Here is a 69483-nt window from a genome sequence, read left to right as displayed (position 1 = left end):
ACGCCGACCTGTTTCCACTGGGTCTCCTCCGACGGGGTGTGTACAGCGAGAGCCTTGATTTGCCTCAGGGTAACAGTCTGTGCTATAAAGCATGGCTCCTTTTTCTTTTTCCAGACTTGATCTTCAGGCACCCCACCACCATTTTGTAAACTGCTTTTCCCTTCGCACTGTTCCGTCTTGACAGTTTTGTGAATGAGGGGCCCTCCTGCATTGAGGGGGTCTCTTTCAAGGCTCAGAATTCTTTCTCCAGCCTTGTCTCGATTTGGGGCCAGCCCACACTCCTTCAGTCACTGTTGGAGTGTGGGCTGGTCTCAGGCAACGATGGGCCATACCCTGGGCCCTCGGACACCAGCATGGCTCTTCCAGCCCCTGTGAAATCAGTGGGCTCACTCTCGGTTCCAGTTTTGCCTCCAGCTGCGTGTCTTTGTACGAGTCGTGTAGCCTCTCTGAGCCTCACCTGTAGGAAGGAGCAATGCATGATGTGTCACCCAGGTGGAACGCCGGTGCTTAATAGGTGCTCAGCTCGTGCCTGCACTTGGGGATTTTAAAAGTGTCCCGGGGGTGATGGTAACTGGGCCTGCAGCTTGGTTGGCCTTGGGGGCAGTTGAGGGTGCCTCCTCCATCCTTCTTGGCAACAGTGGGGACACCGGATGGGGGCATCGCTGCCGGCCTGCAGAGCCGGGGAGGGGGCACCGAAGCAGCTCATACCACGAGCCATAGCTGCTCTCAGCCCTGTTTCCATGGTTACCACCTCAGGATGAGATCACCTTCCTGTTCGCAGGCGGGAAGCACCCAGCACTCTGCCAAGGAGGCCCTCCTGGCACGTGGCCGTCGGTGTGGTCGGCCACAGGACGGGGTGGGCTGGGCTGTACGTCCCTCCTGGACAGCAGGGGTGAGGCCAGGGCACAGGTAGGGGTGTCACTGAGCTGAGCGGAGAACCACGCCTGTCCAGCCGGGGTCAGGGGACATGCTAGCTCTGGCTCCCGAAGAGCAGACACCCAGACGGCATGAGATGTGAGAGAGGATGCGTCCCCGGGAGGGAGGGGAAGGGAGAGGGTGCAGGAGCAGAGCCTTAGCTGGTGCCTGGCTGACCCCTGGGAAGGGAGGTGGGGGAGGACAGCGAGGGAGAGCCTCGGAAGCAGTGCAGCTCAGAGACAACTTGGCCTGCTCGGTGGAGTCCCCCGGGGCCCAGGCTGCCCGTGGGGGAGCCCCGGGTCGGGCAGGAGCACTCCCCGGGCTCGGGGCTCGGTCCTCGGCCCCTGAGTGAAGCTGCAGTGGATCCTGAAGGCAAGAGGAGCGGCAGGCTGTCCGCCAAAACTCCCTCCCAGCAGGCTGCCTCCCGGAGGGGGCGCGAGCTGCCCCTTGGAGTGGAGCGCAACACGTGGCCTTCCAGAGCCCTGTCCTTCCCCGGGGGTGGATGTGAGGGTCGTCCCATCCAGGCAGAGAAGCAGCATCCGGTCAAGTCCAGGGAGGCCTGTCACCCACTCCCTGGTGCGATGGCCCAGTCCTGTTCAGGGAGATGCTGGAGCCCACACTGCTGGTTCCCAGGGCAGCGGCGCGATGTAGGGCTCTGTGCGGTCCTGGGTGCTGGGGCCCGGGGCGGAGGAGAGGCTCTGCCCACTTGGTGTCTGCAGCGGGAAGACAGGACACCTGTGTGCGTGCATGCGGGCAGAGCAGGGGCTGTGCCCCCACTTGGAGGGACTTCTGTGGGAGGCACCGGGCAGGGGTTTCCTGGGATCCTGGGCCGAGAGCTGGCTGAGGATAGGGGAGAATTTGGGGAGGAGGAGGCTGAGGAACAGGAAACAGGGTTCTGGTGGGAGGTGGCTGGGAAGGAGGGCTGAGCTGGAGGTGCTGCGCTGGGGGACGGCCCAGGGTTCAGGGAGCGCTGAGGGCACGGACGGTGCCCACCGTCGGTGCGTGTTTACAGTGAAGGCAAAGTTCTCCCCTTCGGCACTCCGCCTCTGTTGGCCTCTGACTCGCGGTGGACTGGCCCTGGCCCACTGTGCTCCAGCCCTCGGCCTCTGTCCTGGAGGCCCAGAGCCTCTGCCCTGGCTGTTCCCACTGCCCAGACACTGTTCCCGAGAGAGCCCTGCTCCTCCTTCAGGTTTGGCCCCATATCTCCTCTTTGCTGAGACCTCTCTCGTCACCCCTCTGAGCTGCCCCAGCTGCTCTGGCTACCCCGTGTTCCCCTGCTGACAGTGATGACCACAGCCTCTAGCCACCCTGGTTGTTTTTGGGTTTCCTTATTTCCCACCCGCCTCTCCACAGGCTTGTCAGCTCTGAGGGGACTTTGTCCATCTCGCTCACGACCGCAGCCCCAGTCCCTAAACGTGCCTGGCGCACAGTAGGGTCTCCACAGACGCCCGCTGGCAGCTGAACCCGTGTCCTCACACGGGGGCGGTGGGCACCACCCTGTTCTCTGTGGGGGGAGTCACGGCCCCAGGGCACAGCGGGGCGGGGACGTGGGCCCTGCAGGTCCGCGCAGACCCTCTGCTCCCTGGCCGAGCAGCCCTCACAGGTCAGCTGCCCCTTGGGTCCCACTGCCCATCTACGAAGCAGAGGCAAGACCAGCACCCAGCCCGGGGGCCGCGAGAGTGGGCAGGACGGCACCTGGAGGACCGAGTGGGCTGGCTGTGAGCTCCTTCCTCTGCCCGATGCCCTGGCCACGCTGCCCGACCGCCACTCAGAGGGGCTGCCCCCTAACAGGGAACCGTGGCCCCTGTGCTGGAGTGGGAAGGGGATGGGCCGACGTGAGGGACTCACGGGCGAAGCTCCAAGTGAAGTGACCCGGTCCCATCCCCGGTGGCACGAGCTCGTGGGTCTAAAGGGCGATCAGTTCTGCAGACCGAGCTGCAGGCTCTCACCCGGCTGCGTGCGGGAGTCATGGGGTAGGGAGCCGAGAAGCCACCCCCAGCAGCTACTCACCAGTTAAACCCCCTCCTGTAATCTAGACAAACGGTCACCCTGCCTGTCGGCCGGAGGGGCCACTGCAGCCCCCATCCCCGACCCTGCGACACATCCCTTCCAGGCGGGAAGGTGACCGCGAAGTCACATTGCCCGGGACCAGCAGTCCTGACGGAGAGCAGGTCTGCTTGCAAGCTGCTGGCTGCAAGCTGCTGGCCGCAGGCAGCTCACTGCCTCTGCCCTCTGCTGACCCGGGCAGGCCAGGCAGGCGTGGCCTTGGGGGCTGCCGCCTGGGGTCAGACAACAGGGCCCACTCCCAGGCTCTCTGTGTCCTGGTGTCTCTGTCTGTGGGTGGAAGGGCAGGACCAGCGTGTGTGACGCAGGGCTACTGTGAGGATGGAGTGCGGTCTTGCTCACAGGGCGCTTGGACCGGAGCCCCAGCGTGGCCCTTCCACTCTCGCAGCTGGAACGACCACCCCCCACCGCCCCACCTACTCCCCTGCAGGCAGCCACTTCAGCCAGCGCCCAGCTGGTAGGCCAGACCTGGGCCTTGAGCGACCCTCGAGCGACCCCCAGGCCACGTTCAGGCACAGAGTCAGCTCAGCCCCTGGACTGGGTGGTTGGAGGACGGGGCAGCTGGATCTGCCCCACGGCTTAGTGCCCAGCACAAGCCCCCAGGTGGGGTGGGGACAGTGGTTTTCTGGATGAGTGAGTGAATGAGTGAATGAATGAATGCCATGGCTTCTTCCTTCTTGGATGTTTCTGGGCCTCCGAGAGTGAGAGAAAGGCGATGATGGGCAGAGAATTACCAGCCCCGCAGCGGGCAGATCTGGGTAGAATTCCGGCTCCCTTATGAGGTCCTTTGCATCTTGGAGCCTCAGTGTTCTCACCTGCAAAATGGGTGCCACACAGACACCTCCACCGTCTGTTCAACATCCACTCCTCTCTTCCTTATTTTGGGAGGAGAGCCTATTGTCGCCACACGGGTGGGAGAGCACCCCTTCCAGGCTCTCTTGTTGGTGGGAGTGGCCACGGGGTCCCAACCCACCAGTGAAATGTCAGCAGAGTCTCCTGGGGGCTCCAGGAAGTCAAGCCTGGCCCGGCACCGTCTTTCCCACCCTGTCCCAAGCTGGAGTGCGCTGTCTGAGGCCGCGGGTGTGGGGACCGGAGCCAGTGTGCTAAGGCTGGCTGGGCACAGAGACGGAAGGAGTGAGCCGGCCCTGGTGCCTGCTGCCTCTGGACCTCTGGCTGTGTGCCCTTAGCCCCCGGGGCCAGGACCCTCCAGAACCATCAGTGGGAGGTGGGGATGGCGTGGGAGAGGCCCGGGAGGGAGCAAGCTGGTGTCGCTCCCAGTCGACCTGGGGGTTTTAGCGGCCTTGGCCTTCGAGCCGGCCCTGGCAGGTGGGCAGCGCTTTGTCCAGAGGAAATGAGAGGGGTGGGCATCCAGGCAGGGGCCTGGGGGTGAGGGGGCCCCAGCGGCGCCTCCTGTCACCTGGCACGTGGGGGTCCTGCAGGGGGACCTCGATGTCGAGTTCCCTCCTGTAAACCAGCATCCCCCAAGAGTGCATCACTGTGTCTCTGGTCGCGGCGTCCGCCCACCTGTGCTTCTGTTTATTTCATATGTTCTCTTCAGTCTCGTGCACTCAAAACAAAACCTCAGCAAACGTGTCTGTGGCTCCCCATTCCAACCGGCAGAGGCTCCAGCTCTACCGCTGCGTGCTCGCGCCCAAAAGGAGCTAATGCAGTGAGTTGGGGACGGGAAAGACGTCTGGAGGCCAGCTGAGGCCTCCGGGATGCAATGAGCAGGGCTGGGAGAGAGTTAAAAGGGACCTGTCTTCTCGGTGACGCGATGCCTGATTTAAAGCCGGATCGAAGCAGGAACCACGGCAGCGCCTCCGGATGCGAGGGTGCCGTGAGCGGGAAGGAAACGGAGGCAGTGAGCACGTTACGGGGGAGGCTTGGTCTGACTCACTGGGCAGGCGGAGACAGGAGGTCCTGAAAGGGGAGAGGGTCCGTGGGGCAGCGGGAGACGGGCGCCAGGTCTGCCCCCTCCCACTCTCCTCCCTGGCTGGGAGCTACCCTAGGAGGGGGAGACGGGGAGAGCGCCGGCCGGCCAGACCCCAGAACCTCCGACCTCGGAGCCTGTCCCTGAGCGGCCTCCCCCATTTTTCTGGTATGCCTACTGACCAGCTGGATATTCTCTTTATGAAGCCAAAACCACTTCTTTTCTGTAATTCTTATTTCTTATGGAGGTGTGGTTGACTGACAATGTTAGTTTCAGGTGTACAGCGAAGCGATTCAGTTACATACATGCATTTTTGTTGTTTGCTTCCAGATGCTTTTCCATTACAGCTCATTACAAGGTGTTGAATATAGTTCCCTGTGCTGCACAGAAGGTCCCTGTTGTTCACCTGTTTTGTATACAGTCATGTGTGTCTGTTAATCCGGCTCTCCAGTCTGCACCCCCAGCACTCCCCGGCTCCTGCAGTCTGCAGCGAGTGACTTCGTTCTCTTCGTGGTGTCTGCTCATGAACAGCTCTTAGTGGGGTCAAGCTTATCTCAGTCTTTTCATTTTCGGTTAGTACCTTTTGTTTATGATTTAAGTAATCTTTGCCTATCCCAAAGTTATAAAGGTATGCCCTATTTATAAAAACTTTTTATTTTAAACTAATTTTAGATTTACAGCAAAGTTGCAAAAAAATAGTGTGGAGAATTCATGTATGCACTTCATGCAGCTTCCTCTAATTGTAATATTTTGCAGAACCACAGTACCTTTATCAAAACTAAATGGTAACCATTCTTATTTTTTCTTTTAGAAGCTTAATTTTTTTGGACAGTAGGTCTCTGATCCATTTCAGATTAATTTTGTGATGTGTGACATGTGAGTTATGTCTTTATTTTTAGTATGAATACCCATGTGCTCCAGTACCGTTTATTGAAAAGTATTTCATTTGTATAGTGAATCACTGGGAGCTCAGCTGAAAATCACGGATGGCTCCGCTTGTGGACTCAGCAGCTCGCTTCATTAGCCTGTCTGTCTGCTGCGCAAACCACGCCAGCTTATCTGCCGTGGCTTCACAGTAGGTCTTAAAATCTGATAGTGTAGGTTCCTCCAGCTCCATGCTTCTGTAAGATTGTCTTGCCTGTTTCTGGTTTAATTCCATTGTAAGTGTCAGAAATAGATTGTCTTTGGTGATACTGGTGGTTCATTAATCAATATAATAAATGTTAAAGGTTTTTAAAGCTGAAAAAGGAAATTAATCTTCAAATAGAAAGATCACACCAAGTGTGCAGCAGAGCAAACCACCATGGGAAAAAACCAAGCTCTAATTACACCCCAATGACATGTCAAACATGAAAGGTGAAGAAACAATACTGCTGGTCACCAGGAGAGGAGCAATGCTTGCAAGGAAGGACATACTGGTTAAAGGTCACAGTTCTCAGCAGCAAGAGGAGAGGCGAGAGGTTAATTAAACAACATTTCCAAAGCGCTAAGACCAGGTGACTCTGGACCTAGAATCCTATACCCAGCCAAACTATCAATCAAAAGTGAGAGTAAGTTTTCACGTAAAAACTTTCCAAACTTTACCATGCACAGGTCCTCATAGAATTACAGAAGAGAAATCATAGAATTCTGTGAATTGTTTATAATAGAAATTGTAGAATAAAAATATAAAAGGAAAGGAATCCAGCAAGAAATTGTGTAAGTCATAAGGCAGCAGTGAGCAGAAACAGTAGTGAAAGCTGTTAAATACAAATAAGTATTGGTTTAAAATTTACATATCGGGGGAGAGTGTAGCTCAGTGGTAGAGTGCCTGCTTGGCGTGTATGAGAGCCTGGTTCAATCCCCAGCACTTCTGTTAAAATAAATAAATAACCCTAACTACCTACTCCCCCCCAAAATAAAAAAAAAATAAAAATTATATATCAAGATCAAGCTAAGATTCCAAACATCAGTATAGGATGTTAAAAATACAGAAGATAATACGAAAACCGTGCTAAGAGTTTTGTTTCCCTGGAGGAAGAGCATAGCTATTGATTTACTAATTTTAGGTAAGCAAACATGGACGGATAAAAATACTTATTGAAAGATAAACACTGACAGGTAATACTGATAACTCAACAAATGCATTGAGGGGCGAGGTGGTAATGGTGGCATCAGAAGAAAATATAATTCAAGACAAAAGTTGTTCTGAGGACTCAAGGAAAGGGTAGCAGTCCAGGTTCCCGTGTGAAACTGTCAGATGGTTCATCGGAGAACATTTAACGTCTGTCGAATGAACTAGTCTCAGAGGCCCAGGAGGAGGTAAGGAAACCAAGAGGAGATGGAAAAGCACCCCAGGGCTATGGACAGGGGGGTCCCTGCCGTTCCTGGGCCTGAAAGGTCAGGAGGGGCGATGACACCAGTGCCCACAGGGAGCCATGGCTCTGAGACAGGCTGCCGGCGAGAACGCAGCGTTTTGTTCAGGAGATAAGGATCTGAGGAAGACTTGTGGACAGCTTGCCTTCGGGAAAGCTTCTGTATGTGCACGAGCCGCGGGGGCTGTGCCTAGAAGCACGGAGCCGGGGGCAGACTCCACTCGTCACCGGTGGTGTAGCCTCACCTGGGAAACGGGACCGAGACCCGCGGGAGCCCACCCAGCTCTGCCCAGCCCTCCTCCTCCTCGCAGGGCACGGTGTCACTGCTCCTCATCACGTGGGGTCATGGGGTCACAGTCATGTCCTGCACACATTTTCCGGTTCACTTTGGAGCTCTCGTGACCTTACGGAATCTACATGCCCCTCACACACACACACATGCAGCCCCACACTTCAAGCACCCGCATCGTCTCGGTCCCGCTGGTTGTGTTCCGGTGGGTCTCACGGGAAGATGTGAGGAGTAAGAGTGAATGTCCGGCCCGGGGCAGAATCAGCTCTCAGAAGACGTTACACATTATGCGGATTATTATACACGGACCTAAGTGATTGGATCCAGCCCAGCTCGCGCATCCACAACGTCTGAACTCTTGACCCGACTGCATAAGCTTCAGGACGGGCAAGTCTGGACCAGCCCCAGGCCCTGGCAGGTGACCCGCGTCTCCGCCCCACGCGGAGGCCCTGGCTCCAGCCCTCCCCGAGCGTGGGCTCTGCTGCCGCCTCTTTGCCGGGCCGCGGGGTCTTTGCATCGTCTGGCCCCTTTCCCGACACAGCGAAGGCCATCAGATTCAGCGAAAAGCCACCTCCGCCCGGAGTCCTCCCTGATCCCTCCACCCTAGGAGGAGGCCACTGTCCCACCCCGGTAACACCCCGCCCTTCTGTCAAGCCTGGAACCCTTCAGTGCTGGGATAAGACGGTGATCCAATCAACCCATCAACCCGCCCTGTGGACGGTTACCTCTGCGATCGCATCAGGGGAGGCTGCCCATTGGCCGGGATCTCCGAGAGCCCCGCCCCGCCCCAGGCGCGCTCCGGTTAAAAAGCGCGCAGAGGCCGCCTGCCCGCAGACTTCCGAGCGTCCACCCGGGCTGCGCGCGCCTCGGAGCCCAGACGCCTTCGGACCACTTCTGCTGCTCCCGCCGCCGCGTGCAGCGTTCCAGGAGCCTGGCGGGAAGGAACCCTTCGAGGAGCATCAGGTGAGTGCGTTGCTATGGGTGGGGGCGGGGTGGGACCGTCTCCCCTCCTCCGTCCCCAGCCCCACCCCTCTCCTTACTCGGCAGTTAAGTCGCACAGGACTCTCCTCCCACTCCCCACCTCTGAGACGGCTTTCGTCCACCCGGCCGGCTCGGGAGCCCACCCGCGGGAGCAGAGGACCCCAGCCCACCAGGCGGGCTGATTCTTCCGCCCACCGACCTCTGTAGCCTCCGCGGCGCTGGGGTCTTGGGGGTCTGGGCTTCCGAGAAGGGAGTAGAGACCCCGCTTAGGGGTTGCCCTGCAGGTTCTGCCATGACGACCCCAATCCCAAAGATTCTGCCCGCAGGCTCCCCAGGAGTGATCTGTGTGTCTGGGTCATAGCCGGGAGGTCGTGGGTCAGAGAGGCACACTTTACGTTTTGATGGTTATCTCCAAATTGAACCCCAGGGTGAATTGTGCTGGTCCTCCAGCCACAAAAGCAGCACGTATTCTCCTCCATCCTGTGAAACGTCAGCGTGGCTTTACTCTGCCAAATTAATTGTGAAAGTCAAGGCGCCGTTCTTTGTCAGTTTCGATGCTTCAAGCACCTGGGCGAAGCAGGGCGTTTGCATGTGATGCTGGCTGGTGGCTGCCCTTTGCCCACTGCTGGTGGGGTTATTTTCTGTGAATGACTGATCCGCACTTTCTCTATGGATGTTCCTAGTATTGGCTCTTGTCGCCGTATTGGAAATAAACCCCCGCCCAGTTTTGTGGTTGGTCTTTGGAATTTGAGCATACTAATCTTGTATTTTCCCTTTTCAACCGGATATTTGATTTCAAAATAGTCAATTTTATTAGTATGTGCTTCTGGTCTTGGCATGGAGCACAAATGTCCTCCCCCACCAGGCTAGTTCAGTTTGAGGTCTTTGCTTGATCTTTTAATTCACCCCATGCCAGGCATCCAGCCAGCAAGATCCAACTTTGTCCTCTGTGACCTGCACAGACGGGGTCGTGGGGGACTGAATGCTTGGTGCCAAGATGAGGAAAGGCCACAAGTGGCCGTGCACAGGGTCACTCCTGTTATGACGCCCTCTTTGCTCATCCTCCTCCCGGGCTTTGACCCGCTGACCTCTCCTCCAGCCCCTAAACCTCTCCCCCTGTCCAGCCCTTACCCTCTGTCTGTTCTCCTGCAGGTTCCAAGAAGCCACCTGGAGCACCCTGGTAGGGAGTGCTTGTGGGAACAAGCCAGAGCCTGGAGAGCAGTTCTCACCCAGGATGGGGTCACGTGCATCCAAGAAAGAGGCAGCACACAGAGTCCAGCCTGTGACCCAGACCTCTGCAGAAACCCACGTGACTGCTCCAGTCCCCTGCGCCGCCATGGACCCTGCCGGTGCCTCCTGCCCTGACCTGGGGGCCCAGCCTGTCACCGGCCCTGCCTGCTGGCCCGACATGAGGCCCTCCTGGGCCGCCCCCTCCTGGATGTGGCACCCCGCCCCTTGGGGTTACGTGTGCACATCCTCTGTCGGCCATCTCTGGATTGGGTACCCCTGTCCTGTTGCCTCAGTGCTTTCAGTCTGGACTTGGGGCATCTCCAGCGTTGACCCCCTCATGGGAAGACAGCATGCTGCCCCCCTGACCTCTGGAGTATTCCCTTACCCGGTGGGTCCCCCACCCCCGTACTCCTCAGTCCCTCCAGCTCCAAGCGGGGACGCCTCGGGCCACTGCACCCAGGAGGGGTGGCAGACTCCGACCAGCTCGGCGCCCCCGCCTGCAGTGGAGGGCCCGTCCAGAGGGGCTTCCTACTCGATGATGTACCAATTCCTTCCATCAGAATGGGCGTCCAGGCTCAGCATTTGGGCACCCAAGCCGTCCTCCAGCCCAGAACTCTGCCCTCTGCCCCCTTCCCCCAGCAGGGACCCTCAGGGGGAGCCCCGCTGTCCCCAATTACCCCGGTCCCCCTCCAGGGTCTGCCGCCGCCTCTTCTAGCTCTGATGTCCTCGGGGACCACTCACTCTGGCACTGAGGGGCCCGTGGGATCAGTGAGCACTGCTGTGCACGCTGCCCAGATAATTTACAGTTGCGCGAACCCTGAGTGGGGTAATGCTCAGTGCGTTCTCAGCACTCGTACCCGAACTCCTCCCAGCCACCGTCTGCTCGCTCCTCGCCGCGCGCCGCCCTTTGGACGGCGGGGGGGTGGAAGGCATGGTGCGTCCTGTGAAGCATGCAACGTTGCGTGTTTTACATTGAATAAATGATGCTGTGCTGTCGGTCGCGTGTTTCCTTCATTAGTGTGTTTTAAGACCTCTCCTCACACGTGTACGGTGCAGCGCCTTGGTGCTTTCACATTGGTTAGCAAACCCTTTCCATGCTGCTATTTCCTGCTGCTTTAATTGCCGGCTGTTCCCACGTTTCCTCCCTGACATTGCATGTGTTACAAGAAGAAAGTCTTACCGTGGACCCGTCGGTTTTACTAGAACTGCTGTCCCCTCTCGGAGTCTTCTGAAGGGTCCCCTCCTGTCTGTGTGTTGTGAGCCAATTATCCCGTCACCTCTCAATTCCCTTTTAGCCTTTCTATGTTTCTAATAGAATTTTTAATGCTACAGAATTTCCCCTAAATGTACACTTGAAATGTATTCTGTAGTAATATGATATTTTTATGTATGTGTCTTTTTAAACAATTCCTGTTAAGAGGGGAATTAAGAACATTTCTGTTTGTCTTACTGCCCCAGACAAACCAGAATCATCGCTGTGGTTTTGATTGTCTCATGTAGATCTCTCTGTAATATTCCAATTACCGTTCCGTGCACTACTGGTGTTATAACACACTAGTTAAAATGAAAACAATGTTTATATCATAAAGCTTGAATGTTAAGTTGAAAGTTATTCCCTTAGAATATTCCTATGCTAATAGTATGTGCACTACCCTGAACACTAGTTTTCTTAAGCAGCACTTCGGGGTTTTTTTGTGTCTGTATTATTGAAGTATAGTCATTTTACAGTGTTGTGTCAATTTCTGGTGTACATGCTTCAGTCATATATGAACACACATACATTCGTTTTCATATTCTTTTTCACCATAAGTCACTACAAGATATTGAATATAGTCCCCTGTGCTGTACAGTATGAACTTGTTGTTTATCTATCATATATACATTAGTGTCTGCAAATCTCAAACTCCCAATTTATCCCTTCCCACCCCCTTCCCCCCAGTAACCATGTTTGTTTTCTATGTCTATGAGTCTGTTTTGTAAATAAGTTTGTTTAGCTTTTTTTGAGATTCCACATATAAGTGATATCATGTGGTATTTTTCTTTCTCTGTCTGACTCACTTCACTTACAATGACATTCTCCAGGTTCATCCATGTTGCTGCAAATGGCATTATTTTATTATTTTTTATGGCTGGGTAGTATTCCACTGTAAAGATATACCACAACTTCTTAATCCAGTCACCTGTTGATGGACATTTAGGTGGCTTCCATGTCTTAGCTGCTGTAAATAGTGCTGCTGTGAACATAGGGGTACATGTGCCTTTTTGAATTAAGTTTCCCTCTGGATATATGCCCGGGAGTGGGGCTGCTGGATCATATGGTAAATCTGTTTTCTGTCTTTTGAGGAATCTCCATACTGTTTTCCATAACAATCAGGCAGCACTTAGAACAAAACTTGAATCTCTTAAGCAGAAATATTTTCTTATACTGATTCTAAGAGAGATTGTCATTAAAAATACATTTTGAAGGGAGTAACAATAAAATTCCCATGTTTCTTGGTATAGTTTTGGAATTTAAAAAACTGATCTGTTAGAAGGTTGAGTTAATGTCGAAGCACCCACGTGCCCAGGATCTGAAGGTGATGGGGTTCAGTCCTTGACCTGGGAAGCGGTTTCTTCCTCAAGAATGGGGACCATCCCGCTGTTCCTTACAGCTCCCTCCAGACCCCGTGCCTGGATGGTGAAGATGTGTTTCTCCTTTTGCATTGACTGCAAAGTCCGGACAAATCTAAGAGACTGTTGGTGACAGATACACACATGACTGGCCCCATGGGAAGTCACGGAGGGTGGGCGTGGCCTCCAGTGGCTGGGCTGCTCAGCCATCTCCTCCCACAGTGTCCCAAGGACAGCCCAGGCCAGGCTGGAGAGCCCCACCATGTCGCCAGTTTCCACCCAGGTGCAACGATGCACAGAGAACCACAAACTCCTCTGCCAGCCAGGGCAGGGCCCCCAACAGACAGAACCGCCCCCACCCCACCCCCGCCCTGTGCCGAGCTCCTGCTCCTGCTCCCTGGGTTTCTGAGTTGGAAGAATTTCTGTGGTGAGGAGAGAAGGGAAGGATGGACCCCCGACTCCCTCCATCTAGATAATTGTTCCCATTTTGTGAGTTTTGTTTCATCTTTCTCTAGTCACACAAATATACTTACAAATGGTGCAACCTGTACCTGTTAACCCCCCCGCCTGTCTGTCTCTCACCTCCCGATCAACCTGTTAAACCACTTCAAAGTAAATTACAGGTGCCCGGATGCTTCCTGGTGTGTCTCTACAAAATCAGGGCATTCCCCCCTGTTACCCCGTCCTTCCTACCTGACAAACCGCCGTCCCCTGCATCAGGCGTTCAGAACACACGCAGGCATTCCCAGTTGCCCCAACAGCGTATTTCATGCCTGGGGGCTTTTTGGTGGTGGGGGGACTAGGATTAGACCGCATGGTCATTTCCATCCTGCTGGGGAGGTGACTGGTCCCAGCTCAGCCCCACTTTTTCCCTTAGACTGGGGCTGTGTTGTTTATAAAAGCGTGTGTGTGTCTGTGTATAAAAAGGTCGTTCCGTATTCTACAGAAAAGTCTTTTGTCAGGTGCAAGTATTGATTATGTCTCTGTGGCTTTTAAATAGTATCTGTGGATGAACAGAAGTTCTTAACTTTATGGAAGTCTGATTGGTCAGTACTTTCTTTTTTGATTAGTGCTCTGGAAATCTGCTTAATAATTCTTTGTCAGAGTCATGAACATAGTCTCCTATTTTTTTCTTGGAGCTTTGTTGTGTTGCTTTTCATATTTCCATCTCAAATGAATTTTTGAAACACGTCGACTCTTGGATTTTGGTACAGCATATGGTGTATTTTAGTAAATGATTTTGCGTATGTAAAAAAATTCTTCGGCTGCTTGGTATAGCACGCTATATATCATTACAAATTTACCATTGCTCCATTTTCTGGACTAGTTTCCTGTTTATTCTTATGAAGTGTCACACTTGACTTTGTTCACTGCTGCTTGCACTGAAGTCTGTTTTGTATGACGGGAACTTCTGTTCTTTAGCTAGTGTTTGCTTCACTTTCAGTCAGTTTCCGTCCTTATACTCAAACGTGTTTCTTGTAAACCTCAGATAGAAAGTTTTAAAAAACCCAATCTGACAATCTCTGTCCTTTAATTGGATTATTTACTCCGCTTATATTTAACAGGATGTCTGACAAGGCTGCCCTTGTCTATCATCTATCTGTGTTCTTTTGTTCCTAATTCCTCCTTTCCTGCGCCTTTTGTAATAACTGTTATTTTAAAATTTCTCCATGGCATCTCCTTCGTTTTTAGTTACAGGTCAGTGTGTCATCCTTTGGCAGTTACTCTGGAGGTTAAAACGCACAGCCCCCTCAGCTGATTACAGTCTACTGGACATGTTTGTATCAGGTTCCAAACCACGCAGTTTGACCCTCGCCCCCTTCCACCTTACGAGCTGCTGTTGTACTGCAGTCTGCGTCCATTTACGCTATAAACTTCGTCAGACACTGTCAGTGTTCAGCCTTAGCGTTACTCCCACAGCTATCCGTCCGTCTCCCTTTCCAGCACCCTTCCCTTCCTGAACCTCCGAGCCTCCCGCTGGAACCACTTTCTCTTGTTTCTGTGCTTCTTTTGCTTCAGGCTGTCTTGTGAGTTACTCTCTCTGCTTATGTTTGCCTGAAAAAAGTCTTTTTTTGGTCCTTCATTTATAAGGCGTATTTCGCTAACTCTTTCTTCTAGGTTGACAGTTTTTTTTTTCTTTTAGAAAGTAAAGCACCACTCCGTTTTGGTTTTTAGTGGGAGTCTAAGTCAAAAGGAAGACTTACACACACTGGACAACTTTGAAAGCTGGAGAGGATGTTCAAAGGATTGTGGGCACCCACACCGACATGTTCACTGCAGGCAGTTTTTATTACTGATTGTAACCCGATTCCACTGCTTGAGAATGTGCCCTGTGCAAAACCAATTCTTCAAAATTTACTGATGTTGTGAACCCAGATTCACTCTCGCACACAGTGGTGATTACAGAGTTCCACGTGTGTCCATCAGATCACACTAGCTGGTTGTGTGGTTCAACTCTTTTACATCCTTGGCTAATTTTTAGTTTGCCTGATTTCCCGTTTTCTTAGGGAGGTGTGCGTTAGGTATACGGGCTTTATCAGGTTCAGCCTTATTCCTGCAGTCCTATTTCTCTGAGAGTTAAAACTCCTGAATGTGTTGAAACCCTTTTCTGTATCTACTATGCATCGTTTTGTGTTAAAGTCATTGCTTTTATCTTCTGTAGCCTGACACTGGTGAGTTATTTCATGTCGAACCATCCTTGCACTGCCGGGGTAAACCGCGTCTGACGGCAGTGTTCTCCCTGTGAGGCATTTGGTGTTTGGCTTGGCCATGCGGTGCTATTTGACATGAGGGGGGAAAGAACCTAGATGTGTTTTCTGGTGTTGGCTTCACCAGTTTTGAATTCAAGGTAATAATAGCTTCAAAAAATAAATCTCACAATTTCCCCCTTTAAATAAATTTTTCTGGAGTGTACTTATGAGAAAAGTTAGAAAATTCATCTGTAAAGCTTTTTATGCCTGGGGCTGTTAGTAGCGAGGGCGCCATCGTTCTGCTCAGCACATTTGCTTGTGTACCTGCAGCTCACAAACTTCTTCTGTGGTTCTGTGTTTTCTTATACAGATCTCTCATCTTTCTTACTCAGTCTTCCCAATGTTTTGTCTATTTTTTAGGTAGTGCCTTTTTTTTTTTTTACATTTTGATGATTTTGTTATTCTACACACATGGATTTCTGTCTTTGCATTGTTTTGCTTTCATTTTGTTTCCATGGATTTCTTCTGTTGCTGTTTTTCTATCTCCTGTTGAATCTCTCTCTCTCCTTTACAATAACCCTAAAGCAACACATTTTCCTCCGACTACTTCTTGAGGTGTCTCACTAACTTGGCAGGCGTTCTGTCTGTTATCACCTGTTCTGCAGGGTTGAGGTGCTCCGAGTGCCTGGTCAGGGGTCAGCTTCCATAGCTCAGCCATGGGAACCAGCACATGAGTCCTGCAGTGTAGATCCCGCTGGCAGGGCTCAGGGTCCTCCAGGGCATTTAGTCCCGAGCTTAATACTTGGGCCCAAATCATGCTCTTCCTCTGCTCAAATCCCTATCACCACCTCCCCTCCTACACACAGAGCCCTCCACAGCACTCTGGCCACGCTCTTGGGTGACCCTCGGACAGACAGGAAGCCACGCACAGGGACCCTCCGCTGTGGACCCTGCCTGGGGTCCTGAGTACACTCCTTGCTGAGCTGGGGCTCCGTCCATGTCCTGAGCAAATCCAAAGTACCTGTCCATACCGCCGTCAGTAGGAAATCAGGACGCCAAGGGGTTAGGATGATACCCTTGCAGACAAAATGGGATCCTGTCCAACTGCCCAGCAGACGGTGTTGTTACTGAAGGTGTCTGGACTCCAAATCTGGGGAGTGTCCACAGGACTCTGATTTAAAGTCAAAGGTCACATTGGAGCCACATGGGGCGTTTCTGAGATCAGCCCACATCTGAGGACACAGAGGGGAGAAAAGCAGGCACACAAACGAGAGCCCCAAACCCAAAGCCAGAAACGGGGATGGCAGTCAGCGGTGGAGGGGAAGTGGGCGCCAGGTGTGACCCGTCCACGCCACTTCCCCACTGCGCCTGTGGATGCACGGGGCCCACCCTCCCACGTGCGGATGTCTGGACACACACTCAGACGCTTAATTCTACACTGGCCCTTTCTGGGCCAGCCATGCGGTTTTCCACATTCCTGCACTTTGTGTCTTATTTTAAATTAGCTTTCATTACTTCAATTACCATGTTTTCAAAGGAAGCTCCACATATGAAGTATAATCACTAAAGTACATGGGAATTCAGTGTCTCCTGCCACACACATAACAGAAAACTAGATGTAACGAAAGAGCGACGTGCGAAAACTGGCCGGATGTCACGTCTCTGCAGGTCCCAGACCTGGGCCTGGCCTGGCTTTGTTAATGGCGGAGATCGCAGGCGCAGGGCTAGGGCCCGCGGCCCAGAACCCTGACTCCCTCTTTGGTGTCAGGAGGACGCACGTGTCCCCAGTCCCAACTGTGCAGGGCCTGAGCCTGAGCCGGTGGAGGCTGGGTGTTGGATGAAGCAGTTCTGTTCCATCCAGTCCACGGGGCAGAGGCTGGAAGGGAAGTCCTACTGCCTCTCCAGGCCGACGGGGTCCCCACTCATGCTCTGTCTCCCTGCTGGGGCCCGGAGCCAGTCTGCCTCTGCTAGAGCACCGAGGGCCCCTCGTTGGCAGGTATTTGAACACCTCAGCTGCAGGTGCTGAGGAAACCCCTGCCCCCCACTCCCACGGCTCGCCCTGAGATGGGAGGGGTCAACTCTCAGGGGCAGGGCCTGTGTCGTCGTCGTGGGAGTCATCCTCGTCCCGCCGTCCCCCCACCCCAGCTCTGCATTGCACAGAGAATGACACCTCCCGGCCCTCCTGCTGCCCAGCTCCCCGGCAGGCCCGGCGACGGGAGGTGCTGGGGAGAGATGGGGGGGCAGGAAGAGGGGAAGCCGAAGCTGGTGTGGTTCAGCCCTGCTGAGGTCGCGTTCCCTCTCGACGCCCTGAGCCCCTGCTGCTGTCCCGCCCTGGGAGTGGTGGCTCCTGGCAGTGCCCATCTCTGAGTTGCCCCCCGACCCTCACTGTCGCGTCAGCCTCTCAGCGCCTCCCTCACCCGAGTGACCAGTGCTCTAGAGTAAATTCCCCTGGTTACCGGCCGCCGGGGCCTGGCCTCGGGGGACAGCGTGTGCCGGCGGAGGGTGGCAGGACTGTGTCCTCGAGGACGCGCACCTGGAGACGACGGCGACGGGGAGGGTCGGGGCGGGGACTCCTGAACCCTCCGCTCCCGCCTTTGCTGCTTGGCCCGCCCCGTGTACTGCGATGGGGCGGCGCGGGCGGGAGGGGGTCCTGCCGGGAAGGGGTGCGTGGGCGCCCGCCTCAGACGCTCCAGCAGCCTGGGAGAGCGGCCCACGCAGGCCGGCGCACCACCCGTCCCCGCGGAGAGCGCGGCGGCCCGGGGAGGGGGCCAGAAAGACACCGGGCTGGACGGGGCTTCGGTCGGCTGGTCTGGGGCGCGTGGAGGGAAGCGGGGTTCACGCTGCGTGGTTAACACCAGAAAGCAGAGACTACCCCGCGGTGCGTTTCTCCACGGGCCTCACGTGTCCGCAGGGCAGCCACCGCGCGGACGAGCGCCCGCCCTGCGTGGAGAAGCGGCAGAAGCCCGTTCTAGCGCCCGCGGGGCTGCTGTCCGTCTGCGCGGACCTGGCCGGCCGTGAGGGGCGGCCGCGCCTCAGAGGGTCGGGTCCGAGGCCCGGGGCGGCTTCCCCCCTGGGGTGGGGGTAGGGGTGGGGGTGGGGTAGGGCGGCGCCTTCTTCCCTCTCGCGAGACGTCGCCTTGTTTCCCGCGCGACCCGCCCGGGTCCAGCCGCGCCAGCGGGTCGCGGGCCGCGGGCCGCGGTCGGATGGTCAGACGGTCGGACGGAGGGACTGGAGCGAGGCCGGCGAGCGAGAGGTAACGCGCTGGACCAGCCAGGGTGGTCCCCCCGCAGCCCTCAGGGCGCTGTTACCCCCTTGCAGGTGCGGGGACTGAGGTAGAGTCGGGCCTGGGGTCAGGCCGGTCCAGGGTCCGGCTCCGGCGCCTCCCCGGTCTCGCTGTGCGCCCGCCCCGCGCTCCGCTCCCTGCGGGCCTGCCGCCCTCCCCGCTTTGTGCTCTGCGGCAGCGCCCGCGGCCTGGAGGCCCCCCGGGCCCGCCTCCGCAGCCCTGACCCTGACGGGATGGTCCTGCAGCCTCCCGGGTGCACAGCGGCGGCCGGAGGCGAGGGGGGCCCACGCCAGGGGGACACGGGCTCCCTCTGGGGGCACCCGGCAGGGTGGGAGGGGGAAGCCATGAGCAGGACGTGGGGGCAGGGGGGTGGCAACTTCTCTGACTGCAGAGCTGGGGTCTCGCTCCCAGGCGCCGGGTGACCCTGACTAACGGCCCCTCCTGAGAGAGCCAGGTCAGGGCTGCAGGTGGCGTCGGACCCTGTGTACCTGGGGGCTTTATGTGACCCCCGGGGCCACTTGGCCTGTTTAAGAATTCACGGTAGGAAAAGCCCCCTGTGGAGTGGCTGCCCCCACCCCGACCCGTCTACTCGGATGCCGAGTGCAGAGCCTCGGCCCACTGGCTTCGTGAGGGTCAGATGTGAGTTCTCAACAGAGGAAGTGGTGGCTTGTGAATCTGCCTGATGTGCTGAAAGCGGGCTGTCCCTGAGGCCTTCGGATTGGCCTGAACGTCGGGGGCTGCTTCTCCCCTTTGACCCCTGGGCCGCCCTCTTTCTGACCTTGGCTGGGAGGATGCTGTCACGTCCGCGTTTCTGGGAGGGAGGCTAGGCTGCATCTGCTTACAGACACGCGACAGGTCTTGCTCGAGAACATTTGCGCGCTAAGCTTTGGGTGCGAGGAGTGATCTGTGTAGACCAGACCGCGCTCTCAGGATCCTGGCGGCGAGGCTGGGAGTCAGAATGCTGCTGGCACTTGGCGAAATCTCTTGCTAGCTGATGTTATTTGCCAAAAAGAACGGAGAGTTGGCATAACCACGCCGGCTGAGGGGGGCTGGCCGGGCAAGCAGGCGCGGGCGCACCTGGCTGAGGGGGGTGTAGGGCAGTGGGTGGGGGCCGCTGCCAGAGGTCCCTCACGCGGGCACCACGAGGGCGCCCAGGCTTCATGGGGAGCAGGAGACAGGCAGAGAGTCGACAAGGCGGCGTTCCCCGTGGGGAAGCAGCCAGCCGGAGCGCTGCCTGTCCGTCAGCTCGCCCCGCCAAATGGCCAGACAGGTGATGGGCGCCTGGAGGCCCCATCAGGATAGCCCGCTGCGCCTGGCCTCCCGCGGGCAGTGCTGTGTCTGCCGGGCAAACTGGGGCGGCTTGCCCTGCCCCCAGGGCTTGATCCCCGTCCCAAAGAAGAGTCTCCTTACTGAACCGCTTCAGGCTGTGGGGCTGGTATAGTAGGATTTTGAGAGCTCGGGTGTCAGACACCAGCCCAGGAGCCCCCCTCAGCAGACACCTCGCAGGGCCAGGACCACGGGAGGAGCTGCACCCCAACCCCCCTGGGCTTCTTGTGACCCTCACCCCAGCCTCTTTCAGTAAATTTGCGTCTCTGAAATAGAGGACTAGCTTTATAATCCTGGAAATAAAATAGCACACTTCTAAATAATCCTCTGAGTTAAGGCAAATCATGAAATTCTTAGAATTAAACATGCAGAGTTTACAGAATACAGCAAAAGGGTGCCCAGAGGGTGACACATTTGTCAGGAACTGGGGAAGAAAGAGCTCAGTGTGCTGCTCAGGAAACCGGGGAAACAAGGAGAAGGGCATGAAGGCCAAAACAGAAACGGACACGGCGAACGTTTGTCTTCTTCCTCTTAACAAAGTGGAGAGCGGCTTCTTTGACAAAGTCTTCTGATAAGAAGGACTGAGGAAGAGGCAAATTTCTGATCAGACTATGAACAAGAAAGATGCCGGCTACACCACTGTGAGTCATGGCCCTGGCCATGCTGCCCGAATGAAAGTCCCTGTGGGAGGGGCGCCTGGGGTCCCACAGCCAGCCTCCCCCGCCATGGTCCCAGACATACTGCCGAGCACCTTGGCCTCCCCGACGCCCATTGCACACCCACCCTGACTGTCCCGGCCAGTCCGGGATGACCAGGGGTCGGGGCTCCCAGCCAAGCCAGGCACGTCCACCCTCACCTGCACCGGCATCTTGCGGTGCGAGGGTCACACAGCGGGTCTGCAATGGGCTTCTACCCCTGCCTCCACCCTCTTGATTTAAGACGAGCAATCCACACCCTACCAGGCCTGACACCACGTTTTGGTGCCAGTTGTTTAATAGCACTGACTGCATTATTTTGGGGAAGAAAATTGGTAGATCATGAGACTCTCGGGTCCAGATGAAGACGGAAGGTACTCACTTCTCCCCGTGCGTGCCCCTAAGCACAGCTAGAAAGTCTGGATGGATGGACCCAGCACGCACGGGGAGGCTCTGAAACGTGGGGAGAAGGCCTGTTGTCGGTGGGGGCCTGGCGTGGAGGACCCGCTCGGCAGGGAGTTTCCCTGGGGGCTTGTTTACCTCGTGGACCCCAGACTGGGAGCAAGAGTGAGAGACCACTCAGAAAGTCCGGACGGAGAGGCAGACAGACAGAGAAGCACCCCAGCCCACCCCACAGCCATGGCCAGTGGGGAGCCCCTCTACTCCCACTGGGGACATGGGAGAGGTCAGACGTCCATCCCTGCCTGGCGGTGCCGAGGCCGCCAGCCTCACCGCGTCCCTGGCGAGTTGGCACTTCCCCCACCCCGGCCTCTCTGCTCTTCACAGCTTCCCAGCAATCTATGATTTCAAAATTAAAAAAAATAACAGGTTATAACTCATATACACATTTTTGGTGCACTTGTATTTTAAGAATATGTATTTCACCGTGTTGATGCATGGGTGTGATTTCCCAGAAGACACGATGCCATCAGATGTCACACTATTATGAAGAAGTTAGGATCTGAGAAATAAGATTAGAGCCATTTCCATTACAAAAAAAAAAGGAAAATGAAAGGAGAGGTCACATTAAAACCGTGCAAACACACTTTGTGTTTCTGTGTAAAACGAGTTTTGTTTGGAAGCTTCAGTAGCGATCAGCCGCTTTTCCCCTCGCTTAGCCCCCAGTGGGGACGTGAAGGACAGGGGACTCAAGGTTGGCAGGGACCTGCATCCCTGCCTGTCAGCCGTCAGCAGGCTCTCCCAGCGTCTCGTCCGTCAGGAAAGGCCCAGAATGGCTGCGAGACGTCCTCTAGTGATGCGGGACGCACGTCCACTCCGTGAAGCGTCCCCTCTGACAAGGGGCTCCCCAGGGGCGCCGCTGCCCGAGGCCCCCCCAGTGATGGCCATGTCCACTGGCCCCCCCGCCCTCCCTGCTACTTCCACGCCCTGTCCTTTGAAGGTCCCATCAGACCAGTGCTTGCTATGCCCTTTGGCCCCGTTTCTCACCATTTTCCAGCTCTCACCCTGTGCCTTGTAATCCAGGAGGATGGATCTCCCAGCAGCCAGTCTGTTCCCTCACCTTGTCACTGCCAGTCACCTTGTCACGGCCACCCCACCCCCACAGCCTCACCAGACCTGGTCCCTCTGGTCACTTGGGAACACGACCCCTCCCTAAACACAGTGCAACCCGTACTGTTGCCGTCGCTAACTGCTGCCTTCCCAGGTCACGCTCTCAGCCAAGGGTGGGGGCTGCGCTCTGACCTGCAGAGCTGTTTGGAGCTGAGAACCAAGTGGACACCAGCTCGGTGGGTGGGTCTTAAACGTTGTGACGCTGGTAGAGAGCAGAGAGACACAGCTATTATTACAGCAGGTCGTTTATGGAATTTAAAAACACAGGCACACAGACGTGTTCCACAAGAATGCAAGTAGACCAGGGGGCTGGCCCGTGCTGGCTGGGGAGGCACAGGCAGCAGGGTGGAAGGGCAAAGGGGAAAAAGTAAAGTGAGGGCGAACAACAGGCTGAGGGGCCTCACATGGGCCGGTGGGAGCACTGTGCCCTGAGTAGGAGTCAGCACCTTACATCTGAGACCCTTTAAAAACTTAAAAATCAAAACCAAAGCCTCCTGCACACCACAGCTCACTGGGCCCCACACCACGTCTCCCCTGGAGGGGAGGGTTAGTGCTGGAAGAGGCGGCGGCGGACCCTGGAGGGGGGCCGGGGGCAGCGGGGCTCCCCCTGAGGGTCCCCGCTGGGGGAAGGGGGCAGAGGGCAGAGTTCTGGGCTGGAGGACGGCTTGGGTGCCCAAATGCTGAGCCTGGACGCCCATTCTGATGGAAGGACTTGGTACGTTGTCAAGTAGGAAGCCCCTCTGGACGGGCCCTCCACTGCAGCCGGGGACGCCGAGCTGGCCGGAGTCTGCCACCCCTCCTGGGTGCAGTGGCCCGAGGCGTCCCCGCTTGGAGCTGGAGGGACTGAGGAGTACGGGGGTGGGGGGCCCGCTGGGTAAGGGAACACTCCAGAGGCCAGGGGGGCAGTGTGCTGTCTTCCCGTGAGGGGGTCAACACTGGAGATGCCCCAAGTCCAGACTGAAGGCGCTGAGGCAACAGGACAGGGGTACCCAATCCAGAGATGGCCGACAGAGGGTGTGCACATGTAACTCCAAGGGGCGGGGCACTCCATCCAGGAGGGGGCGGCCCAAGAGGGCCTCATGTCGGGCCAGCAGGCGGGGCCGGTGACAGGCTGGGCCCCCAGGTCAGGGTAGGAGGCGGCCCCAGAGGCAGCTGGAGGCGCTTGGATGTCCTTCGGGGGACGGTCAGGGGTCTTGAGTGTCTGCGTGGCTCCCTCCCAGGAGACGGCTGTCCCCATCATGGACATGGCTGAGCTCTGCTCTTCCCCGGCTGGTGACGCGTGGCCGCGCGCTGTCTGGGCTCCTGGCCTGTGAGGAGGACAGAGGCTGGAGGAGGAGGAAGTTTGGGGAGGGTGTGCGGCCGACCTGGGGGGCGGCGGCGCAGGCTGGGTGGGCGGCGGAGGGGCTGGGGTGTGTTCTGTTTCTTTGAGGAAAGTCTCAGGTCAAATTAAGTCGTTCTTTCCTGTTCCCATGAGGCCCCAGCCCCTGCCCGCCTAGTGTGGAGAAGCCTCTGGAGACTGACCCCTGGGGTCCACAGGGACCTGGGCGGCGTGAGGAGAGAAAACGAAGCAAATCCCTAAAGGAGTGGGGTCCTCGCTGCCGGCGTCAGAAATGCCGTGGGCACAGGCAGGCAGAGCAGGCGGATTTTAAGGGCCAGGCAAGAAAAATCAGAAGGAGTGAAGAGCCTGGGTCTTCCTTCCGGTCCCTTCCTCCCAGGACACACGGGGGACAGGCGTGAGGCCCGCCGTGCTGGGTGGGGCTGTTACTGCGGGAAGAGCCCTGGAAGGGGCACCCACCTCCGTGACGCCGGGGGCCGCAGAGGGAGGTGGCCCCACGGCCGATGCACCAGACGGACCCACGTGACACTCTGCAGGCGTGAGCCTCCCCGCCCACCTGGACCCGGACGCAGCCTTCTGTGCCCAGGGTGGGGGAACCTTCACTGCACAGGGGTGGGGGCCACCGAATGCACTCGGGTCACCTGACAAAAATTTTCCCCAACAAGCAAAATGGAGGCAGATAGAAATTGTGTTCAGCTGTGGGAGGAAAAATGAAAGTTCTCAGCATTGAACAGCATGGTGGACAAGTCCACTGAGAAACGGGGGAAAGGCGTTCTAAAAAACGCCACGGAAAGTCGGGGTGGGAGACAAGAGGCCACGCCCCCTCGTGGCAGGGCCCCCAGCACTCCAAGCATTGGGCAGTGGGGGAGGCCATGTGCAGGGGGCTAGAGATGCGGCTGAATGAGGAAGCTTGGTTCAACTTCCAAGGACTCTGATGAGCAGGTGGAGCGGAGATGCCCAGCGGCCGGCCGGCCCGCCCGCCCTCCCCCAAAGGGCCTGGGCTCTTCTCTGCCCCGAAGAGGGAGGCGGGGTGGGGAGTAGACTCACTCTACCTTCTGCTGGGACCCCAGCTCCCACCGCTCTCAGTCCCAGCGGGCGGCCCTGTTCCCCCAGGGAGATGCAAGAGCCTCCTCCGGGGAGCTTGGCCAAGCGGCCGCAGCCCAGGAGATTCCTCGGAGCCTTGGGGCCTCAGACTCCAGCCCCCTAGTGCCCACTCTTGGCAATGAGCCCACAGCCAAGCGCCACTGGGCCTCTGGGGAAACGCGTGGCAACGAGATAGAGACTGAGTGACAGCTCGAGCGAGCGCAGAGGTGCCGTGAGTCAGGTGTCTCAAAGACACAACAAAATAAAGTGCAGAAATGAGACTTGGAGGACAAAGACAGAGCAGAGAGAGAGAGAGCTCAGAAAACTAACCACTATCCTCAGAGAGGTACAACTGTATCCTTGAACCATAAACAGGACACTGTTTTTCCTTTTCTTAAAAGACAGTTGGAGCAAAGAGCTTGCAAATTAAAGAGAATGGCTAAAATGAGAAACAGAAGAGTTGGAAGACAGAGTCAAATAAATCCCTCCAGAAAATAGAAAAATGAGAGAGAGAATAAGAACATGAAAGGGTCACTAGACACCTGATATCTGAGCAGTAAGAGTTCTAGGAATACGATAGGAAATGGAGGAGAATTAACCAAAGACGTTTCAGACAAATCAGGAACACTTCCCAGAGCCTGAGGCGCGTCTCTGGAGTGAATGGGGCCCCGCAGATCAGTGAAGACAGACCCGCACCAAGTATTGTTAGGAAATCTCAGAATTAGGGACAGAGGAAACGCCTGCCTTCCCCACTAAAACACAGTCAAGGGTTTCAGAATTGGAACGGCTTCAGACTTCATCCCCATCTTGAAAGCTGGAAAAAAGAGAGCAATGCCTTCAAAATTCTAAAGGAAAGTGATTTTCCAGCTTGAAATTCTAAGCCCAGGGGAAATATAAATTAAGGGTGAGAACAGAATAAGTGTGCTTTAAGACGTGCAAGATGTCAAAGTTTACCTCCTGTGTGTCTTTTCTCAGAAAACTGCTAGAGGATACGCTCCGTGGAAACCAGGGAGTCGGCTGCGAGAGGCAGACGAGGGATCCGGCCCAGGTACACCCGTCCTGTGAGCCCCACTTTACTGTGCTTCGAGGGTGTTGCGTCTTTTGCAAATGAAGGGTTACGGCGACCCTGCGTTGATAATCTGTTGGCGTCATTTCTCAGCAGGATTTGCTCGCGCTGTGTCTGTCACGTTTTGGTAATTCTTGAGACGTTTCACGTTTTTTCCTTACGATTATGTTCGTCGTGGGGAGGGGTGATCAGTGACACCTGGTGTTACCACTGCGATGCGCTGAAGGCTTAGGTGATGGCTACGTTTGTGAGTATTTTTAAGGTACAGTGTTTATGTAGACAATGCTGCTGCACACTTAGACTACAGTATAGTGCAAGCACAACTTTCGTGTGCACGGGGAGGCCAGAAGATTCCTGGGACTCGCTTTACTGTGATTACATGCTTGGGTGCGGGGTCTGCAGCCGACCCTGCGGTGTCTCGGAGGTGTGCGTGTGCAGGAGAGGCAGCGAGGCCCTGGGTGATAGCGGTGTGCCAGGCTGGTCTAGAGCGGGCAGGTGCGTGGTCCTGGGGAGGCCGCCCGCGGAGGACGGACTTGAGAGGCTCCCTGATGTGTCTGAACATATGGAGGGGATGTGGAGGGGAGGCAGGGCTGTGAAGGAGCCGAACTCTGAGTGATGCCAGGAACTGAGGAGCCAAGTGCAGCACGATGTCTGGGGATGCGGAAGCAGATACCAAAGTAATTCGCCAAAGGAGTTGCGAGGAATTGTCCCCAGGAGAGAGGGTACGTGGCGGGGGGGGGGGGGGCGCTCCCTCTCACATCAGCTCTGCAGCACCATCTCCCCCGAGTTAGATCCTGAAACTGACATCAGGAGGAGCTGAGGCTCTCACTCTCCACCAGGGACGGCGCAGATTCAAAGGCTGACAGTGCTGAGTGTGAGGAGAGGTGCAAAAACGCTCTCTCTTCCCTGGGGGAGCGAGAGGGACAGTCTCCCCAGAGGACAGTTTGGCAGCAAGGGACCACCTTAACATGTGACAGTCCCCCCCACAAGCTGCTCCTCTCCTGTAGTGTGCACCTTGAACTCAGCAGAGGAAGCTGCAGGAGGAAGGGGGCCCCTTAAAGGCACTTGGGGTGCGGGTGGGACAGTGACCTGGGGACTTGGGGGCTGGCTCTGCAGGCGGGATTGGGACCTGCAGTCTCGGGCTCCCAACCCCGTCCTGCGGGGAAACCACTGATTCCTCCTGCGGGAGGATTCCTAGGTCTGCAGGAGGGGTGGGGAGGCTGGGGGGGGCTCTGTTTGTTTGAGGAGGGGATACAGTGCAGGCAGGAGGTGAGGGAGCGCGCGGGCGCTGGGACAGGAGGGAGGGTGAGCACTCCCAGATACTGAGAGCAGAGGTGGGAGACCTTTGGCCGGGAGACAGGACATCCCTTCCAAGAAAAGCAGAGAAGGACCCACCCCAAGCCGTCGAAAGCTGTTCCCTCTCTTGCACGAGCCCAGAACCCACATGCACCTGGGTCTCCTGGAAGGTTCTTCATTAGTGCTGAGGTGCTGAGATGCTTTTCGCGGGGGCCCTGTCATCCTGCCGGTCCCCAGAGGCGCTGCAGCCCCAGTTCAGCACTGCTTTCTGGCCGCGATGCCCCAGCCTCGGCGTGGACTCCAGGAGGGAGCTGTGGCTGCACCTGCCCGCCTCGCACGGTTCCCACAACCTGTGCGCTGGCCTGCACCTGGGGCTCCTCCATGAGGGCCCAGGTCTGCACGTGGGGAGGGCGGGGCCAGGCCTCCAGGTGTGACTCGGAGAGAGGATAGGTGTTCTGTCAAATGGCGCACCTCCCGGTGGCCCCATCTCCGTAGGCGAGAAGCTGATCAGATTGATGGGAAACAGAGGCACGGAGGAACTGTGCTGCGTGCTGGCGAGGAGGGGGCCGGTGTGCAACTGACCTGGGCAGCAGAGGTCAGGGAAGGACGACGGAGGGGCTGGGGCTGGGGCTGGGGCTGGACTGAGAGTCAGCCTTGCTGGGAGAAGGGGTCAGGAGCTGGGGCCTCGCAGGCAGAGGAAGCCCAGCTGCCGAGGCCCCGGGGAGGAGCAGGCCCCTCCAGGAGCCGCGGGGCCAGAGGCAGAGCTGGGGAGGCTGGACCACGGCTGGTCCCACCCTCCAGGGACCCGTGGGCGGGAGTAAGGGAGCCAAGGCGGAGTTTGGGTTGGAAGGAGGAGGTGAGCACAGGTTTGCAGTCAGAGCCCAAGGGACCAGGAGGAGCACGGGAGGCCGCCAGGAGGCCGCGTCTGCACCCTCCTTGAAGGCAGAGGAGGAGAGGGGAGGGCACGGAGGCCGGAGGGGGGCGCCCGGTGGGGAGCAGCTTGCGGAGCCTGTGGAGGGGCCCCGCCCCCGATGTGATTCCGAGTCTCACCGCTTCCCCCACTTTTGTGCGCTTGATTTGTAGTTTTCCCAGAAGTGAGAGTTAAAAACCTTCCTCTGTGATGGTGGGTTTGCCGACTTCTCCTGTATTTTTGCGGCTTTTTGATGAACACGTTTGAAGCCAGTTACTTATGTAGCTCTTGCAGGTGCCAGACCCTGCCTTGAATGCTCTGCAGACTCACGGAACCAATCCCAAGGGGAGATTAGTTCAGAAATCACACGGTGCGGGCTGGGAGGAACCTGTAACGCAGGTTTATTGATTAGCAAGGAAAACTGTCCGTGATGTATTACGAAACAAAAAAGGCAAGTAACGATGCAGGCTTCGAAGGGCAGGCTGCAGGGGGCATGGAGAGCAGTCTGGGGGCCGCTGCCAGGCGGGGACGGGCTCTCTGGGAGACAGAGTTCTGGGTAATCATAGTTTTCTTGCTCCTGCTTGTGTGTATTTTCCGTTTCTGATAATGAAGATCTATTAGTTCAGTAATTTTAAAATAAAATAAATCGTTTGATAAGGGTCTTGTTATTCAAAATATGAACTTGAGAAATTGCAGGTAAATGGATTGAAAATTCTCGTCGAGTTAGCAGAAGGTGCCCCATCTAAGGATAAGAGAACTGGATGCACAGCTGGGTGAGCTATGAACAAAGGAGCACAAAATACTTTTGGAAAAATCTAATAGATTGTTCTTCTTTTCTCAATTTTTCTGTTGTAGTAAAGTACATGTAACGTAAAATTTATCATCTTAATCATTGTAAGTGTCCAGTCAGTGACACTGAGCACAGTCACACTGTGTGCAGCCGTCACCACCATCCACCTCCAGGACGTTTTCATCTTGCAAAACTGAACCTCTGTCCCCACTAAGCCCTCCCGCTCCCGGCTCCCCACCCACCCCGCCGTTTTCGGTCTCAGTGGATCTGACTGCTCAGGGACCTCGTGTAAGTGGGACCACACAGTGGTTATCTTTCTGCGGCTGGCTTATTTCACTGCGTGCCGTGTTCTCAGGGTTTGTCCGTGTTGTAGCAGGTGTCAGAATTTCCCTCCTTTTAAGGCTGAGTAGCATTCCACTGTGTGGACAGACGTACTGTGTTTATCCCTCACCTGTTCACGGACCCCTGCAGGGCCTCCACGTCTTGTCTGTTGTGAATGATGCTGCTGTGAACATGGAGGTACAAGTGTCTCTTCGAGACCCTGCTTTCACTTCTTTGGGGTAAATACCCAGAAATGGGACTGCTGGGTCATATGGTTCCATGCTTGGCTTTTTGAGAATCCACCACAGTGTCTCCCACGTGGCCGCGCCGTCTTACGCTCCCACCACCAGTGTATAAGGCTTCCAGCTTCTCTGCGCCCTCACCGACTCTTGCTGTGTTCTGTGCTTTGCTTTGTGGCGGTCATCTCCGTGGACACGAAGTGGAATTTCTTCATGGTTTTGATTTGTGTTTCCTTCATGATTGGGGACGTTGAGCGCCTTTTCGTTTGCTGCTTGGCCATTTCTGCGTCTTGTCTGGAGAGATGTCTGTTCAGGTCCTTTGCCCATTTAAACATGTTTTTGCTGTTGTGGAGTTTTAGGAGTTCTCTGTGCGTCCTGCACGCAGACCTTTTATCGGGTGTATGATTTCAGGTGTTTACTGCTGTTCCTCAGATTACCTTTTCTTTCTTCTGATTCTGTCCTTTGATGCACATTTTGAATTTTGATGAAGTCCAGTTCGTCTCTTTTTACTTCTGGCACTCATGCTTTTTGTGTCATTCCAAGAAATCATTGCCAAATCCAGCGTTACAAAGCTTTCCCCTATGTTTTCTTCTAAGATTTTATAGTTTTAGGTCTTACATTTAGGTCTTTGATGATTTTGAGTTCATTTTTGTGTGTGTCATATGGGAAGGGTCCAACTTCATTCTTTCACGCATGGATACCAGTTTTCCCAGCATCATTTGTGGCAAGGATACCATGAAAAAGCAAAAAGGCAGATCCAGGATGTGGAACAGTCTAAGGAACCAGCACTCGGGCTCTGTGCCGTGTCACCGGCAGACACGTTCCTGGACGAGACCCAAGACCGCTACCTGCAGCGCAGGAGCCGCGTCCACCTCCAGACGGCTGACTGTAGGACGGCGCTGAGACAGTAAGGGAAGTTGCATTTTGGACTTGAGTCCCACAGAGTGGCTGTAAGTTTGTCGGGTGGGAGGACACTCTGGTCACAGGAGGCTCTTGGTCCAGAAGGGAGGTGGATGGGGCGGGAGGTGTGTTGGGAGGTTGCTCTGGAAGGAGGAACATCAAGGCTTCCCAATGGGTTAGGGGTGAACGGTGAGCAGTGCGCTAGCCAGGGTGCCCCCGCCTTCTGGCTTGAATGAGCTGGGAGGCAGGGCCCTTCTCTGAAGTCAGGGACGTTGGAGCAGAACAGGTGGGAGGGAGCCCCCTCAAAGCCAGCCTAGGGGGCGTGCCAGGTGCCTTGGACATCCTGAGAGCCCGTGAGTTGTCCGCCACTGGGGGTCAGGTGTGCTGCTCAGTGAGGAAGGTGTGAGGCGGCAGAGGATGGACGGCGGCCACCGACTCCAGACGGACCTCAGCGCCCAGCCAGACAGGACTGTGAGCAGAGGGCAGGGAGGACTCTCCAGGTCAGTTAAGGAAGGCAGCTGACCTAAGGGAGAGGGGCAGGAGGCTCGAAGACGCTTCACCAAAGAGGATCCAAGTGCCGGCAATCGATCCTGTGAGGAGGTGACAGTGGAGGCAGAATGAGCTGTCACCCCACGGCCACCAGCGCGGCTGAGTGAGTCTGACGACGCCGTGGGCGGTGGGGCCGCAGGGCCACAGGGTGCTGGCGTGTGGGCGGGGACAGCGGGACAGTCACCAGGAAGACGTCTGGTCATGACAGTGAAGGGTGGGCTGAGACCCTCCCAGTCCCACTCCTTCTCCGCCGGGAGAGTGGGCCGCAGTGAACAGGAGGCGAGGCGGTCCTGCCCCATGGCTGCCGAGGGAGTGGGCGGCTGCACTGATAATTTTTAAGAGAGTGGGATATTATTTGTCAAGGATCCGAGTGTGAAATGCTAGAGCCGTGGCAGTCCACGCTGCTGGGGCCGGAGCGGTCGCCCCCGTGAGCATCACATGAGCCGGGGCACCCTTCCCAGAGGAGGGCAGGTGCTGGAGCTGGGCCAGCCCGGGGGCTGCAGGAGCCAGCACTTCCACCGTGGGGCCCAGTGCACCCGGGGGAGGTTCTTACAGGAAGGGGCGTCCGTGGGTTCCCTCTCCTGCGCACATCGGAGAACCAGCTGCAGACTCCCGGGAAGATCTTCACGGAACACGGAATCGCTCTGACCCCTGGGGATCGCTTACCTGTCCCTCTCCCCGGCCGTCGGCGTGCCCCTTCATGGAAGGTGGTCCCCGCGCCTGAGTCACGTCCTCCGTCAGGACTGTCTCCAGCTGAGCCATAGGTCTGATTGCCACTGCGAATGAAAGTTTTGAAATGTTTCCACTTCTAGTGGCTTATTCCTGGCTTTATGTGTCGATCTTGTAGCTTGTTATCATGTGCAGGCACCGTTCTAGGTTCCGTGCGGGCACGAACTTCATTACTAGTGTTAATCCTGGAGGCATTTGCTGATAGCATCTCTGTTTTATCAGGTAGAGGCCACAGGAAGGTGTCTTTCTGTAGAATCTTCAGATTTTCTGATAGATGACTTTGCCTACAGGCAGACAATTATTTCTCTCCTTTTCCAAAACACATGCTTATCCTTTTTCCCTCTTACTTGCGTTGGCTAGAGTGAGATTTCCCGTCTCTCCTGGTAAGGTGTCTGCTGCAGGTTTTTGGTAAAAATTCTGTCCAGTCAGAGAAGGTGACAGCGACACCTGGTTCACGAGCAACGTTTGCAGGCAGTTAGCTTTGAGCCTCATCAGATGCTTCTGTAGAGGCGAGCGTGACACTGGTAACTTTTCTTTTCTTGATGGAGGCACTGGGGGTTGAACCCAGGACCCCGTGCAGGCTCAGCCCACGCTTGCCCACCGAGCTGTACCCCCGACCCTGACACTGGTAACTTTTTGGTGCTGGTTACCCTTGAATTCCTGGCTGAACCCTACTTGGCGTCTGTTTAATGCACTGCTGGCTTTGACTTGCTAGTATTTTATTTGAGATTATTTCCATCTGTTTCTATCTGAGGTTGGCTGTAACTTAACTTTCTCATGGTGTCCTTGACTGGGTTTAAATCAGGTATGTGCCTTTTTTAGACATGACTCAGCCATAGTAATAAATAAATAAGACCTTTCAACAGTGTCTGTGACAAGAAGCCTAGGGGTTGGTGACCGCGATGTTCCTCCAGTTTTCCGTCCGGTCTGGGTCTTCGCCTCTGGGTCCCCTTGGCCTCTCTCCCGTGGGGACAGGCGGCCACCGCATCTCCAGGTATCAGGCCCACGCCAGGAGCAGGGCACGAGGCGCCAGACGGCCTCCCCTTTGGTCAAGACAATAAAAACTGTACCCGAGACTCCCAGAAAATTCTGCTAGTGTTTCATTGGCCAGAGCGTCACACGGGAACCTCCAGCTGCGAGCGAGCCTGGCCAAGTGACTGTTCCATCTTTCCAGCCTGTCCTGGTGGAGGCGGACGAGAACGGAGGGGTGGGAGGGTGGGGACGCGCATCTGGTCAGTCGGCCAGCAGGCCTGGCCTCAGCTGACGGATGAGGTGCCCGTCTCCACGTTCCGGAAGGGCCTTGGTTCTGGTTCTGGTTCTGGTTCCGGTTTATCTTAAACTCAGTGAGTGACTCAAGCTGTCTCCTTCATCTTGGGCTGGTTTGGATTATTTACATTTTCCTGGAAGTTGCCCGTTGCATGAAGCATCTGAAATGTAAGGGTGGTGGTTGTACAAGACATGCGCGTGTGATTTTTAAGAATCCCTTTACCTGGAATTGAATGCCCCATGTCCCTGGAGCGAGCCTGCACGCCCATCTCGTACAAGGACTGGCCAGGAGCCAGCGCTGTGAGCCTCGAAAGCCAGGGGTTTACTGATGGCGCTGGTGAAGGCTAGACTCACAAGGCGCGCTCCCCTGGTCGGCTTCTCCCTCCCGTCCGGCTGCTTCTGCTGCTGCTCCTTTTCCAGAGCCTGGGGTTCATGCCTAGTTCAGCTGCTAGCTTTTTTGTTGTGAAATATCTCAAAACACTGACAAGTGAGGAGAACAAGATAATGAGTAACCACGTCCTTCCCAGTGTAATTTGGCACAGTTAACAAATTTCATACCAGGCCACGGTTTATTTGAGATTTTTTAAAAGATATTTCACTTAAACTCCCTCTGGCTCCTCTGGAATCCCTCCCGCCTCTGCCATTCAGTCTCGTCTTTCTTTTCTTACGGTGTTAGATTGCACGTAACATAAAAATTACCACCTTAACCGTTTTTAAGTGTACGACTAGGGGTGTTCGTTCAGTGTGGTGCAACCACCACCTCCATCCATCCCCATCGCTTGTTTTCCTCGTAAAGCTGAAACACTGTCCCCTTGAACACTCACTCACCACCCCTCCCCAGCCCCCGCCCCCGCCGTCTGCTTTGTCTCTGTGGATCTGACTGCTCCAGGGGCCTCAGGTAAGTGGAATCCTACAGGGTGTGCCTTTCTCTGTCGGACTTACTTCACGTGACACCCCACAGGTCTGTGGATAGACCACACTTTGTTTGGCCATCAACCGTCCGGGACACCCGGGCGGCTGCCACGTTCTGTTTCTGTTTGAACAGCGCTGCTGTGAGCATGGATGTGCACGTATCTCTTCAAGACCCTGCTTCCGGTTAATTTGGGGGGTATTTCTGAGTGACGTTTTTGAGGCCTATGCTGATTCTGTTTAATTTTGGGGGGACCTCCGAGCGGCTTCCCCCGGGGCCTCCACCATTTCACGCTCCCGCCACCGGTGCCCTCGGGCTCCAATTGCTCCACAGCCTCCCAGCACTTCCTGTCTTCTGCTGTGCCGCTGGCGGCCACGCCGCGGGCGTGCGTGAGATCTCACTGCGGTTTGAGCTGCACCCCCTTCCTTGGAGAAATGTCTAATCCAGCCCTTCGCCTGTTTTTGAAACCAGCTGTTTTGTTGTTGTTGAACTTTAGGAGTTCTCTGTACATCCTGGATATTACCCTCTTACCAGGTACATGATTTGCAGGCATTTCCCCCCATTCCGTGGGCAGTTTTATGCTTTTACTAAATATGTATGTGTCGTAAATAATTTTATTTTATGGAGGACTTTAGGAGCTGTGTCAGGAACCTGAGACAAAGGCCAAATACTTATTTTTTGTCTTCCACAGTCCTTCACCTCACACAAGCTCGCCACGGGGTCACGTTTGGCCCCTTTCTGTCCAGTTGTGGAGAGACAGTGTTCTTTCACTGCCTCAGACCCATTTTCCCACTTGTGCTTCAGACGCTGTGGTAGTTAGTTGTACGTGTCAGCTGGACCAGGCCGTGGAGTGCCCAGGCGTTTGGTCCAACATTATTCTGGGTCTTTCTGTAAGGATGTTTTTGGGTGAGATTAACATGAAATTGTTACACTGGGGAAAAGAGGCTGCTCTCCCTAATGTGGGTGGGCCTCATCCAGTCAGTCGAAGGCCTGAATGGAATAAAGAGTCTGACCTTCCCCTGAGTAAGAGAGAATCTGTCTGGCCTGTTGGTCCTTGACTGGGGCAACCACTTTTTCCTGCCGTTGGATTTGAGCCAAAACGCTGACTCTTCCTGGGTCTTGAGGCTGCCGGCCTTTGGCTGGGAACCACGCCATCAGGTCTCCTGTGTCTCGAACTGTAACTGAACCACGGCTCTCCAGCTGGCCTCTCACCTTGTAGACCTTGGGACCTGCCAGACTGAGGCAGCTCCTGTGAGAAATCTCTCTCTCTGTCTGCCTAGCTCTCTGTCCGGCCTCTTGGTCCTGTCTCTCTGGACAGCCCGACTAACAGACACCATCCCTTTTAGCCTTCTCTAAACTTTATCTTTTACCCTTTCCACTCTGCTGCTTTGGACCCAGACCCTTCCCCACACCGTGGCAGAGAGGAGAGGGTGGAAGGAAAAAGATGTCAGATCGTGGAACCCCTTACATCCCAATGTGCCCTCCGTTCTACTGGGACTGGCCTAAGGCAGCTGAGCCATTCAGCCAGCATGTTTTGGCTGTTTGCTTTGTGGGCACCTGTTCTCCAAATAACAGAACACATACTCTCTTTGAACATGTGTGAAAGGCTGGCCGTCTGTTAGGCCACAAAGGAGGTCCCGGCTTGTTCCCCTGAAGTCACCATCATAGAGATTTTGTTGCATAACACAATGTAATGAAATTACAACTTAATAATGAAAAGGTGCCTCCAAAAAAAAAAAAAAACCCCGTGTGGCCAGAGACTAAGTTGCACGTTACTAAATAACCTTGGTTAAAACAAATCTGAACATCGTTCAATCTTCATAAATCAACAACATGAATGTTTCATGTTCAGGCAGAATTTACTAGGAAATTTTTGGTTTTAAAGATGACTAGAAATAAAAAAATATAAAGAAAAATGCACTAAACATTCAAACGAAGACCTTAGACAAAGACTAACGAAGCAAACCCAAAGCGGGAAGAAAGGAAACAGTGAAAACCAGAATCCACTGCGGAGGGATCAGCAGGACTGGCTGCGCCAGCCGCAGGCAGAGGGGGAGAGGAAGAGAAGATGCCGAGACGTGTGCCCACAGGGAAGAGACGAGGAGTTGCCTGTGTAGACTACGGACTTTTTACAGTAATGAGAGCACAGTAAGTAATTATTTGCTGATAAATTGGAAAGCCTAGTGACGTAGATAAATTTCTAGGAAGAAAGAAAATGGAAAAATTGGCGCAAAAAGAAATAGAAAACTTGAATAAGCCAATGATTATTAAATAAATTGAAATCCAGTATTTCCCTCCCCAGTGAGCCCCCAGCCTAGACTGTTTACAGGGGATTTCTGCCAAGCTTTCCGGCGGTGGTTGGTCCCTGTTCTGTCCACGTCGTTTCGAGGGTCCACAGAGAGTGAAAGTTACTCAGCTCGTTTAGGAGGCTGGTCTAATCTTGATTCCTAAATTGAATTTTAAAAAAGAAAAGAAGCCTCTGTTACTTACAATATAAATGCAAAGGCCCTAACAGAATATAAATGTATTTTTAAAGTATACATTATAACCAGGTAGGGTTTATCTCAGGAATGCAAGGATGGTTCCACAATACATTAATGTTTTGATGATTTATTAAAGGAGAAAACCCATACGATTATCTCGCTGGCTGCAGAGGAACCATTGGTAAAATTCAACACCTGTTTATAATGGAAGCATTTGTTGCAACACCAACAGCAAGGCTTCTTGATGAAGGACAGGAAGGGGACTCTCAGCTTGTTACAGGTGATGCACTGAAGCACTCTGCCTCGTGCAGAGGCTTCAGACACACGCTCTTGAAGATGCTTTAAAGGCAGAGGTGCCTGCGCTCATTACTAGTGTCAACATGGACCTGGAGGGGCCAGCCCTGGGGGAAAGAGCAGACGCAGGAGGGGTGGGGATTGTAAAGAGAAGAGAGGAAGCTCTTGGTACGTCTCATGTAAGTAAATATCGACATCGTTTTGTGTATTACATACGTATGCGTCGTTTGTGTAGATGACATTTTGTATGTACGTCATATAAAAGAGCCATCGAAGTACAAACCTTGGAATCTAGTAATTCAGCGAGGTTGGTGGATGTAGGTTCTCCCCTGAGGATCCCATGACCCCAGATGCCCCCCAAGGACCCCGGGACCCTGGACAGGCTCCCACATGGTGTGGGGAGCTGGACGCAGCCCGCGAGCCCATCTGGGAACAACTGGGTAAGAAATCAGCAGATGCGCCTGGAGTAGCCCCTCCCAGTCAGACGCCGGGGCGCCGTGGCAGGGCCCTCAGACAGCACGCGGTGGAGGGAGTTAGACCCAGACAAGCCCCGGGTGGTTCCCCATGGACCTCAGACAGGACCGCCGTGTCGGCATCACCCAGGCCTGTGGGAAATTCAGAATCTCAGCCCCAACCCAAACCTGCAGCCTCAGAACCTGTTCTTTAACAAGACCCCAGGGTTAAAGGAAAACGTGGCGGTCCTATGTCTGACCAGATGGAAGCCACTGAGGTCAGAACCCGCAAAGCAGACAGATTCCCGAGGGGCTGGGGCTGGAAGGACCCATGTAGGAACTTGGAAGACAAAGCCAAAAGGGACCAGTCTTTGCAGCGAGATGCTGGAAGCCAGTTAACTGTGCAGAGCTCAGTCCAGGGGCGTGCCTCCTGCTGTAGCTCAGGGGTTGCTGGTGGGTTAAACCCTTTCCTTACCTGCCCTGCGGACGTCGGAATCTGTTCCCCAGACGGCGGTGTGGCAGTGTGGAGGAGACAAAACAGCAGAGTCCCTGTGCCAGGTCGGGGTGGGGCGGAGACTCACTGCTCTTCCTTTCTCACCGCCTTTCCCCGGCGCAGTGGGAGTGGATGCACTCCTGGTTGTGAGCAGCTCCCTGGAGGTCTTCCCCCGCGTGGGGCTCCGTGCAGAGCGAGCGGACCCCTCCTTGTTCCCGGGCCCAGCGCCCTCGAGGGTCTCCCACCCGAGAGAGTCCCTGTCCGCCCCCCTGCCCCGGGCCGTCCTCAGGTGTCTTGCTGTGCAGGTTCACTGTTCTGTGGGCATGTGTTTTTAGTTTTGTGAACTTTGAAACCATTTCGTTCAGATTCCAAAACAGGCAGCATCGAGTTTGCAAGTGGAAAGGTGTGAAACGCATTTGTCATTTGGGAGCAGTCCTTTTAAACCAGCCCCTGTCCTGGTCTCTGCACCCTCTCCCCGGGCAGTCAGCTCTCTCCCCAGATCCCACGTGTGCTCCCCTGACCTCAGGCCCTCTCACTGCAGCCCACAACCTCGCCCCCTCCCGCGTCCCCCCAGCCCTGGATTCCCTGCTCCCTGTCCAGCCCTGTCCTGGTTCCTGTTGGACATTCCCCCGACCAGCCCCTCCTGCCGCCCCGTCCCCAGCCCTGGGAGTGTTGCTGAAATGCGAAATCGCTCTCCCCTGAGGATGAAACACCTTGCCTCCTTCCACTCTGAGCCACTGCAGCCTCGAGCCGCCCCCCAGACCCCACAGCCAGGCTCAGACTCCATCCAAGCCAGCCTGACAGTCACGTGTGCTGAGACAAACGGTGCCAGCGATCATGGTGTGTGCTTACTGGGCCAGGCCCTGGTTTTGTTTTTGTCTCAAAGAGAAGAGAAATCTTCGCTTGGGATTTTAGTTACATGCCTGTTGTAAAATCCAGTCTTTTCTGAATACGTGCGGCCCTCGTGTCCGCGGGGGGTGGTTTCCGGCCCTGCAGACACCGAAATAGGGATGTTCAAGGACCTTACATAAAGTGGTGTCGTGTTTGCACAGCACACCCTCCTGTGTGCTTTCAGTCGTGTCAAGGTTGCTTACGACACCTGACACAGTGTAGATGCTACGTGAGTAGTTGCCGGGCACGTGGCAAGGTCAGGTTTAGAACTTTCTGAAATTTTTCCCCAGATGTTTTCTGTCTGTGGTTGGTGGAATCTGTGGATGCTGGAATTCCCGTGGCTGTGGAGGGTGGACTGTGTCTGCACTAAGGCAGGATTCACAGACCACACCACGCCCCCATTTCAGGTGGGCTCCCCGGCGTGCTCAGCGTGTGTGTGTGCAGACACCGCAGGCCCCGAGGTGTGTGTGCGTGTGTGCTCACCCCACCCTTACTCGAATGAGGAACCTGGAGTCACATCCAGGACAGGATTCCCTCTCCCGCCTCAGGGGTGGTGGTTTGATCATGAGCCACAAACACAGCCCGCTGGAGTCATGGCCGGGCCCATCCCAGATGCTGGAATCCTTCAAGAGGGGAGCCTCATTGGGGGGCCTGGGCCCCCCTTACCTCCTGGGACCTACCAGAGGCTCCCGTGCCCTCGAAGCCACCTGGAGAAGCCCCGGGCCTGCAGCCTTCTGGGAGAAGCCCTTGTGCTGTCGCTGAAGCTTCTGAGAGACCGAGAGCCCCAGGGACAGGGGCAGGCGTGGCCTCGGGCCAGCCTGGAGGGCAGGATGGTTCTGTAGCTGAGATGGTCCTTCTGCCTGGGGCTTAGGGCCACAGGCCACTGGCCAGTGCCCCCTCTACCTCAGCTCCACCTCCTTCATCCCCCTGGGTCCCCAGGAAGGGCTGGACCTCCCCAGAGGCTAATCCAGCCCCTCTTGTGCCTCATCCAGTCCTCTCTGCTCTGCACCCCTTCCCACCATCAGCTCGTTTATGGTGGGACTTGAACACCCCACTTACCACCCCTTGCTCCTCCTGGCTGGTCCCCCTTGGTGCCGACCCAGTGTGCTCCCCATCTCAGCCAAGTCCCCGGCGGGCACCGTCAGCTCAGGGCCTCCGTGGGCGCTCGGGGGCTGGTTTGCAGCCCACCCACCCGTTGTCTTCTCCGTAATAGAGCCCCGTGGGCCATTTCCACAATGGAGATGCCTCCCGCTGGAGCCAGCATTGCCTCTTTCTATTAACAGCTCATTCTGAATGCTGGCCAGAGGGAATAGCCATCTTCAGTCTGAGAGCAATTCCCAAATCCCTCTGCCCGCCGGCCACACCGGTCCAGTCCCCCAGCCACGCATGGGAATGCATTTTTCCTCACGGCCTCCACCCCGCCTATTAAACTCTTTAATATGCCAGTCAGACAGATGGGAGAGAATGCTGTGTCCTTACATGTGTAAAGTTTCTGTGATTACTCTGGAAGGATTCTCATGTATTTACTGGCCTCGAAAGCCCTCCCCTGGGACTTGGCTGTCTGCAGTTCTTCTGTTTCTGGTGCTTTGTTTGGTTTTGGGTTTGGGTATTTTTCGCACAGAGATGTTTTAAAACTTCTTCGTCATCATGTCAGTTTACTTTTAGTGGTTCCTGCCTTTGGTGACATTGCCAAGAAAGCCTTTCCTTTTTCAGATTGTTTCTCGATAGTTTTGCAAACGACCAGGCCTCTGGGTTCTGGCTCTGTAGCGGGATCACTTTTCATAGGCACACAGGTGTGAGGGGGTGGTTCTGTCTCCTGGTCCTGAGCCGGGGGCTGGCCGGTGTGGGGAGCCTGGAGGGCGGGGCCGTGTCGGGGTCTCCACCACCCACAGCCTGCGGGCATCCTTCCTGCCTGGACCTTGTCCCCTCCCGCAGTGCCCTGCCCTCCCAGCAGCCACCCTCCCCATGGTCAGGCCCGGGACTCATCGCAGCTCCTATCCCCACAGGTTCCGCCTCCACCTCCTCCCAGCCCCACCGCCCAAGGCCTATGTCTTTCCCCATCACTCCCTCTGGCACCCCCCCCAACACTTCTTCCAGCCACGCCGGGTCTTCAGTCTGTCGACCTGCCAGCCGTTCTCTGCCCCTTCTGCCAGGGGCATCCCTGCGCGTGTCACCCCCATCACAGTAATCACTCCCTCTGGGCCCGCTCCAGACGCCCCGTCCTCATCTGCAGGCTCCAGCCTGCCAGGGCCGCCTGGAGGGCTCACCTCCTCCCAACACTCCAGAGGTGACCCTGGGCTGCGTCTGCCGGAGGGAGACGACTCCGGAGGCCCCCGAAGCCCCCACGCCGTCGCCTCACCCGCTGCTGGGCCTGTGCGTACCAGACGAGGGGTGCGGGGGCAAGGGGCTGCGAGCTCTTGGGGACACACGGGGCTTCAGCCTTCAGTGAGCGGGTTTACATAGCAGCACCAGTTTGATGACTTTTCACACCTAGTTGCTGCGATGGTGGGGCTAGACCGGCCGTCCTTCCACCTGACTTTCGTACGTAAGTGGGGTGGGGCTGGTTGTCGGTCTGGTGGTTGTGAGGCGGGGAGCCCCATAGAAAGTCCGGCAGGACCCCTAGGCAGGGCCGCTGCTCTCCTCCCAGCACCGTCGGGTTCCCTGGCCCAGAGGCTCTATCTCACTTTCTGCCTCTGAAACGGGACTTACACCTAGAATTCTATTGGTTCCCTGAGCTCACTTCTGATTGGTTATTTCCTTCATGCCTGACTGGGTATTATTCTCATTTCTGATTGGTCCACTTCCCTAACTTCTGATTGGTTCATTTGTAGTACTTCATTTGCATGGAGCTCACTCCTGATTGGTTCTTTCTCTCACTCCTGATTGGTTCTTTCTCTCACTCCTGATTGGTCTATTTCTACAAAGCTTGTTCCCGGTTGGTCAACTTCTGTTATACTTTATTTACGTATGATGTTGCAAAGTCTAAAAGTGGCAGCCTATAAAGGCCTGTGTAAACCTACCGACGGGCCCCAGAGCTTGGAGTGTTAATTCATCTCAGCCAGCTGGAGTAGCAAACCTGAGTTCTCCAACTCTCCGAGTGCTGCTTGGTCTCTCGCCCGGATCCAGGTTGCTGTCACAACTGAGCTGTAGCACCGAGCCGTAACACATTTTTCCGCAACAGTTGTGGCTTTCTGTTTCTTGGGGCAAGTTAGGGATCTCAGTATCTGTTCAGTGGATTGTTTCTTTCTTAACACGTACTGACCTCCGTGAGCCCTAACCATACTCATGTAAACGTGATTATCTGTTGGGTCGGATCCCCAGGCTGAAACTCAGACCTCAAAGCCCTTCAGGCTCCTAGGTTTCCAAGGGCCGTGTCAGGTCACAGGGGCGGCCCCTAGGCCCCTCCAGGTGCACCGTCTTCTGAGGGTCAGCCCGCCGAGGGGTCCCTCCCTGTTCCCGCTCCCGCTCCCCCCGCACACCATTCCCAGCCCCTGCCCCCTCCCCACCTTCACTGCAAGTTCCAGTTCACACTTAAGACGGACTGTCTCCACGCGTGTGATTCCTTGCGGGTCTGGGGGCGAGAATCCATGGCAAGGTGCCCGCTGTCGAGCTCTGGAGAGAGTTGTGCCTGGGCTGCAGATGCCCTCACACAACCTCTACCTTGTGCCCGCGGAGAGGGGGGATTCGGCAGGGCTTGAAGGTGTCAGGGCGGCTGTGAAGAATGAAGAGGATTTGCAGGTGAGGGGCCAGGGCAGCGTCCTGCGGCGGGAACACAAGGGAAGAGGCAGGAACGCTGACCACCTCCTTGCAGCCGGTGGGGGAGGGGAATCTCGGGCTGGCAGAGGCTGCGTTTGACTCCACAGGAAATGCAGCCAGGCTCACCAGGGGCCCAAGCAGAAGGGTGAGGAGGTCGGCTGCCCCTGGAGAGGTCGTGGGGGCTGCTGTGGGTGCAGGTGCAAAGGGCCAGGGGCCAGGAGCCTCCCTGGAGATCCCCTTTTCCCTCCCGTGATGCTCCCGCCTGGCCTAGTGGCCACCCCTCCCTCGGGGGCTGCCAGCTTGTATCACACTGACTTCTCTTCACAGCGGAGCCACGGGGAAGGGTTTCCTGACCTGATGGGGCAGGGAGAGGGTCTTGTGCTCTCTGGCCACCCACCAATCCCTGATCTCAGCCCCACACTGACTCTTGGCCCAGCCACACAACACAGTCATTTCTGAACCCGGACTTGTTCCTACCCCTGATCCCAGTTACACCCTGACTTTGACCCCAGCCATGTACCAGCTTCTGGCTGCTATGCTCTGACCCTTGACCCCAAGTCATGGGGACCTTTCACTGCCCACACCAGCCCCTGACACTAGGCAGGCCCTGGTGGCCGGCGCCCGCCCCAGACGGAAGCACAGCCTGGTCACTGCTGGAAACGTGGCCCTGCTGTTACGTCAGGCTGACCCGACTCACAGGGCCCGGACAGGGACGGGTAGGCGTGGCAGGAGGAGCAGCCGCAGCGCGGGGGGAGGGGCGCCGGCTGCAGGCGCAGGTGTCGCCCTGAGGACGGGGCCTAGCTCGCCGCTGAGTTGCTAGGTGACCTTGGGCAGGCAGCCGGCGTCTCTGGAGCGCAGTTTGCTCAAGTGTAACATTACACTGGAGCCTGGCCGATTCTGAAAACTCTTACGAGAAAACAAGCGCTGAGGGAGCCGCTGGGTGATCGATGCAGACGATGCGCTTAAAACACGCAGCTCGGTGCCAAGTGCCCCGCGCGCCGATGGATGCTGGTTACTACCGCTGCTGGTGATAGCCGCCCGCCCACTTTCCCGCGCGGACAGGGACCAGGCGGGCTGCGAGGGCGGGAAGGCACGGCCCACCGGCAGCCGCGCGTTTTAGCGAGAGGAACTGGGAGCAGGGGTGGGGAAGGGTCCCGTCCGCGTCCGGGAGCTGGACCGGGAGGCAGGGTGGGCCTGCGTGGGGACGGGGAGCTGGCTCTGACCTCCTCGGTGCCAGGGCCGGGCCCTCCTAGATGGAGACGCCACAGCCAGTCTGCCAGCCCCCCGGGGCTGGCCTCCATCAGCCGCACCCTGCCCTCTATGCGGACGAGGACGCCGGGGTTGCTGGGCTCAGTGCTGTCTCGCGTGTGTGGCTGGCCGGGCGGGTTTGTGCCCAGGTCTGGGGGACTCTGAATGCCCTGTCCCCTGTCTTATGGAGCTGGCGGTTAGGGAGGAGACTGGGCAGGGGGAGGGCAGCCCCTGGGTTGGGAGGGGGACAGGGCACAAGCTCTCTGGCCTGGCGGCTTGGCCTGAGTAGGGCCAGTGAGGGGTGCCGGCTGAGCCCAGTCCTCTCTGAGCCCCTCCGCAGGCAGTGAGGCCCACGCCATGCCTGCGTTTCCACACCCGAGACTCCGCCTGCCGCAGTGGGTTCACGTGGGCCCGTCCGGGCTCCTCCGGTTCACCCTGCATCCGCCCGGCTCACCCTGGGCTCCTGGGGAGGCAGCGTCACTCAGTGCCCGGGGAGGTCAGGGAGTGGCTGGTGTGACGGCACCAGGCAGCACCCGAGTCCTTCATGGGCTGCTTCTCGCTGCCCCTGCGTCTCTGTCCTTGCGTCAAAGCTGGACCAAGAGCCTCCTCTTGTGCACGTGAGCGGACGTGACACGGGCAACGTCAGGGTTCAGGGACAGACGAGAGCTGCGGTCTTGGAGAGCGTGTTGGAGCCAGGGTGCCCGGGGAGGGGGCCCACGGCAGGTGGGCCGAGGAGCCAGCCGGGCTGGTGCATGTCCGTCCCTTTATGGTCACTTGAGGAACAGTAGTGTTTCCATCACAGGCTTTGAAGCAGGGAAGTGAATTGATACGCTGTGTATTTTAGAAAGAACACTGCACCTGAAAGATGGAGAGGGCTGGGCGAGGACGGGATAGGGAAAAGAAGTCAGACGGCCAGAGCTGCGACTGGGAGGGAGGAGATGGCAGCCTGGATGAGGGGGCGTTTGGTGACTGAGCAGTGGGAGGGGAGAGAAGAGGACAGATCTCTCAGATGTGGGGGCGGCAGAGTGTGTTGGTGTGGACAGAGTGAAGGGGGGCTGATGCCAAGGCTCCTGGGTGTATGGGACAGGCGTTGACGCACAGAGAATGCTGCCTGGGGACAGTGGTGCCTTCATCTTTGAGCACAGTGAGTGAAGAGCTTCTGAGTGGTGTCCTGGGACATCTGGGGCCAGCGGGGAGCTGGGATGAAAGGAGCCTAAGGAGCCGTTAGCCCCCCAGAGGTCACGCACATGACTGAGCCCCCACCAGGGAAACGCACGGATGGTGAAGAGAATTCTGTTTTTGCATTTCCCTTGAAAGCAGACAAGAGAAGAATGCTCAGGGCCGCCACTGTGATTCCATATTACATTAAAGATCTCAGACTGTGAAATAGGACAAGAAAAGAAATTGAAGACATACAAATTAGGGAAGCATTCAAGCAGTTATTTTTTGCAGATGGTACGATTTTCTACTTAGAAAATCAAAAAGAATCTGGAGACGAATTACTGGCAATTGCAGTTTAGTCATGGAGCTGAATGTAAGCTCCGTGTGTACCCTGCAGATTCAAATGTCAGTTGTACTTCTGTGCATCAAGAAACTTCAAAACATTGCTGCCATTTATGTAGCATCAGAAGCTACAAACATAACGAGGTGAATCTAACCAGAGTGACAAAGATCTATATGCAGAAATGTGTAAACTTTTCCTGTAGGCTGTGAAAGAAAACCTAAATAATGGAAGAAATATCCCATGTTCATAAACCGGAAACTTTAATGTCATAATATAATCTCCCCCAGTTTATCTGCTGATTAATACCACTCCAACAAGAGCCTCTGTGGAACTTGTCAGTTTGCTTCTAAAATTGAAATTCATTAGAACTGTCTCCACAGAAGGAAGGCAGGCTCGCCCTATCAGATGTGAAGACATTGCAGGACTTCAGCAAGGGATACCGTCAGGTGTTCCTTCAGGGGTGAGCAGATTGACTAATGGAGCAAGTAGAACGTCTCCACACACGTCCACGCACATAGGCAGCTTCTATGTGCCACACACACGTCACCTGGCAAACCAGCCAGGAAAGGAGTTTTCAGCCTGTACCTGGAATAGTTGGTGGTCCACGTGAAAAAACTGAATTGGTTATCCATATGGGAAAAATTAAGTTACACCCAAAAACCCACTCCAGATAGGTTAAGAACTTGTGTCAAATGTCTGAAGCAAAAAATGTGAGAGGGAAGTACAGGTGGGAGTTTCTGATTTCAAGGCAGGGAAGGATTTCTTAAAGGACAAAAGTGCTAACTTATGAGGAAGTCTCAATTCATTATTAAGATCAAGAGCTTCTGTAAATCAAAGGACGTTTAGAATCAGGTTCAAAAAGTCATGATATGAAACTATATTTGCAAAACACATGAGTGGCAAAGAATTGGTATCAAGATGGAATACAGAGCACTTCAGACAGTGATAAGAAGAAAGAAAAAACTTAGCGGGCAGAAGATAAAACAGCTGTCGCCAAGAAAGGCCACGCTGGCAGACGTGCTGAGTGACACCTGTGATCTGGATGTGCTACAGCAGGTACAAGAATGTTCGCTGGCAGAAAGGAGCTCGTCTGAAGAGAGTGGGTGTCGCAGGGAAGGTGTGTTACTTACCCAGGCTGAAGGGCGTGCAGCTGGGCGACCACTCTGGTGCGGCTGTATGAGGGTGAGCACCCGCACGCCCCGTGGCCCGGCCGCTCGCTCCCGGCTATGCACCTGAGACAGGTGCCTGGGCACACCTCCCAGAAGGAAGGCACGGAAACATTCACAATGGAAGAGAAACTGTAAACAGCCCCACAGCCCACCTGCAGGAGGCTGAATGAGTGAAATTACGTGTATTCACGTATCGGATGTTACACATCAGTGAGAATTAATGATCTGTATCTAATCCTGCAATTGAGCGTAGAAGCCGTGTTGGGGTGAGAGTCGAAGACACGCCGGCTGATGCTGCGTGGGTCGGCGTGAACTGCCAGCCACGCCTTTCCTGAATTTCTGACCTGCAACATTCTGAGTGAAGTGAAACAAAATGGAGGCTCTCAGGCTCTCTGAGTTTGGGAGGATTCTGCCTCATGGCACTAGAAAACCCAAACTTCCCATTTTTCACTTCTTCCGTAACTGGAGTAAAAACGTCCACTTGTTCTCCTGCTACTTTTGGATGCCATTCCTTCCAGTAAAGTCGTTTAGTACCGCAGCCCTCAGAATAAAGCCAGAGCTCTGAAAACCTTGGAGCATACAGTTTACGCCATAAGCAGCAGCATGCAAGATTAAGTGTGGACCCAAGGAAACATGGATCAGCACATAGAGCGCTGGATAAGGCAGAACCACCCCTGCCTGCTTTTGAAATAACAGTGGGTCAGCACCTGAAGCTGTCACCTGGCTTGGTTGCCCTGTGGGGCCGATGCTCCTGTGCCCGTGTCGTCGCCAGGAAGGCTGAGACCACAAGGGCGAGGAGCTCATCTGCGGGAACACAGCTTGCAGGCAGTGGAGCTGGGGCGGGAACCCACGCAGGCTGGCCCCAGAGCAGGTGCCGTTAGCTTTCCTTCTGTGCTGCCCGCGCAGGCCCGTGCGAGGCACAGACGGCGAGCAAGGAGGGGAGGCGTCCAGTGCGGGAGCACAGAGGGAGGCAGAGAGCGTGGGGGCCCCTGCAGCTCCGGCTGGTTTGGGGCCACAGGGAGGAGGCTTGAGTGTTGTGCACACACTTGGCCCCAGGAGGAGAGGAACTGAAGCTGAGGTGACTCCAGAAAAGCCAGGACCCCTACAGCCCCCATGCGGGGGTGGGAATGAATGAACTTCACACACCTGCCCAGGAGAGGGAGGCCTGGCCCCTCCATGATTGTGTCTGGGGCATAATCCTCAAGGGAAAGCCAGCCCTGGGCTCTCCCTCCTGAGGACCTGGAATCTGGCTGTAAACACTGCCTCCTGGTGAGGGGACCGCAGCCAAGAAGCTAACAGGAGTCTGGCCCGGGGGATGGGGTGCCCACCGCACCCCCAAAACCTGGCATAAACCACAACCAGCCACCAGGAAAAGTCACTTTAACAAGCCAGGCACCAGGAAGTTCCACAGTAGAACTTGCTTGGGGTCAGATAAATATGCATACACACAGCCACACAGACACCCAAAAGGGGACGATTCCATCGTGAGTGAAATTTTTCTGGCAGAAAAAAACCAGGAAGACTTGTCCCCTGAAAATTTTAGCTAACTGAAAAATCTGAGAAATTATAAAACAGCAATATTCAACATGATGAAAGAACTAAAATTGGCCTTATAAAAATTGGTCTTAGGAAAAAAAGAGCAAAAACCACGTCTCGCAATGGATTTAGAAAAGAACAAAATGGGTTATTAGGAATCAATTAAACGAAAATCAAAGGGTTGACTGAACAGAGCTAAAAACCTGGTGAATCAAGACAGATCTGAGGAAGGCCGGCGGAAGGCGCAGAGGCTAGAATGATCGGACCCAACGTACATCGGCCAGGGCTTCCGACGGAGGAAGAGAGAACGTGAAAGTGGTCAGAGCGTGGAATCTTCCACTTTCTATTAAACGTGTTCTCAAACAGAAGGCTCTCGCTGCACCTCGGAGAGATGTTAAGCCATGTACGTGTGAACGTCTCCTAGGGGAACTTCAGAACGTCAGAGACAGAAAGGATGTTGTAAAAGGGCCCGGGGAGGAACAGAAGTTTACCTCCCAGGCACAGCGCCTGGGCTTCGAGAAGTTTCTGAACGGGAGCAGCCAAAACAAAGGAAAATGCCTTCAGAGCACTGAGAGAAAACAGGCATCAAGCCAGAATCTTACATCGAGCTAAACTGTTGTGCGAGATTGCACGTGATGGCAAGACATGTTCAGGCGGGCTGGGGGCGTCCTGTTAACCGTACTGAAAACCTCCCAGGAAGGCACTTCAGGGAGAGGGAGCCTGAGCTCCAGACAAAGGAGGACTGCACGAAGGCAGCAGGGATTGGTGGAACACGGAAAAAGAGGGAGAAGTACTGACAATAAGCACTGACTGTGGATGATAATTTCAGTGATGATGAGACGGAACCAAAGTACAGCAATGCCGTGTGAAACGGAACCGGCAGTGATCGGAGTGAACATGTTCAGAAGTCCTGGGAGATCGACTGACATTTGACGTTGTTAAGTCAAGTATGTGTATTAAAAAATTAACGGAATAGTGTTGGATTGAACCACGTCAAGTGGCAGATGTTTGACCAAGGGGATGGCAGTTTCATGTGGTTCGCCCCAATTCCCTGTACAACTTCCCAACGGGAGTAGGTGAAGTGAAGAAAACGCAGTCTTATCCGTGGAGAGCAGGAAAGAGAGTGGGGGTCCTCCAGCTGCCAGAGGGCGGGGGCGTCCAGAGCGCTCCTGAGCAGACCGGAAGCGCCTGGGGGAAGACCGGGTGAGAGCAGACGGAGGAAGGCCCGCAGCAGCGGGCCCGCGGGCGCCTGCCTCGTTCCCGTGCACGTGGGGGCCGGTCCTCCTCCAGGGGGCTCCCAGGCCCTCAGACACATCCTCCTGCTCAGGCGACTATGGGTGGACGAGGCTTCTGGTGCCTTGTTCGGTGTGAAGGTGTAAACACGCACGTCCCAGTGAGACGGAGCAGCGCCTGGACTGTTCTTTTTTCTTCTTTAGTCGATGTACAGTCAGTTTACAATGTGTGTGTTCCCGGTGTCCAGCACGTTTCAGTCGTACACACACATGCATATATTCCTTTTCAGATTCTTCTCCATTACAGGTGATTACACGGCACTGAATATAGTTCCCTGTGCTCTACAGTAGGACCTTGTTGTTTACCTACTTTATACATAGGAGTTAACATTCGCAAATCCCGAACTCCCGGTTTATCCCTTCGCACCCCTTCCCCGCCCTGGTAACCGTAAGTTTGTTTGCTGTGTCTGAGTCTGTTTCTGCTTTGTGAATGAGTTCATTTGTGTCATTTTTTTAGATTCCACAGATAAGTGGTATCATACGATGTTTCTCTTTCTCTCTCTGGCTGACTTAACTTAGCATATACATTGTACTACCTTGAGGTAGGTTCCTTATTGAAACACTGTCTCCTTCCTAAGTAAGAATATATATAAAATACTGTATATAAATAATGGACAGCAGTGGTCTTCAAGTTTTAGGGTACACATCCCTTTAATAAAAGCTGAACACGTGTCTCATTATCGACTGGCCATCCCTCCGATATGTGAAACACCAAACTAAAGAAACTAAAGGCGCATAGAAGTGGAAGGAAGAAGGCGCCTCCTGACGCCCGGACGTTGGCAACTCTCCCAGGAATGCAGGTAGAAGGCCCCAGAGAGCGAGGACTGGGCAACACTGAGCTATTCCCGGAAGCCCTGAGTGGGCACGTGTTCCCTGGACGATGACTCAACAGTGAAGTGGCTGTGATCTGGAACTGGGAGAACACTTCCTCGCCGCTGTGAGGTGGGCCGCGGGGGCAGGCGTGACCCCCTGGCCCCGGGGAGGGGGGCCACCAGCTGGGGCTGCACACACGGCGTGCATCAGACCACCAGTGCGAGGCAGAGGCAGGTAGGAACGGGAAACACCCACGGATGAGAAAGTATTGCTGTTACTAATATACAGGAAGTTCCCACAAGTTGATAAGAAAACGATTTAAAACCCCAGTAGAACATTGTGCAAAAGATACATGTTGGCTGTTAACAGAGAAAGAAGTGAAGTGGCCAATAAATGTATAAAAACATACCAGACCTCATTAGTAGTCAAGACAAACCAAATTAGAACAATAATGACATATTTATATTCAAGAGATTGGCAAAAATGGCGGAGCCCCGACGTTTATTGCCAGGGAGACTGGGGAAGCCGGTGGCCTCGTGGCCCACTGCGGGGAGCTGATGCTGCTCCAGCCCAACGGAACGCCATTTCTTAGTATCTGTTAAAGTAAAACACGACTGGGCTGTTGGACACGGGAATTTCACTTTGAGGATTTAGGTTATAAAATCAGAAGACCCAGGCCTGAAGACACCACTGCAAGTGTGGAGCCAGGTGTTCTAGGGGTGGGAACTCCCTGGGCACACCCATCAGTGGAGGGCACCGTACAGCCTGAGTGTGTGCATCTCACGGAGGGTCACCTGCTCCCAGGGAGGGGACAGCGTGAGCGCGGGGTGCAGGCTGGCAGACCAGCAGGGAGGTCCCAGTGCCAGGCCAGAAGCAGCTCCCACCGCACCTGCCACACCTGTCACCTGCCCGGACCCCAGGAGGACAGCGTGCCTCCTTCCGGTAAAGTCAAACCGCAGAGATGCCTTGGCTGTCCTGTGTGACCGTGGGGACAGGACATGGGTGGGGGAGGGGAGGACACTCATTTTTGTCTTTGTATTTCTTTTTCTGGTTGCAGTTAACTCCTCTGACATTGGTAAGATGAAAATTGTGAGATTTCAATAAAAGATGTACTCCAGTAAAAGCCAGAGAGAAGGGTTTATTTAGGGGGTCGTTGAATACACAAGAAAAACATCTTTCATGGGAAAAACTCTCTTCATTCTCCACAGATGTTTTCTCTCACAAATGAATCCAAACCAGGCGGTCAGAGCCTACTTAATAAAATACAAAGTCCAATTCGTAATGAATCTTTCATCCGACTGAGAAGATAGGAGTGATCTTGGGCTGGCTGAGCACGTCTGTGAGAAGACTGCACGAAGCACCTGCTTAACGGGGAAATGTTTAAAATATTCTCATTGAAGCCAGGAGCACGGAGGAGGCCGCCATCCACTCACTCATCACTTAGCATTTTAAACGTGTGCTGCTTTCTCCTTGTTTCTGTCACCCCCGATGCCTTTTGTTTGATTCATCAAATTTCCTTTGATCAGTTGTTCTTCAATCTGTTTGGAATTACTCATCCTGCTCCAGCTCAACTAGAGGTCACCAGTGGGGACACATGCGTGAAAACGTCCCGAGTCCCCTGCCCTCTCAGATGCAGCATCGATGGCATCCCCGGGAACTAGACAAGATTTCAGCAATTTTTAGCTCCTCTGAACCTCTCCATCCAAACTCCTCTGTCAGTGCCTCTGGGAATTTCAGTTCCTGATTATTCATCTTGGAGAATCACATTTATTCAGGCTTAATAATACAGTTTACTCATTTCCTCACTTTTCAGTCCTTGCAGCCCACTTCTCTTTTCTGCCCACTCGTCTTTCTCCCTGGGAAGAACATTATCTGTGCTTTCACTGCAGGCAGCAAAAAACTCAGCTCAAGCTGGCTTTCATAGGAAGGGGCAACTCTCATCAGCCTGCGCGCTATCAAGTCAGAGGAAGCCTCGCTTCAGGTCCCGTGTGATTGGGATTCAGGCCCTTGTGCCACCCCTCTGTGCTCCCCCCAGCCCCTCCTGTCTGTGCCACATGGTCCAGAGGCACGAGCACTCTGGTTACAGAACTTGAGGTTGGGGCGCGTGCTCGGCGAGCTGAGGGCATGTCCTCGTGGCTTTGAGGGAATGTCGATGCCGGGCAGACTCTGCCTCCCTTGTCGGTCTCGCCTCCCAGGCAGCTCCTGGACTTTTCCCGGTGCCGTCCATGCGTGTCACTCTCATACCCGCACAGGATTCGTGTCTTTCTCCAGTGTTCCCTAGGGTCTGCTCCCCCTCACGGAGCACCGCGTTAGCGCCCTGACTCCTGCAGCTCCCCCCTGCCCCGGTGCCCAAACATCCAGTTCACTGATTTGTCCCTCAGTCCTGTCCACCCTGTGGGAGCCTACCTAGGCCCTGCCGGGATCCTAGGGGGAGCCTGCAGGCTCCGTCTGGACAACACAAGTGGAGGCTCTGCTGTGGGTGGGGGAGGCGGCAGGGACGGAAATGGGACTGGAGTTCAGCCTGGAGAAAAGGCGTACTTAGCACATGCCCAGGTCAGAGAGAGGGAGGCAGATAGTAGGGGGCGGAGCGCGGTGGCACTGCGTACAGGTAGGTGCCAAAGGGCATTTGCATGACTATCAAGGCTGAGCCCGAGGGTACAAACCCAACGTAGGGACAGATGGCTGAAGGCCGGGACCCCTGGAGATCCCAGTACCCGTAGGCGTTGGGGAGCCCCTGGTGTCTCACCCCGAGCAGGTCCCCCAGGGGGTCAGGACCCTGCGGCCGGTATTGCTGCCCTGCTGCTTGGGTGAAAGGGAGGGATGGGGTCCGCCTGGCTTCTGGCTCCACGGGGTGGCCGGGCTCGTCTCTGTTGTCGAGCTCCACGTGCGGATGTGGCCCTGTCCCTCTGCCCCCGCCTCTTCCTGTCCTCTGGCTGCTTCCCCTGTGGCGGCCTCGGCCTCTCTGTGCAGGGCGAGCGGGTTCCACGGAAGTGGAGGTCTCACGTCTCATGGGTTTCACGTAAGCAAAAGGTTTGCGGGCACGGCCTGGCTGTGCAGGGCCGGCTGCTCCCACGGGGGCTCCGTCTTCTGCATCAGGGCGGCCTTCCTGCCAGGGGCGTCCACCTGAGGCGGGGGAGAGCCGAAGGGTGAGGAGAGAGAGCAGGCCGCCCGGGGAGCCCCTGGGCGGGGGGTGAGGAGAGGGGCTTCGTTTCATTTTTCATCAATGCCTCGTTTGCGTCTCCAGGTCATACAAGTAAATACCAAAAGTACAGTGAAAACTGGGAAATTTTGAAACGAGGGTGACAGAAGGCTGACGCACCGTGACCGGGGGCCGTGGCGCAGAAGCGTTTGGAAGGTCTCTCCTCCATGCGGAACCTGCCGGAGAGAGGAGCCCGTTAGTCTGAGGGCTCAAGCCACCCCGCCGCCCACGTGCCGGGCGGGAACCGCGTCCCCAGCCGGCCGGGCAGGAGCCGGGGAGCTCGGAGTGGGGGGCTCCGATGTGCTCGGCTGTTTTCAGAGAGGAGCCCCGCAGGGGCCGGCCTGGGGTGGGTTCACTGGCTGATCCCCGGAACCCGGGCAGGGTGGGCGAGGTCGGACTACCTCTGGCCAGTCGAGGGGATTCTCCCTCCCCGAGGCGAGGGCGAGGTGGGAGCAGAGGCGGGAGGAAGGGGCCGTCTGGGGGCTGTCCCCGGCCCGCGAGGGCCCTGGACGTCAGTCCCCACGGTAACGCACTCCGTACCTGGTGTCCCCGCTGTTGACGTCTCTGCAGCGGCTCTGGGAGCCTGGAGTTTCGGCGCCGCTTCCAGGAGACCCTTCCGGGGAGAGGAGCCCGAGAGGTCGGGGGCCCAGAGGTGCCCACCGGACACGACGGGGCTCTGCGGGGCCTGCGGAGGAGCGTCGGGCGCGCGGGCTCGTCCTCCCCGAGCGCTGCTGGAAGCCCTCTGCGGTCGGTCGGCGGGGCCCAGGCCCCTGTTATAAGTCCGGGGAGGGCCCCGCCGTGATTGGATAGAAGCGCCAGTGGGCGGGGCCGGTGGGCGGGGCCGGTGGACACGCCTCGCTCGACCGGGGAGTTCATTGGGTTTTTCTACCAAAGGGCCCAGCCTTGAGGAAACGGCCACAGACGTTAAGGGTAGATTGAGTGGTTGACCCAATCATTACAGAAAAATGCTTGATTGCATTTGTGTTGAGAGCCAGTGGGAGGGGAGTGTGGGGCCCCGGGAGTGGTGATGGGAGGGCTTGATTCGGTTTGGTGGGGTGGGGCAGGTGGGTGTCAAAGCCCTCATCCAAGGGAGGGGTATGTTGGGCTGAAATGGGAAAGATTAGTGGACTCGAACCAGGTTGAGGGGGGAGGGGCGGGCGGGCGGGGGGAGAGCACACGCTCGGCTCAGGGGAGCCCCCCATCCCAGCCGGAGTGGCGGCCGGGGTAGCTGAAGGGGACCACTCGGGTTCTGGTCTTGTTAGCACAGCGGAAACCACCGAAGGGTTCCAGGGGAGGCAGACCTGGTGATGGGATTAACATGTCATGGATGACCATGCTGGCAGTGACGTGGAGAGCAGACTGAGGGTGCCCAGCCTAAATCAGGAGGACGGGAGGCTGCCGCGGTCCCCTGGGCTGGAGGTGGTGTCCTGTTGGATGGGGTGGTCGGAGGCAGACAAGGAGTACGTCCATGGTTAGAGAGATGTTCACGAGGGAAGGAACCAAAGTCGGAGGGTCTGGACGCACCCTGGAAGGAAGGAGTGGATGTGTTTAGATGGAGGATGTACCTGGAATCTGCTCGGAGTGGGAAGGTCAGGAGCTTGGCTTGTACACATTGGGCTGAAGGAGATTTGAGCAACGAAGTGTGGGGAAGTCAAGTGGCAGTTTTGGGGTCAGGAGCTCAGAGAAAATGTTGAAGCTGGAGACCCGGGTGGGAGACATCCCTGCAGGCTTCAAACCTGTGGGTGCAAGCTCGGTGGTCCAGGAGGAGAGCAGGGAGACTCGTGGGAACAGGATGGCAGCCGTAGTGTTGTTTAAAAGACTCTTGTAAAATTACTGTGTAAATAATGCAGTTCCTCCAAGAGGTCCAATGTTATGTTTGTTTCTTTTCTCTTTTTTTAAAATCAACTTTTTATAGGTACAATTTATGTTCAGTAGAATGCATTCTTTTTTTTTTAATTTCAGAAAGTGAAACTTCTTTATTTGGAATTCCACCTTGTATCACAATGGTTATTCAATAAATGTGAACTCTCCAACTCTTTTTCGTTAATCCACTTTAGGACTTAATATATAGACCTCTGATTGGCAGGAACACTGCCAACAAGTATGTTCCAAGGCCATCCTTTTTCAGCACGCGGTTCAGTGAGCTTTGATAAACGCACACACTAGTGAAGATGTGGGACAGTTTCAGCCCCTTTGCAGCCCACTCCTCCCCCAACCCCTGCAGCCCCTGTGCTCTCTCTGTCCCTGAAGGTCCTCTTTGCCCATTCTGTTCTCGAATTCCACATGAATGGGACCTGTGGCCAGTGCTTTTCTGCCTGGTGCCCTTAGCTCAGCTGCGGTGTGGGATGGACCAGTGGCCCTTTCTCTTTAGTGCTGCCTGGTGTTTGGCTGTGTGAACGCAGCGGTTCACTGGCCGATGGACGTCTGGGTTGCTTCCAGTTTGGGGAAATTGTGAGAAAGCTGATGCGAAGGTTCACAGGCAAGTCTCTGCGTGGACGTACATTTGCATTTTACCTGAGTAAGCACCCAGAAGTAGAGTTTCTGGGTCAAACAGCAAGTGCTCGTTTTGCTTTATAAAGACCGTCGCAGCTCCGTGCTGGCTGCACCAGTCAGGGCGGGAGGGGCCTGCGTGCCCCGCGTCTTCGCCAGCGCTCGGCTGTTGTCTGCCTTCAGCTCTTCTAGTGTCTGTGGAGGGCGATTCTCTGTAGCTCTGATTTGCATTTCCTGGATGGCTAATTACGCGCTTAACTTTTTAAAATAAACGTTTTTATCTTAGAAGAGTTTAAACTTACAGAAGGTCTGTGAAGATAGGGGGGCTCCCACGACCTCAACCCGATTTCCCGTGTTATGTTAGCACCTTCCGTGAGCACAGTACATCTGCCACAACTCACGGCAAACATCACTACATTATTATTGACTGAAGTCCATGTTCCGCTCAGCCTCTCTTGTTTTTACCTAATGCGCTTTTTGTATCCAGAACGCGCTGCACTTGGCTGGGACCGTTTCTCGGACTCTCCTGTTTTGGTGACTTGCACAGTTGGGGGAAGTGCTGGTCGGAGTATTGAAGGGTGTCCTCTGTTGGCCCTTGTCTAACGTTTTTCTCGTGGTCAGACGGGCGTACGTATTGTTGTGCGGAGGACCACAGGGGCAAAGGGCCCGTCCCCTCCGGCACATCCGAGGGCCTGCCTGCTGTCAGCCTGACGTATCTCTGCTGGTGTGGACCGTGACCACCTGGCCGAGCTCGTGCTGTCACGTTTCTCCACGTGAGTGACTCTGTTCCCACGCCGAGCTCCTTGGAAGGAAGTCACTGTGCGGCCCACACTCAAGGAGACGAGAGTTCAGCTCCACTTCCCTGGGGTAGCGGGGTGTCTTCATAAATTATCTGAAATTCTTCTGTCCGGGAGATTCATCCGTTCCCTCATTTACTCCCGGGTGGACTCCTGGTGTTACTTTGTACTTTGGGCTGTAATCCAGCTCAGCGTGCACTGTCCTGTCACTCAGAGGCCCCTCTTTGTCACTGGCCCTTTGGTTGGCTCCTGTGTCCTCTTGACGTTTGAGTTTGCGCCCCTCCCGACGCTTTGCACCACCAGATGCTCCAGACCCATCCTTTCTGGGCTCTCATGTGCATATTGACCATGACTATAAACCCTGGTGTGAAGCCCCGGCTCGGAACCGTTGCCATTTTATCCCTGGGTTGACGTTCGTTGCTGACTCTAGGGGTTCTTTATATGTGATGCACACACGTCCTTTGCTGGATATGTGTATTGGGAACACATCCTCCCCGTCTGTGCTCCCCTCTTCATTTTCTTAATGGTGTATATCAGAGCACAGGCTGCTTTAATTTTACCGAAGCCCCATGTCTCAGGCGAGCTTCCCTGGAAGGCAAGTCTAAGAGAGAAGTCAGGGAGCGGGGGGCTTGCCGAGGGGCAGCTGCCAGGGGCATAGGGGGGAAGGAGGCAGGACTGGGCCGTCCCGGTGCCCTGCTCTGCTGAGCCGGAGGAGCCCGCCGCTGTCTGTGGGGCACTTCCAGCAGCTGGGCTCAAACCCTTCATTTCTGAGGAAGGGTCCGGGTGGCAGGTCACAGTGCCGGTGCATAAAGGTCATCAGCATTCTCTCACGGAGTTCCTGTGTTCTGTGCCCCAGCCGGGAGACCTTCGCCTGCGCCAGGGTTGGCTTCTTCTCTTCTGGTTCTTCCGTAGTTTCTGGCCAGTGACCCGTTGGTGCTCGTTTTCCCGTGGTGTGTGAGGTGCAGATTCAGTTTTGTGTTTCTTTGTGCAAATATCCAGTTGGCTCCAGTACCACTTGCTGGACTCAACGCTGGTTTTCTTCTTTCATGAAACTGGACGAACAGCTTTAAATTCTACTTGGAGGATTAATTATTATATAAGTAATTAGTTGCAGAGGAGAGCGCTGGTGTGTTGAACCCCTCCCCCCGTCACAGTGGTAGATGTTGACAAGGGAGCAGGCAGAGCAGTGGATGAAAAGGGGTCAAAGGTGCGCAGTCACCAGCAGCGGGAACTAGCGCCCGCTGAGCGCTCACCCAGCGCCTGGCTCCCGCCCTCACACGCCCAGCGCTTCCGGCCAGCTCTCCGTGCAGACGTGCTGTTGTTCCCACTCTACAAATGAGGAAGCAGAGACACAGGGCAGTTAGGCCGCTGGGCTGCTGTGGACAGACTAGGACTTGGGCCTGACTCTCTTGTCCAAGAGCCCAGGGTCTCGGCCGCCTCCTTAGATTGCTGACGCCTGTGAGGGAGGTTCATAGCCAACTGTGTTCCATCGGAAAAGGTGTGTGTGAGTTTCTGATTGCTGCTATAACGAATAACTACACACGTAGGGGCCTGAGTTAGCACAAATGTGTGATCTTAGTGTAAAGCTCTGTTCTGTGTGCCCGCTCCCCCTACAAATCTGCCCATCTCGGGTGTGGACCCCGTAACTTTGCCTGTCTGGCTCCAGTGGGTGGAGTTACCGCTTTATCCTCCCACTTCTCAGCATCTTTGGAATTCGACCTAGTGTTGCTTCTTTCCGGTTTCGTTTTGTCTTAGTTCTTTGACGTGTTGATTGGATTTAACTATGTAACTGCCGTTATGCTGCTGGCCGTGCTGTCAGCACCTCGGTCACATGGTTGGGCTGTCAGTCAGTAAATGACGTCAGAGGCTGAGAAGAAAGGACTGAGGCCAGGTCTCACTGGGCTGAACCGAGGTGTTGGTGGGGCTGTTTCCATCTGGGGACTCTGACGGGAGAGTCTGTTTCCTCGCCTTTCCTGCTGCTTTCCAGAGGTGCCTGCGAGCCCGGCTCATGGCCCCCGCCTCACCTTCCAAGCCAGCAGTGGAGCGAAAATGCTCTCCGGTCCCCGCTGCTGGCTGACTGGGAGAGTGTGAGATGAGGAGGATGCGGGGGGTGTCCTCCACAGGCTGTGAGCAACACGTTTTCTTCTCCGGTTTTCAAAAAACAACTCCATGAAAAGTTTTTTCCATTAGTTTTTATGGACTCTTTTCAGGAAAATCGTGTGTTAGGAAAAATTTCAGATGTATGTGTGGAAAAGTAAAGAGAAGAGTGTGGTGACCCTGGGTGCCCTCCCCCAGCTTCCAGAGTGACCGACCATGGCCAGTCCTTCGTCTCTGCCCCGCTGCCCTCAGCCCTGGGTCGTTTTGAAGCAAGTCCCAGGCACCTGCCATCTGAACCCTAAATATTTCATGATGTGTCTCTAAAAGGAAAGGGCTCTTTTTATAAGCATGGCATGATGAGGGTGTTCAAATAAGATTCAGGAAATGCAGGGAGCAGCTGGGATGAGGGGCGGAGGCCTGGGGGAGGGGGCTGCTCAGAGGCTGAGAGGGAGGAGCGGGTGTGCTTGCCACTGGAGCTGTTACCAGCGGCTCCTGTTTTCTCTGCGGGGTCGCAGGGAAAGGCATCGCTGGCACTGAGGCAAGGCGGAAAGAAAAATAACTGGGGACCCGCACGAGCTGTCACAACAGAAGCCCTCCTCAGTCCTGGGGCTTTGTCCAGCCCAGGTTTACTTCCCGAGAAGGTAGTGAGGCGGGCGCCCTCCCACCGGAAACCTGTGTCCCCACGACACTTTCACTCCCATTTCCCCAGCCGGCTCCAGGCTCCTGGCTCAGAGCAGGTGCCGTGGTGGGGAGAGCCTGGGGAATGGGTGTGGCCCGACTTCCCACCCCAGGGACTGCAGGTGTACTCTGACACTTTTAGCCACTTCATACACACACACACACACACACACACACACACACACACACACACACACACACTTCTTTTTAAAAAGGCCAGGTGCACCGGTGGGTTAAGGAGTGCTCTGTGTGTGTGTTGGGGCGGGGCTGTGACAGCTGGAGTGGGCGCCGGGGCTGCGGTTCCCACCCTGCACTCCCGACGTGTGGTCTCGGGCCAGTCACTGAACTCTGAGGCCTCCCTGATCCATCTGCACGATGGAGACTGGTAATGGCATTCCTGTTACAGAGACTTTCTGAGGATGATTCGAAATAATGGGTGAAATCAAGAAAATAGTGATAAAAGTGTTTGGAGACAAACAAGTTTTCACTGTGATTCTCACTAGCATATTTCAGTCATGTATCGTCTACCTAAGAAACCCAAGGATAAGAAAAAAGAGAAATCCTTAGTTACAAACTTAAATGCAAGAAGCTTAATTATTTCTCCTATACCATTAATAACCAGGAACATGGCAGAATGAGCCAGTGTGGCCGCTGTCCCCCAACATGTACACACAGAATAGATACGGCGGAAATGGATAAACGCAGAGCTTGAAAGACAGAAAGGAGGTTCCTCTGGATCATTAATAAAATAGCAGACGTCATAAATACTGGCTGGGAGGTAAACCTCAAGGGCAGCCGGGAGGGCCTAAGGCTCTCTCTGGAGCAGAGACTCTTCCTCTGCCCCCACAGCTGACAGCCGAAGTCAGGCTTTGGTTAGAGACCTGGGAACCTGGGAAACTGCCCCCAGTGACAGGGACACTAGAGCGATCCTGCCCGACAGCCGGACAGGCCGCGAAGCTCTAGGTGGACGCTCTAGGCTCCCAGTCGTGGTGCCAGGTCCCAGTTCACACTGAGCCAATGTCGCAGAAATTCTAAAGACGGAACAATTTTTTAAGATCTTATCATGAAGTTAATGAGGCTGACTAGCTAAAGAAAACAAAAATGTGCTCTCCAGCAGTATCCCTACAACACAGAGCATGAAACTTCTGAAAAGGGAAAGAACCCTGGTGAAGACGCGCTCATAAGGGGAACCCGCAGACCCCGAGGCCGGTCTCACTTTGTCTATACCAGCACCCCTGTCCGCAGCCCCCCACTCTTGAAGCAAACCCTGGGCATCACGCCATGTCAGTCACAGATACTTCAGTGTATATTTCTGAAAGATAAGGACTCCAAGTCAACGATGGCACAGGGAGTCTCTGAGTGGGAGAGTCAGAGGGAAAAAAACAGGATGGACCAGCTTACCAAGAAATTGAAATAAGTCACTATGCTTCAAACTATTAATGAGATCAAATCAGGATAGAAAGCATGGGCCAAAACAGGGGAACACGAGAGCAGAGAACACCACGTTGATCTAAAGCTGAAGTGAACACAGCTTCCAGAAATACTCACTGATGGGTAAGGCTAAGGGGGTTTGCCGCCGTTTAAAGGCAAAGACTCAAACACCCTGCAGAGAGAGGGAAGAGCAGGAATGTGTGAACGAGAGGTCGAGCGACCTGGAGAGGGAGCGGGCAGGATGGGCAGACTCCTGACGGGAGGGAAGAACCAGAAATTGCAAGCAAGATAAGAAATGAATTTACACCCAAACGTTATGGGAGCGAAACTGCCAAAACCAAAGGGCAACGAGCAAAACCACAAAAGCAGCCAGACCTCTCAAAAGGAAAAGAAAAGTTATTTATCTACAAACAACTAGTGGGCCGACAGAGACGTCCTGTTGGCCGCAGCGGAGAGACGTCCGGGAGGAGTGGTGACACCCCCAGGGCTCAGAGGCCCAGGTTTCCCACCAGCCAACCGCCAGCCAGGAGCTAAAAAGGAGACGCTGTAAGGAAAAATACACGCAACATTTATAGCCACATGCAGACTCTTGCTGAAAGAGGTTCTAAAGGACGCTGCCTCACACACAAAGAAATTCCAGAGGAAGGCCTGAGATGCAAGGAGAAGCACGGTGAATAGATGGTTGATAAACGTATCAGGGCACCCAAGGGAGACTCCAGCTCAAAAGAATTAGCAATGGCTGGGGCGGGGGCGGGTGGGCAGGGACTCACAAGTCCAACAGGGCTGAACTAACGGGCGCAGTGTGGTGGCGCGTGAGGCAGGCGTGCTCGGTGGCTGACGCCCCTTGCGCCCCGGCCCGTGAGCTCGGCTGCACACCTGAGCCTCTTGAGAAGCGTGTGGAACCTGGTGCCCAGGCGGTGATCCATGCTGGCAGATCGGAACCTCCGGGGGGTCCCCGGAGACGGAATCGCGTGCCGTCTCTCCGGCGACGCAGGGCGCAGTCCGTGCTGGCTCCGGCCTCGGCTGTCCTTGACGGCGCCCGGAACGTCCCGGACGGCGCTGCTGTCCGTGCCCCACCCCTAGCTGCGCTGGAGAGGGACACGGCTCCGCGTCCTGGAGGAGGGAGCTTCCTCCCGCGTGCCGAGGCGGTGCCGGTCAGAGTCTGTCTGTCAGCACCCCAGCCCGGGTGTGCGAGCTGGGCGCTGGGTTCTGTTGAACGTCGTGGGCGCGGCGCAGGGCTGCTGCGGGGTAATCTGGTCTGCCACCAACCAAGAAAATGACAAGGACTTGGGGAGGGCAGGAAGGGCGGCTTTCAGCTGCTAGATGTGGCAAACACAGTGATTACATGTTTTCCCTTAGAAGCACTTTAATATTCTTTCAGTACACACATAGGAAGAGCGCTGAAACGCTTTCCTCCCCAGTCTTCCCTGTGCATTGGCACGTGGCCCGTCTCTGGCTCTAGAAGAGATGTCAGATTAGCCTGGGGCCGCTGCTCCCAAATAGCGCTGGGGGTGCCACCGCAGGCAGAGGGATGTTGACGGGTTTGTCAAACAAACGCTGAAAACAGGGAGAACCCGCCGGAGCCACCGACCATGGCTCACCCATGGGAGGTGGGGGAGGTGGGGCCGCGGGGCTCCTCGCCAGGAGAGAGCGGAGGCGGGGTCTTTGCGGGCACCCAGTCTTGAATAAGCCACGGCTGCCCATCCCCATGACGAGGCAGGACAGTGTTCAGCCGTCTGAACGTACAGATTCAGCTGATCTGGAACATACACGGGCTCTTGCAGACCATTGAGGAAAAGGGGGAATTCAGTAGAAGAAAGAGGCAAAAATATGGGAGGGGCTGTCTGTTGAAGAGGGGCTGGGGCATGAGGGAGCGACACCCAACCTTCCAGTTATTCAATCAAGACATCAGTGAGATGCGACCACACACCCCCTCGGGTTGCAGAAGCAGAAAATTTGGCAGTATTGTGTCGGAGGGAAGGGGGTCAGGGAGCCCCGCACGCCGCTGGCTGGAACGTGAGCCAGTCTGGGTATTCTGGGGAGGAGCTGGTAGTCCTGAGTGGAACCAGCCTCTGGAACTCTGATCAGCGACCCGCCCTCCTGGGCACCAGTCCTGGGGAAAGTCACGTGTGAATGAGAAGGCTCCTGCATCCCAGTGCTCTTCTGGGCTGGGGAGGCTGAGGCAGCCAACACTCACTGATGGGGAAGCGGGTGGACGGATAGAAAGAGAGGGCGGGTGTGTGCCAGAGGCGTGGGTCCAAGCATCAGGCTGGAAATATGGACCGAGCTGAGAACACTGCTGGGCGGAGTACAGTGAGACCCACCAGTCATGACCCTTCATGTACATTGAAAACACGTGCAAAAAGCAATAGTACCTATTCTTCAAAAGCTTTTGCATTTCTAAACGCACACACCAAACACACTGACTTGGACACCTGTGGGGGAGGGCTGCGGGGGGAGGTAATTGAGGCCGAAGGGAAAGTGACCCCGAGAGATGAGCCTCGCGTGGGGTGGTGGTGAGGGCGGCTGTGATCTGAGGGGTGCGTTAACTCGCCCTCCTGCCCCTGAGGTCAGGTTTTAGATGTGACATAAAACAGGAGCCTTTTTGTGCGGCTGTGTGTGGGGTGCAGACGTGCAGACACGGCAGACCCTTCTCTCCCGGTCCGCCAGAGCAGCCACCCTTGTAGAGGTGACGTGTTTGTAAGCTCTGGTCTTCCTCTGGACCAAGCATTCCGCTTCATCGATCTGTGTTTGACTCAGAACCCAGTTCTTTTAAGATTGTGACTTTGTGTGTTTTAATATTGGCTCCAGAAATTCACCTCTTGCCTTTCTTCTCCAGAATTTACCCAGCTATTCCTCCTCTGTCATCCACGTGTTTGGGGATCAATTTTTTGTTTCGGAGGGAAATCCTACTGGAGGTTGTGAATTGTGTTAAAGTTAGTAAATTAGCTAAGGAAGAGCTGACACACATTTTTAGATAAACTTTTAACTTTAGAGCCATTTTAGGTTTACAGAAAAGCTATGAAGATAGCGCCTCCCCCAGGCCCCACCCCATCCCCCCAGTACTGGCAGCTCATCTTTTCGCTCCGGTTCGTGTACGCTTGTTACAGTTGAGGAGGCGACGTCGACACAGTATTGTTCGCTGCAGTCCGCACCTGACTCGGGTTGCGCGGTTTCTGTGTGACTCTTCCTGTCCCGGGAGCCGTGTTACCTCTTGTCAGCCCGTCTCCTCAGGCTCCTCCTGGCTGGGCCGTCGCTCGGATGTCCTCGTTGTCCATGACCTCGACAGTCTGAGGGGCACAGGGACTTTGCAGAACGACCCTCAGCTGAGACGTGTCTGGCGTTTTCTCCTGACTGGCCTGCGATGGCGGGTTTCTGTGAGGAGGCGCAGAGGTGGGCTCCCACTTGTGTCACACCCTTTCAGGGCGGATTCTGCCCCCGCGACATCCGGTCGACATTGACCGTGATCGCCCGGCCAAGGTCCTGTCTGTCAGCTTTCTGCAGCGTGCAAGGTGCTCCCCCTGCCCTTCCTCACTGTCCTCTTCGGAAGGAGTCCCTGAGCACAGCCCTCCCTGAGGGCTTCGCTCCACCTGCCCGGGGCCTGAGTGTCCTTGTGAGCTGCCTGGGATTTCTGTGTGGGAAGTGTGTCTCCTCTCCCCACGGGTTTCTTCAGTCGACCACGTACTTACATTGGATGGACTCGCGGGTGTTTAACGTGTGCTTTGAGTTGCAGTCCAGTGTGACACGACTTTGTTTTTCAAAGCTCCCAGCTCTGGCCGTTGGGAGCCCTTTCTATTGGCTCCTGCGTCCTCTGTGAGCTCCCCCCGTTGTCACGGTAGGGTTTGGTTTTGAGCACTTCCTTACTTCCGGACGCTGTGTGGTCTGGGCTCAGCTCCTGTATTTGCTGCCCCCGTCCTAGAATCAGCCATTTCCCCAGTGAGTCCTGCTTCGTATTGTTTGAGAATGGTATTCGAGGCCGAGATCTGGGCTTTGGGCATGCTCACTGCTACCGGGGTGTCATTGCTTCAGTTAACAGAGCCGGCAGAGCTGGGAAACACGTGTGTCCGCACCCCTGTCTGTCTGTCTGTCCGCCATCTGTCCACCTGTATGTCCGTATCTGTGTCTGTCTCAGGCTGGCCATGAGTGCATACTGACATCGCCAGCACTACGGCGCGGTCCCCTGGTCTCCTCCAGTTGCTCGTCTGCAGGCCCCCCGTCCCCAGCCACATGCTCGCTTGCTGGCTCCGGCGCGGGGTGCTGTGGTCTCAGAGCTGCCCTCCTCCATCCCCCGGTGGACACTGCCTTACCCACTGGAACCTGTGCTTGCGTGGAGCTGCTTTTCCCTTCAGCTGTTCGGTCTCCGCTCATTTCCAGAGCTGCTTGGGCCCTGCCTTTTTCTCTGTCCCCCTCAAGTAGGTTGTCTCGCACGTTTGTACTACAGCTGAATTGTTTTGTCACGTTCTGGATTCCACGTTGGGATCCCCTACATGACTTCGAAGCTTAAATGCATTAAGGGCATTCTTTGTGCTGTAAGATTCTGTGAATTTTAGTAAATTTGTAGCGTCACGCATCCACTATTATAATAACACGCAGAATCGTCTCACCACGGTAAAAAAGTCTCAGCGATCCCGTCACCCCCAGCTCCTGGTAATTTCGCCGTGTCTGCATGTGTCCCCTTTCTGAAGCTCGTGTGGTTGGAGCCCTGCCGTGTGCTGCTTCTCCACGTGGGCTCCTGTCCTTTACCCGTACACGTTTCAGGTTCTTCCACGTCCCTTTGCGCCTTGGTAGCTCCTTTCTTTCTTTATTTTCTTTTAATTAATAGATTTTATTTTCAGCACCATTTTAGGTTTAAAGAAAGATTGAATGGAAAGTACAGAGTTCTCAAACGCCCCCTCCCGTCACCCCCGCAGGCCCCCTCACTGGCATCTCGGATTCGTGTGGTGGCTGAGTAGTGACCTGTCATCATTAACTAAAGTCCACAGTCTGCACTCGGTTCACCCCGTGTGGGACATTCCATGGATTCTGACAACATCTAATGTCATGCGTCCAGCATCACGGTTCCACAGAGACTCGTTTCACTGCTTGAAAGTCCCCCGTGCGCCCCCTCGCCCTCCCTCCTCCCGACCCCTGGCCACCACTGATCTTTCTGCTGTCGCCAGCGTTTTGCCTCTTCCAGAATGGCACAGAGCTGGACTCACGCGGTGTTAACCTTTTCAGCCTGGCCTCTCGCACTTAGCAACGAGCGTTTGAGACGTTCTTCCCTGTCTCTTCGTGGTTCGATGGCTGGTTTCTCTTTATTGCTGGATAATGTCCCATTCTGTGGAGATATCACAGTTTATTTATCCACCACCCACTGAAGGACATCTTGGTGCTTCTAGGGTTGGCCAGTTATGAATAAAGCTGCTTAAACATTCATGAACAAGTTTCTGTGTAGGTGGGGAGGGTGTAGCTCAAGTGGTAGAGCACATGCTTGGCGTGCACCAGGTCCTGGGTTCAGTCCCCGCGACCTCCTCTAGAAATAAAGTAAGTAAATGGACCTCCCTCCCCCCCAAAACAAGTTTCTGTGTGGATCCACGTTTTTAAGTAATTTGGGTAGATACCTAGGAATGGCATCGCGGGATCGTTCAGCTTTGCCAGAAACGGCTGAGCTGTCTTCCGAAGTGACAGCGCCGTTTTGCCGTCAGCACGAGCGCGAGTTCCTGTCGCTCTGTGTCCTCGCCGGCACTTGGTGTTGTCTGCGCCCCAGAATGCAGCTGCTTTAGCGCGTGCGGCGGGGTCCTCTGCTGCCTTCGTTTTCGGCTCCCGAGGGGCGGATGATGGTGAGCATCTTTTCGCACACTTCCTGGTCATGCGCACTACATTCAAACACTGGGTGAGGTGTTTGTATCCAGAAACAGAGCCCTCCATTGGCTTTTTCCTACAAAGTACAGTACATTTTTAGTAGCATTCTTCAAACTTTTGATAAATGATATTTTAAAAACTTTAATGGTTTCTGTCCCTGGTATGCGTAGGATCTCTGGATGGCACCACCCCATTGGTTGCTTACGTTGTGTAGAAAATCCGTTCACTTGAGAAGTTATGTGTTTATATCAAAGCCTCTTAACTAAATCCTGTTATTTTTCTAAATTGTTGGGAAACATGAGAATATAAACATATCATCGGCAAGTATTTATAATTTTGTTTCTTCACATATAAGAGTCATACCTCTTACTTATGGCTCATATGGAGCTGAAGCAGCTAGAAACTTCAGGCAAAGTTTCAATAAAAATGATGGAGACCAACATCCACACTTTATTCCTAATTTCTGTTCGCGTTTAGTGTGATGGCTGCTGATTTAAGATTGAGTTTCTGAGGCGGGATGAAAACAATCCTTGTGAATACCCGGTTTCCCCTAGGGAAGTGAATAAATTACTCAGTCAGGCATTGACAGTGGAGTTGTGGAAGTTTTGCACAGAAGAAGGTTCACAACGTACCGCTCATTCGAACGCAAGCCTCAAAACACCACCTGGGGCCGGGTCTGACCTGTGAGGAAGGGTGTGCCTGCCGGTGTGTTGTGGGTCTGAGTCTGCCGGCCACGCTTGGGGAAGAGCTTTCTCCCCCCGAACCCCAGCCCCGCCCCCACCGCCCTCCCCCTCCCTCGCCCACCCCTGGTGGGGGCAGTCTCATCCGCAAGTACGAAAAAATCCAGCTGGTCTGAATCAAAACCCACTCTCACTTCCAGCATCAAGTTGTTCCCTCCCCACCCCCTCGGGCACAGGCCTCGGCCCCGGGACTGGCGCGGGGCGGGGGGCACACAGTCCGCTCTCAGCCCCTGCCCAGGGATTCGCCCACAGGCCCCATCCGTGGTGGGGACACGTCTGCCTGGCAGGCAGTCTTCTGGGTGGGCCCCTCTGAGGAGGCTCACGACCGGATCTGCCCGCTGTGTCCCCTGCCGTGGAGACATCAGACGTCCCGGCCCTGACAAGCTGTGCCTGAAGGCTGCTTTCCGGTTCTCTGCCCCTCCTCTTGGGAGCGCCACCCAGGAGCCATCTGACACGTCAACCCCAGAGCAGCACAGGTTCCCACGGCCGGGCAGGCAGCACCGCGGAGGAAGACCCTGGTCTCCCATTTTCACAGTGACTCCTGGGCCCCTCACACTGGCCCTTGGGAGCGGAGATGCCAGGCCCTCTGTGTCTAGGCACTTACTGCAAATCGCCTTTTGCTCGGCTAACCCATCGGCCTCGTCACAAGCTGGAGGCGACCCGTTTGGCTGTTGTTAAATCCCACGTGGACGTGATGTACACAGGTTCTCGGAGACAGCAGAGTGTCAGCACAGCACCGAATCAGATCATCAAGGCCACACCCACAGTGATGTGTGAGAAGCAGGGTTTATTTGATCCCACACGCTGGTCTCTCGTCTGCCACAATGGCAATGCCTGCCCCTCTGACAGCCAAGTTCCCTCCCCTCTGCCTGCGAGGACTCGGCAGTCGGAGGGCACCCGGGGCAGAGGCAACGTCCGGTTGCTCCCTTCCACACCTCCCGTCTCGTCCCTAGCCCGCTCTCTGGTCGGGAAGGGCAGGTGGAAAGTGGCCCGTCCTGTGTCCTCGGTGAAGACTCCACGTGTCACAGGAAAGGTCTGGTGCGTGTGATCCCCAGACTCCAGACTTGGTCTGTAAAGCCCTGCTCCTCCAGGCCTCAGGTGGGTCAGGCCTGCGCTGGCCCCCTCCTCCGCCCGTGCCGCATCCCGCTGCGAGGGAAAGGCGTCCTCTCCGGGCCCCCCGCGTCCTTCTGTGGCCTCTGCAAGCTCGGCTCACATGTTGTGTTTCTCGGGAACCGTGCTCAGCTGCTTCCCAGAGCTGCCCCCGAACAGCGGCCTGAATAAGTCACCAAGTTGCTTTGTACTCACCTAACGGAAGCCCAGGGACAGGAGTCCGGGGCTGGCCTGGCGCCTCTGTGAGGTCCCACCTCCTCCTGTGGTGATCCCCGTTCTCACCCACTCAGGACGTTGCCTGACCCTGTTTGGCTCCAAGCAGAACAGGAGAACAGGGCCAGGCTGGTGGGACCGACCTCCTTCCTCTCCCCTTGTGTTCTGTTGTGTTGTGTGGGCTGCCCACGTGACACCCAGATAGTGGGAGAAGGACACGGATGCCAAGGGACCAGGTGTCGTGGCCACAGAGAACCACGTGCCTGGCCCGAGGAGGTCCTCTCGGCACCTGGGGACTGAGCCGGCCTCGAGGTGTCTTCGCATCCCACTTTGACACCCGGGTACACACCTCCTGCGCTAACCCCGCGCCCCGTGAAGGGGCTGCTCCCGCGGTGGGTGAGGGACCAGGGCTCCTAAGCGCACCCAGGGAGGCGTGGGGTGTCTCTGGGGCCGTGTTTCCATGCGCTGCCCCCTTTTATGTTCTCTCTTGGGCGCTCAGTGGGAACCCAGGCTCGCGCCTCATCACAGTGTTCTCTTCACCTCAGTTGCTGACAGCGGTAGGGGAGACCGCCCACCACTTTGTGTACAGTAGAAGGAAGAGCGAGAGAAGTGTGAAAGGAAAGGGACCGTCGCGACGTTACAGCAGGACCGTGGGAGGAAGAGCTAAGCCCTCTGCACAGGGGATGCTGTCCCTGCCGGGCCCTCTGCGGGGGGCCGTGCGGTCCCGGCCCTTCCTCTCGCCTCCCCGAGCGCGGACCTCCCCAGAGGGAGGAGGCTGTCTCCAGGGACTTTCTCCACTGCCCCCTTTTTCATTAAAAAAAAAAAAAATCAAGCCTTAGTGTGGTTTCTCGGCCCACGCCTTGCATTTCCTCAGGGTGAAAACAGTCTCAGGATAAAGCTGTTTCCCTGAGTAGATGAGCTCAGTAAAGGGTTAAAAGGGTCCTGAGTGCTTCGGCAAACTCCAGCACCCTGTGCGTGTGTGTGGTGAGAACCCTTAACGCGAGGTCTAACCTCTTGAATTTCAAGCCCGCGGTGCAGCCTTGTCGCCTCCTGGCCGAGCCTGGGCAGCAGAGCTCGGGAGCCGGGGCGTTCGTGCTGTGTCCCCTGTATTTTCTCATAATGACCACGCGCTCCTTGTGTGCTTGGAACTGGTTTGTAAGGATTCCGTTAAGAAACGTGTGTGCTCTAAGCCGAGGTGGGGGCGCTGCCGACCACCCCCCTTGGAAGAGCTAGACCTGGTGGAGACACCGCCGGCCCGACAGCCCTGCTGGGGCAGAAAGGAAGCCAGAAGACGTGGATGACAAAGGACGTGCGCCCAGACCAAACAAGGAAAGGACAGTGCCCGCGGCACCTCAGTGAGGTCTCCCCGGGCCTAGGCAGCCAAGAACTGGCCCGTCCTCTCACAGTTTGTGGGGAACAAACCCTAAGCTGTCGGAACTTCAGAGCCGTCGCTGAAGGTCATTTTCCCTCTTCTGTGAGTTTACCGTCTCCTGCCGCAGCTCCCGGGCGCTCCAGCTTTCTGCCTTTTCTTGAGTCAGTTTTGATCACTCATTTTTTTAAAGAAATCTTCCAGTCATCAGGGTTTCAAATCTATCAGCATAGAGTTCAGCACAGGATGCGTTTAT

At 55.5% G+C, this 69483-nt stretch overlaps 1 protein-coding gene and 3 long non-coding RNA genes across 5 annotated transcripts; all 4 read right to left on the bottom strand.

The window, feature by feature from the left end:
• Positions 1-22483: 22483 nt before the first annotated feature.
• Positions 22484-23173, bottom strand: PRR23E (PRR23 family member E). The gene has a single exon (XM_031676359.2). The coding sequence runs from the start codon at positions 23171-23173 to the stop codon at positions 22484-22486; it is 690 nt and encodes a 229-aa protein (XP_031532219.2).
• Positions 23174-35171: 11998 nt separating this feature from the next.
• On the bottom strand, positions 35172-37583 carry LOC140686623 (uncharacterized). The gene is made up of 2 exons (XR_012060465.1): positions 37036-37583; positions 35172-35778 (listed from the first exon to the last, which is right to left on the bottom strand). It is a non-coding gene; the product is annotated as an uncharacterized lncRNA (long non-coding RNA).
• A 1859-nt stretch (positions 37584-39442) lies between these two features.
• On the bottom strand, positions 39443-40620 carry LOC140686622 (uncharacterized). Of its 2 annotated transcripts, none has more exons than XR_012060464.1 (2): positions 40304-40620; positions 39443-39796 (listed from the first exon to the last, which is right to left on the bottom strand). It is a non-coding gene; the product is annotated as an uncharacterized lncRNA (long non-coding RNA). The 2 variants fall into 2 exon arrangements; XR_012060463.1 differs by having other exon boundaries at positions 40326-40620.
• A 264-nt stretch (positions 40621-40884) lies between these two features.
• Positions 40885-42309, bottom strand: LOC140686621 (uncharacterized). The gene is made up of 3 exons (XR_012060462.1): positions 42221-42309; positions 41451-41656; positions 40885-41141 (listed from the first exon to the last, which is right to left on the bottom strand). It is a non-coding gene; the product is annotated as an uncharacterized lncRNA (long non-coding RNA).
• Positions 42310-69483: the final 27174 nt, after the last annotated feature.

Source organism: Vicugna pacos, chromosome 17 (genome assembly GCF_048564905.1).
Source record: "Vicugna pacos chromosome 17, VicPac4, whole genome shotgun sequence".
NCBI classification, from domain to species: domain Eukaryota; kingdom Metazoa; phylum Chordata; class Mammalia; order Artiodactyla; family Camelidae; genus Vicugna; species Vicugna pacos.
This window is presented reverse-complemented; position numbering and strand designations above follow the sequence as displayed.

Excerpts from the sequence above, each read along its gene's own strand:
- PRR23E (XM_031676359.2), bottom strand. The coding sequence starts at position 23,173 with ATGGGGACAGCCGTCTCCTGGGAGGGAGCCACGCAGACACTCAAGACC.